Source organism: Melanostigma gelatinosum (assembly GCF_949748355.1).
Source record: "Melanostigma gelatinosum genome assembly, chromosome: 2".
Taxonomy (NCBI): Eukaryota; Metazoa; Chordata; class Actinopteri; order Perciformes; family Zoarcidae; genus Melanostigma; species Melanostigma gelatinosum.
In genome coordinates, this window is record NC_136635.1 from 21392768 (window position 1) to 21453715 (window position 60948).

Consider the following 60948-nt stretch of genomic DNA (forward strand, 5'->3'; position numbering starts at 1 on the left):
CCTGCCGGACCGGGCCAATGAGGTGCCCCGGTGTCTGCAGCGTGTCCCCGCCCATGGTGGTGTCTCCCGTGGTGGCGGTGTTGCGGACCGGCCGTGCAGCAGACGCGGTGACAGACGTGCCCCTGGGATTCCACCTGTCAGCTGCAAACGCACTAATCGACAGGCCTCGCATAAACTGAACTCTCTGCCACCACTCTGTCAAATCTTCATCTTCTCATTCGTCTGACAGACTCCCTCTGCACCGCCCCCCCCCCCCCTCACACACACTCACACACACACACACACACACACACACACACACACAACCACCCTCTTCATATCCAGCCCGCCCATCCACCAGTCTGCATAAAGCACGCCAACATCGAGCCTGCTGCACCCAGATTCATTTTCGCGTGCAAAAATGACGAAAATTGGTTTGTTTTTGCTGTCAGGAATAATGCTAAATCTTCTGTGCAGCTTCTTAACACTCTTAACCCCCCCCCCCCCCCCCTCAACATACACACACACACTCACTAACACACACACCCGGCACCTCCCTGCCTTTCAGCTTTAATAATGTGACAGAGGTGGGCTTTAATGTTGGGTAGTAATTGGGTAGGAGGAGGAGGAGGAGGAGGAGGAGGAGGAAGGGTCATGGTCAGGTTTCTCATGGAGGTTATTCTGTATCTGTCTCTTAGCAACGACAGACCGTTCTTTGTACAGTCCTTGAGTTGATTGGTGCTGTGTGTGTGTTTTTTCTCTCTTCCTCCTTGGTCGCTGAAACGTGTTTGCGAGGGGGCTCCTCGGCAGACAGCCTTCCTCCCACATTCGCTGCTTTTAAGAATTTGTTTTTTCGCGAGCATCAGATGGGCTCTCTGAGGCGTGGCACTCACCGTGGCTGAGTGTAGCCTAAATGTGCATTATTCACGTGAGGAGAAAATAATGACAAATTTCAAACCAACAAAAATAAATCGAGTCTTGCCAGAGAGCATCTGAGATTCATGTTTACTTAAAAGATGATTAATAATCACCTTTTTAAGTCAAGTTTAGTGTTTTTTTTTTAATATATTAAATTGAGTGTCTCGCTGCTGGAGCGCATCAAATCCCTGAGCATCTCTGCACTGTCATATCCCTCTTTCTCTTCAGTCTCATGTCAGGAAAAGGGCAGCCCAGAGGTCAAAGGTCAGTGGAAGGAGCTGGGGGAACCTCTTGATTCACAGCGTCAGCTTGAAGACATCAGAGCAGGGAGCCAGAGTGGCGTGATGTCAGTCCCACATGGAACAGGATTAAAGGGGCAATTTGGGGACAAGGAGGAGAAATAAAGGAAGAAGAAAAGAGCTTGGGCTCCTTTCCCAGCAGCTTGGATTCACCCACAGCGAAGACAGACAGACAGACAGACAGACAGACAGACAGACAGACAGACAGACAGCCAGACAGACAGACAGACAGACAGACAGACAGACAGACAGACAGACAGACAGACAGACAGACAGACAGACAGACAGACAGACAGACAGACAGACAGACAGACAGACAGATAGATAGATAGAGAGAAAAACAGAAGTCTAGACAAACTGTAATATATTTCCAACATGTAATTGAATAACAAAAATGAATGTATTTAGTGATTGTCAAACGGAGCTTTTGATCACCCCTAAAAGATTACAGAAGATTTGTCTTTGATCTGATGAGGTTTCCATGTTCAACGTGTCTTTGCTTTTGAACAGGCCTTTCTGCACAAAAGTGAAATTGCTTCTCAGATGCTTTTGCCTGCAGGTCCGTTTAATGCCAGCTTCAGACAGATGGAGCTTCATTTCAGCCATGAAAGTGCTTCTTTTTTTTTTTTTCCTACTGGATCTCACAATAATGCTGAGTTCAAGGAAGGGGCATCAGAGCAACTGCATAAGCTGATAGAACTTTTATCAACTTATACAACATTGAAGGCGGTTCTTTTGTGTCGAGTCTTGCCATGACGTTTGGTGGTTAAAAAAACCCAACCAAAAACATCAGGGTAGAAAATGACTTGATGTGTCTCTGAGAAAAGAGGATTGAGGGTGTTTAGCTTCAGTCTGAAATATGATTAAAGGCGTTGGGTCAAGCCACCGCACGTTAGCCTCAGTCATTGCATGCAACTGTTTCCTGAACAGGACAAAGTTCAGAACTGCGGCGCTTTAAAATCTTTACATTCATCGCAATAAAAGCGCATTGTGTTGTGAGGGAGTCATAAAATACACCAGTCAGTAAATAAATCAATAAATAATGAATAAATGGGAAAAGATCCAGGTTTGTATACAAGACAATGAAAGACTATAGGACACATTAAAAACGTGTGCAATCAAATTTGATCACAACGCAACAGCAAAAAAGATGAACGATGTATGGAGACAAAATACCGTAAAGTAGGAACAGGCTTTCTCTTTCTTTCGGCCTAAGCGCTCACACACACGCACCCTTTGTGAATGTATTATTTATTATCATTTTTACTGGCTTGTTGTTTTACACTCTGAAACTAAAGCTGCTATTTTATAATCATTAACTCTCAACAAAGAACATATGTAACTGAATCATGTTTTTAAATGCAACATGAATGTGTTTCATTGTGGAAATAAGATGATTCATTTTGTTCATTCAGACTTGCTTCTCACAACAGAAACTTGAGAACAAAAAAACAAATCGTTGAAAAAAAATGAAAAAAAATAATAATCATGTAACGAAAAGGGAAAGTTTCTTTTTTGAACAGTAAACAACAGCAGCAGCTGGCGAAGCGCTGCTGAAGGACGCATGTAGTATTTCGGAAGTACGCTGCAGTGAAATCTTGAGTAAAATAAATGGTGGCCGATATATTGAGTCAATAGTGTAAAATTCTTATCATTACATTTAGTTTTACAATTAACATTTAACATCATATTTAGCTTATATATTATCGAGAGTAGATGTATTTATTTATTCCAGCCTATCTAAAGAATGACACATTGCAGCCACAACTCTTGGCCTAACAATGATTCAACACTTTATTTAGGAGCGGAGCGTCTCTAAAATGATCGCCGGTGGTTATTTATTTGATATGTTTCCTTTAGACTTATTAACAGGCACATATCCCACAAAGACACGTTCACCAGTTAAAAGTAAAAGGAACACACGAGAAAATGAATACCAGGAAAAAACTGACGATGTGGATTTTCATTATCTGTCGACTGCTTTTCATAGAAAAGTTCAACTGCAACAACAAAAGGTATTCAGGATTTTTTTTTTTTGTAAAACTGCATCGTCGCTCCACAAAGGGCAAAGAAGAACATGCTAGAAGTGGCGTGTTTTTTGGCCTGATGATATTCGCGGGAGGTGTCTCCATTTCACGTCGATCCAAATTGATCTCAAAACCTTTTTTTCTTTGTAAACTCCTGGATTGGATTTATATGATCGCCATTGTAGTTCAATAAAGTAAAGTTGTTTCTAAACATTTAAACATAGATTGAAGAGTGACAACTGTTGGTCATTGAAACGGCTCCAAAAAGTCAGCAGTTATTCACAGAACAAATAAACTGCAGGAATGCAGCCTCGTCCCAGCAATTAAACATCACTTATTTATTAGCATGCAGTTGTAATTGCCATAATTAAATTCAATTTGTAATTCCCACAACTTCGCTGTGAATGCTAAAACTTCAGGAGTGGCTTCACTTTTGGTCCCTGCAAAACTGTGACTCTATACATTCGGCTTTGTCTAATGTATTGCTCAGTACCACAACACTGAAAACTAAAAATACATATTTTTTCACCATTTATATATATATATATATATATATAAATACTATTGCTATTAAGTGTATTTTATTGCTGACTACTCTGACGTGTGAGTCTTTGCCTCTAGATTAAATTGTAAATTCTCACTTGACACAATGAAGAACGATGAGGGGGGAAAAATCTTTCAAGCGATCTGATTGGCGACACATTTTCAATCCTGAAAGCTGGTTGGCTGAGTCCAAACCATGCTGCGAGTAGCAGCAGAGCACGGCGCTCGTTTATTTATGACCAAGACTGGCAAATACGGAAGAAAGTGAAAACCCATTTGAGTAACAGTGCTGCTATTTCTGCTGCTCGGAGATCGCACTCGGAGCTGAGCTGGCTTTCCTCCTCCATTGCACCCTATATACAGACTCCTTGGTATTTTCTTCTTCTCGGACCTGTACGTGTGTGGGAAAATGCGCCATTGTTTTACGTTGGCCTCTTGGCCCAGAACACCCAGGGGCCGTCGAGCGCCCAGCTTCATCCTCCTCAGGGTAAACTGTTGTGACAGAGCACTCAGGGGCCCCTCATTAGCTCCCTGTCCACTAAGAAGCAAAGAAACTGCTTTAATCCCCTCTGTCCTCCTCAATCTGGCAACACAGACATTATTATAATTCCGTTTTCCTTCTGCTCTCTTGTCTTATGCAGTTTAACCACCTTTAAGAATGAACACCATGCTTGATAACAAAAAAAAAGCCTGTTTGTTAAGAGGTGTTAACTGAGTGACAAGCATGTCGAAACTGGTTAAATTTAGCAGAAAATACATTTGGCATTGTATAACTGGAGGTTATGGTTTCCTGTTTGTGTATTTCTGGATTACTCCCTATATGAGAACATATACATTTTGCATGTTTTTGATGGTTGTTTCATTGTTTTTTTATACATTTTAATTAATATGCAAAGAATCAATTTAGTCCAACGATTGTTGAAAGAGTGAGCAGCTGCTTTGAAATTAAATAAATACATCTCAGGGATAAGCGTGCATGCGCTGTGCATTTTGTCAACGTTCTAAATATGTTTCAGTCGGTTGACTCCCTGATCAAGCTGCAGTGCATAACTGCAGAGGAATGAAATGTTTTCCTGCAGCAGATCTTCAAATAAGGCACAATCATATACCAGGCCTGTCAATATGGAAGGAGCTTGTCTGATTTAAACGTCTGGTAAGTGACAATATTACGGCCACACTTACAAACTCTTGCTCATACACTGTCAAAAACAACATAGAATTGAAATGGCAAAATAAACCAAATACACTTTATTTATAAATCTTGAGTTATAATTTAATACGGTACCAATATGTTAACCAATATGCTTTCACAGTACATCAGAGTGGTTGTCAAAGAAGGAAATACAAATACAAATACACACACACACACGCACGCACATTCACACACACTTTCGGTTCAGCAATACCCTGCAGTGGTTTATTGTGCCTTTAAGTGGCCTGGGCTCATATATGCATGAATAATAATGAAATAGATTTGTTAATTGAGCTGGGATTCAGTTCATGTATCCCATTAAGAGGCTGTAGTTACAGTATACATTGCTCCAGCTCTTTAAATCTCTCTGAGACAGTCAGCATAAAAAAGACCTGGAAACATAAATGAAGCCGTTTCATTTCGTGTTTGGAAATGCATTTATCGTTAATCCAGTGAAGTAAGTCATGACTTTTCTTTGTAACAAGTTGAATAAGATCTTAACCCCCTTTGACCCCTCTCAGTATGAAAATGTCGGATTAACGTACAGCTATCTCACGTTTAGCTTCTTGTCATCATCTCTCATTTAAGCTGAGAAATGTCGAAATTCACTAATTGCATGAGAAATAAACATGAAAAACTGTTTTTTTAATTGTTTTTAGAGGGTAAAAAGAGTAGACATGGAAAATATTAAGGAACTATTAACTAAAAATATTTAAGGAAATACAAACGTCAGAAAGTAATGATATTACCTATGAAAGGAGTAATGCATTACTTGGCGCAGCCTAACACTGATCATGAGAAGTGCATTTTCCAAATATTTCTTTGCTCTTTGTCTTTTCATCCTTTGTATGTCGACAATGCAAACAGAATAAGACTCCAAAGTAACTAAAACAGAGCATCAATCTCACCCTTCGGTCTGTACACAGTTGAGCAAATAGGTTAAAGTCAGTTGACAATGGGTTTCAAACGCCTGTGTTAAATCTTTCTTAAATGTTCCTTTAAGTCCAAAGTGCCATGTCTGGAAGGTATGAAAACAAAAAAAACTACAACAAAACAAAACAAAAGATCAACACAAGACAATCCCTGCAGTTTTTCTCACTGGCCGGGGCAAAAATACGTAAAACATTTTAAAAAAGGAGCCGAAACATCATTTACAAGCACGATAAATATACACACAGAGTCCAATAAATATCGTTTGTTATCCCAAAACCATAGACTGGGTGGTCACCACGCTGCAAAAAATAAAAAATAAAAGTCCGTCATAGCCAGTCATTTCAAAAAGTTGTTTCTCCTCGAACAAGTGAAAAACATTCTGCCTGTGGGGACAAATCGTAACGTTGGCAAAAAGGTTCATTCATTTCAGGGCCCTTTCTAGACACATAGGGACACAATGCAGCATAAAGACAGATAACTCCTCGAGGAAATGGCAGTTGGTACTTTATAAGAAAATTATGAATTCAGATATTTTTCTTACATTTGAAATACCTGTAGTTATCTCATTCCACTGGCAGTTTTTTCCCCCCCTTGTTCAAAGCAAAACAGCGATTTCACGCCACACTGACATGACTTGATTTGAGGTGTGGGACCTTTCCTGACCTTCGAAGCACCGCTGTAGCTCTCCCCTCTATTGAATAGGCATGTACGGCCAGTTGAAGCTGCTCCCGGACAGCAGCATGTCCCTTATCAGAGTTTCTATGGGCGTTTTCCCCACAAGACGGATGAAGAAAAGCTGCTCTATGACAGAGGAAGAGACGGTGCGGAGGGAAGGCAAGCGGAGCAGCAGCTTCCCAAACCTGTTAGGCTGGTTGGGATACTGGCTCCTCACATACTCCTCTAAAGCACACTGGGATTTCTCCTGCAGACCTTCCACATGCGTCACGTCCGACAGACCACAAGCATCTACAGACAGAGAGAACGACAGCGAGACAAAACAAAAAAAAACAGGCAGGAGAAGAAGCAGTTTAGGACCAGAGGTGCAACCAGGAAATCAAAATGAACGGCAAAAAATGGTTTAATGTCGCAGGTATTTTGCCAACTTTGTCAGTCGGGAGTGACTACAACACACAGCAGCACGGGGAGGACAGAACAAATGAGTGGTTGATGTAGCGTAGGTCAACTGTGACCATCACGAGGCAAAAAAACACAACAAACTATTATATTTTCTGACAGAAATCATTACGTTTTACTCGTGGACGGTATTGTTTTCCACTTGAAACTATTTACGGTGTTAAAGCAACGGGCAAGATTGCAGACAAATTAGCTTTTGTGCTTTTGGCTGGCTTGAACGAGTTTATTATCTTATAATAAGCAGATCTGAGTAAATCTGGGTGCCATAGTAACAGATCAGGACAGCAGGTAACACATAACGTAGCCTAATCAGTAAAACCAGCTGGGGTAAAAACACAGCAGCTTGGAGTAGATTAAAGATAATATGGTTGTGCCGTCAGGGATTAATGATGGCGCTATTGCTCCCATCAAATCCCCCCAAAAAATGTTGTTCAGAAGAAGAAATAAGGAAAGTGTATTGATATGTATGAGAGCACAGGCGCAGGGTCACATCCTGTGTCGTGTTTCTACGCAGCAGATCCCTCTGTTTGTACTGTAACGCTGCAGGCCGGATGGCAGCAGGGGTTAAAGAACGGGTTCTGTGTCCCAGTTTGAAAGACACGTGTTCAGATGTGCTCATGGGGACTAAAATAGATCTACACAGGAGACCTTTTTTTCTTTTCTACTCGGCTGCTACTCATCCTTTTGATACTGGTAATGACCCAGCCGTCAAACACCATTCTGACCGTTATTAAAAGGCTCGAGCCCACAGCTTCACATATTTCGGTAAAGGTCGTTGCCGGTACGGCAAAATTCAAAGTTCTAACTATTTAAAAGTAGACTACAAATAAAATCATCTATTAACATTTATAATTTCGTAATTCATGTTTGAAGAGTTTTTATCAATTTCAAATATTTTTCCTACACTTGATTATTTTTATTCATTATTTGATAAATAATAAATAATGTAAAGCCTACAAATTAATTTCCGTTAATTATATTGGGACTTAAATAAAAAACCAACATGGTCAATACGATAAAACTGTCTATTTAATTGCTGATGCATATTTTATGTGAAGCAACAATGGAATAAAATGTTAGCCTGCATGCTATCAAAAGGTAAACGCTCAGCCCTGTTTTTATTTGCATAGGCTACTGAGTGTTTTATTTCTCAGGGGCTGCAGGGCTCATGCAGTTTGGAAACACACAAAAACGTACAGGTTTTTTAAAATCATATAATAACATTAAGAATTCACTTCATGTACTGATAAAGTCAACGATGTTCCTTTAAGGGCTGACAACCGTATGAGGTCATAGGTCACAAAGCAAATACATTATATGATGAAGTTATAGGATGAAAAGACTTTTCAAATAGAAACAAAAGTGTTTCTTTTCTTTCTTTCTCTTTTGGTTGTATCATGATTCTGGAGGTCAGAGTTCTGATCAAATTGAAATTTGCAGGAAAAAAAGTCAAAATGTTGTGCAACTAACACGTTGTTTTTCTTTTCTTCTTCTTTTGTTTTTTTACACTAAATTAAAAATACCTTAAATGAACCCTTACCATACCCTATCTTTAACGGAACATAAACTTTATCTCAAAATATTCCATTTCATTTTTATTTTTGCGCATTTCACCAAAATACACATTTAATTGGTGCTCTGGAACAGTGCGTCCATGATTTTCTTAGAAAACGAACAATTTGTGTGAAATTATATTTTGAGGTTTTTAAATATAGCTTTAATGCTCAGACGTCATCATTATCATATTTATATTAAGCTATATATTTTGGCCGAATTCATGGTCATGTCCGTTCAAATAAGACGATCTATTATACGGTAAGTAACACCTTTCTTAAAAATCTGCGGTCTAAAGTGATGTGTTGTTGGTATTTTTCAGATTTTTTAAACTTTAACAGATTATTTTTTGTTCATACTTGTTTGACTTTATATCGTGTTATTTACTACACCACAACCACTGCACACACTTCACAGTCACAAAGATGGAGGCTGATGCTACAAACACGTTTCAGCCGTCCGTGCATCCATGTTTGCGTGCAGAGAAAGCGCGTTTACCTGTGGTGAACAGAACGATGGCCTTAATGCAGCTGTACTCCGCCGAGTCCACGTGCAGCACCTTGAGCTTCTCCACCTGCTCCTGGAAGACCCGGATGTGGTCCATGAAGGCCACCACCCGGTCCGCGGACATCGGGGAGGCGTGCAGGCCAGCAGCGGCGAGCAGCGGCGCGACGTGGACGGGCATGGAGCACTGGGCGGCGTTCAGCACGAACAGTTCGCTCCACGTGAGGCGGAGCAGGGCCACCTGGTCCGTCACCTGCAGGTCCGGGAAGAAAGGGATGTTGCGGGCCCACTCCACGGCGCTGAAGAGCATCCGGGCCGCGAGCTCACAGATGTTCTCTATGCCCATGATGTTGTTGCTCTGCAGGCACTGGGAGCCGAACCTGGAGGTCGGGTAGGGCTCGGCCCGCAGCAGCAGAGAGATGTATCCCGATAGATAGGAATGACACTGAAGGGGGTCTCCGTTTGTCAGCGCAAACTGGCCGTGGTAAGACTGCGTGGGAAGCCTGCCCCTCTGGACAGCTGCAAAGAGAAACAGCAGAAATGTCAAATCAGGCTAGAAGGCGATTAATACAACACAGATGGCATTTACATGAAGAAAAAAAACAATGAAACGACAGCAGCGATGTCGGAACAATAAAACCCATTATAAACATAAACTATTCTCTTAATCATTTATAATTCATGTTTGCGGTCAATATGGTGGACTAGCTCCTCACAAATAAACGTGAATAAATGTTTTGGACAGCTCCTGGAAAGAAACGTCACATTCAGCTCGCTCGTGAAGCCTATTTCTAGGCCACGACCTGCGAGATAATATCGCGCGAGAGTTCCTGTTTGTGAATCGTATAGGCTACCTCATTTCAAATGGTTTAAATTTATTTTCGCCTTAAATCACGTCCTCCAATATGAATTTAACCGAATGTTACTTTCTGGCGAGTTACTTCGCTTGAACCCACTTTGATAGCAGCCTACTGCTGCAGGGCCTTTGTTTTTCCTCCTAAATTGTTGGTGCTAAAAAACTATATTCAACTATATTGAAAATGTACAATAAAACTGTTAAAACTCTCAAATGTCCTTCATTTATTTTTGGGAAGCGGTAACGCTAAGCTACACAGGCTGTTTGGACTGTACGACCACCATAGATTACAGTAAATAAGAGCGCACACACACACGCGCGTGCGCGCACAGTCCACACATAATCGACCAAAAACATCATGCACTCTAAAAACACAAATAACACGAAATAAAACATCAAAATGTAACCAAAATGTAGCAAACATACTGTCGAATTTAACCATGTGACATGTAAAGCCGCTTCGGTCTGTCTGAGCCACACAATGGCCACGCAGGACGGACATGCAGCGAGCGAATAGCAACAACAGTCATGCTACAAGATGCTAGGTTAACGGTAACATTAATCTCTCTCTAACAGCACAGCTGGCTATATACGAAGGCTAGCATGGAGACTGGTAGCCTGGCTGACATAAATAGTCTGATATGATTAGTATGGGCGGAAAAAATATATCTCTCTCCAGGATCACTGAGAAGACAAAGGCAACACAGACTGTGACCTGGAATGAATTATGGAGACATCAGCTGCGCTACACGCATGTAGCGACGCACGACATTTATAGCACCTTACAGCCATGTGGTCAATCTAAATGATCTTGATAAATAGAGAGCATTAAGTGAATTTGTGTCCTAAACCGTGTAGTGGTGGATAATACGATGGGATAATACCGATAGCAACAACAGGAGTACGCCAGCCCGTACCTTCCCTCCTCATGCCGACTTTCAGGCATTTCTTGAGGCGACAGTACTGGCACTGGTTGCGGTGGTGCTGGTCTACGGGACAGTTCCTGTTGGCCCTGCAGGTGTAGGACAGGTTCCTCCTGACGCTGCGTTTAAAGAAGCTCTTACATCCCTCGCACGTGAACTGTCCGTAGTGCTTCCCGCTGGATTTGTCCCCGCACACGATGCACTCGATGTGCTGGCTCTGCTGCTTGTCCATGGACGAGGAAGAGGAGGACGAAGAGGAGGTGTTGTTGTTGTTGTTGGCGGCGGTGGTGCTGGACGGATTGGGCGGCGGTGCGCCCTGGTGTGCTGCTGCTGCTGCTGCTGCTGATGCTGCCTGGGGTATTTCCAGAGAGGACACCGGGTTCATGTGTCCCGACAGTTCCGCGGGCAGAGAGAGAGATGCGACCTGGGACAGTGGGGAGGAGAGGGTCCCCTGAGTGTCCCCGACGCCCTCGGTGTTTCTCCATGCCACCATAGCCATATCGACAGTCTGCAAAACTTTGAGCACCCAACTTTCCCTCTTTTTACGCTGTAATTAACGCGCACTATTTGTCCTCACGAATTACTAACACGCGTTCAAGAAAACCGCCGCATTGTTTGACACAATTAAATACAAATTATGCCTGAAAAAATACATGAATGGAGCTCATAAGTTGACGGCAATGTAATTATAACGCGCGACTTCACAAGTAAAGAGTCGGCAGTCACCCAGAAACAGCTTCGGCGCCGTGGAAATCCGAAAAAAATAAAAGCGTCATTCAGAGCGAGATAATGCACTGTAACATCCACAGCGGGGGAAATAAAGACAGACAACACAGAGCCAAAAATCCACGGAGGACTGTAATGTTGTCCCCAAAATATATATCTGTGTGATCTGATCCTTTCTGTCCAGTGTGTCCAGCTTTACACAAGATCACCGTGCGAGCAGAGCCTTCATCAGAGGGGATGTCGCCGGATCCAGGCTTCCCAGACGCTCCTTGTTCTGCCGGTCAGTCAGGAGTTACATTAAAAAGACAACGGAGGAGAGAGTGGAAGCGACGGTTTGATGATTTTGATGATGCTTTGCTCCCGGGACGGAGGAAGAGAGTGGTGCGTCCGCGCGTCACTGGCTGTGACGTCGTTGTTTGGAGAGGGGTGGGCGTGGCTAACGCGAGGAGATTCGGGCTCCAGTTGGGTTTCTGTTGATACTGTAATAGCTGAGTGCTCTGCAAAGTTCTCAGCTTCCTATTTCCCGGCTCTTTTTGGGAGTCATCTTCTCTTCTCATTCTCTCGCTTTTTGACTCCGGTATATGCAGTGATTCGGTCATATACGCTGAATATATAGCTTTAGCTTTTATGAGCTCCTCACGAGGAGCGAAACAGACACAGAGGCAGCAGATCCTAACTGCAGTAATTTGATGCCACCTAGTGTCATGAGTAAATTACACAGGAAATTACCTTTTTACGTGAGGACGCACTTGACTTGCGTTGGTTTAAGGAGATAAATCCACAACATTTCCAATGAGCTGTCCACCACATGCATGTTATTTAAAGTGTTCATGTGGACATTATGTTAAATTCACTGCTCCCCTCCCATCTCTGTTGCAGTATATGCATACAGGCATATTGACATATTGTAAATGAAGAGGGGGAAAATAATACCCTGATTGTTTGTGGGATTAAAAAACATTTTTTAATTTTTTTAATTTAATCAGAACGTAGTCCACTTTTAAATTAGCATGTGGAAGATCACATTTTACTATGTGTTGATGAAAAATATTATTCTTTTTTGTAAATTAGAATGTTATTTGTAACACTAATGCTACGTCTTACAATTTTACCAAAAAGAGAAAACTTTTCCTGCAGCATATTGTGTTATTGTTTTGCCCCCACTATAGTTCAAAGATTTTGATAAAACCCAAATACACTGGATTCACATGTCAAACCCAAACACCAAAAATAATCAGTGTTCTGCATAGCCACGTGCCATAAGATCGAAATATGAGTCTAAGACTGATTCCTGTCCATTTACTTATTTTATTTCCATTTTCAAAGATTCAATTATCTTGATGCTCACAGAGGCTCTTGGAAAGCAAATCATCGCCATGTGAAAATGTCTGCACGGCCCTTTCACTGTTGACTCACGCTCCATGAGTCCTGAGGCCCAGTGCGCCGTCACGTTCTTCCAGACGGCCAGCTCTGCAGTCATCCAGTGACTGCTCTCTCACACACACACATACACACACACACACACACACACACACACACACACACACAAAAACAAGTTCTGCTCTGCCTGCTAACAAAACACGCGGCTGACGTCCAAGACCAATCAACAGTGGAAGGTCATGGCTAAAGTGTTTACCGCCATGGATGGCGATGATGCATTCCTCCATGAACTCTCTAGTGGCAAGTCCAGTTAACATTAATCACAGATTTCGGAGTATTGGGTGATCCGTTGCCCTTTAAGACTTGTCGCACATGGGGAGCTGAAAGCTAGCGAATTGGAGACAAGTTGAGGGAAAGTATGGCCAGGAGAGACCTGCTGTGTGTGCAAAACCACCGGGATGCAAGTGTTTACAGCACAGTGGGAGATCCGCAACATTCTTTTCGGTCTCAAGGTGGCCATGTAAACATATCGTTGAATTACGGCTTCCGCTAAGCTCTTTACCCCCTCTCACCAACCAATGGCACCAGATGGTTATCTGTTAAATCCACCCAGTGTGTGGGCAAATACAGCATCAGTATGACGGGCCTGCTCCAGATGGGAGGAATGGGGCAATGACAGCCTCTGTGCTTGTCCTTAAGGAGGAGATCTAAGACACACACATATACAGGAAGGTCAAAAAATACTTTTTTTACCATAGCCTTATTGAGAAATGCTGTAGTATTCTTGGTATTTAGAGTCAATAGCTGGCGTGTCAGCTCATTATGTTAATGAGCTGACACGCCTGCATGCCTGCACGCAGAAACACGCAGGCATGACCTGAACTAACTTACAGAGTCCCCTGTTGTCTTCTCCATCCGCAAGATGTCTGATATGGAAACGAAATGGACTCCAAGAAGGTCATAATATCCGGTGCAACACCAGAATTCAAATTCACACCAATGACATGTATTATAAATGTCTGACATTACATCGTGGGGGTGGGGTTGCAACAAAGATGGTTTTTTTAAAACAAATTCAAGTGTGCATTTCCTGTTTTGGTGCAATGTATTGTTGTTCGCAGAGTTCACCTTTGTTCAACGTTGACCAAGCGGATGCAGAAACGGAGAATTTCTTAAACCAGATATCAGGCTGTATTTAGTTATCCCACTACCAGGCGTTCTAATCCACTGTTTACAGCCTGTGGTCCTTTCTCAGGGCTTAGGTGCAGTTGAATATCTTACGTAATGTACGACCAGGCCTCAACAGTTTCATCAAAACTAACAGGAGAGTGAGGGAGATATCAATCAGCTGCTGTTAGTACCCACGCAGTAAAAGAGACTGTAATCTTCTCATGCTAAAAAATCTGTCAATGGATGCTTGAGAGAGCAGGGTAGTCTTCTTGCTGTTAACCTCGCAGCCATGAAAACAAAGCTGGAATCTCGCAGCTCAGCGGGGACATATCCTAGACAGAGAGCAACAATAACCTGTCAGTTAGATTAGCGCACCTCAGCCGCTGCTTCACCTGTGACCACTGAACCTTCTCTGAACCCCGGACGGCTGACCTCTCACTCTTCATGTGGGGAATTACATGCTTATGAGGCACATCGTGCTTCAGGTCAGTGTCCAATGATAACGCAGCGCTAACGGCCCTCCCAGTTGTGAACGGAGCCATTCTGGCGAAGTGCAGGGATCCTCATTAGGACTTGTACAAAGCCCTACTTAACCTCTGACCTCACTGAGACCAGCACTCATTATCTGGCACAAGATTAACCTTATCGCTGAGTAAACTATATAATTAAAAGAACTCTGAGACACAATCTTCACAGTGGCATAAAACAGACTTTTTGAATTGGCAAAGACTTGTTACTTTCTGTCTCTAATGAAGCAGCATCAGCACTTCAAATATTTAATTCATGTTAACATCTACATGGCGTGCAGAAATACAATAATTGCGATAATAAACTGGGGAAAGTGTGTTGATTGTATTTATAAATAAGAAAACTGGTTATTTCAAAATACTGGTTGTTCAGAGGTGTGTCATGTATTGCGCCTTTTTACTGACTGATACGGACATCAACAAATTTAAATGGAGATGCATAGGTGGGACAATATCAGCTGGTCTTTGTCTTTTTTTTAGCATCACCAAAAATTGATACCACTAAGTTGATTGCTGCATATCTGTACGAGTATCTGCTTAAATTACAAGCTAGCCTTAGCTGGCTATGTTTACATCGATCTGGATGAACTGTTGCCATAACTAAGTAGTTAAGTTGCTTAGCTTAGTTCGCTTATTAGCTAAGTAGCACCACTTACAGAGACAATAGATAGGAGGATAAGAATTACATACTTTGAACTATGCTGGTGCCAAATAAAAAATAACTATTGTAAGCAACATGATGAGGATTTATCATGATATAATATATTATAACATACTAAAATGAAATATAATAACAGCTGTGTGAAGGCCAGAAGGGACATGGCCAGTTGGAGGCTTGTCTGAATGAAACAGAAGCTAAAAAAAAGAACACAAGTTTTTCTTGGTGCTTTTCAAGGTCAGGTGGCATAAATGACTGTAATTCAGAGAGACTCTGAGAGCGTCTGCATTTGGGAAAACAGTAGCATTTGGGAAACAGTAGCAGACAGGCAGGTTGCATAGTCCTTTAAAACAGGCATTATGGATGGATGATTGCAATATAATGATTTTAATTTGGCATTTAAGTGATGACACGGTGAGATTTTCCAACCACTTTTCTCTGCACCACTCTCATAGCACTGACTTGCGTCTTCATCTTTGCAGGCAAATGCACAACATAGACACAAGCCCTCTCTCTCTACTCGTCTACCGACCACATGCCATTCAATGCAAAAGACACTTCTTTTGTCCTTCACAGCGGTACATTTCCTCAGACTGAGAACACTGTCCGGCATTTTTTTGATTGATCATGTATTTGTATCTATTCATAGAGGCCAGATTCATCATTCCAATTTGTCAAGTTGCTGCACTGCTGAGTTAATTATGTGCAGGACAGCCTCCTGTTTAGACTCATCCGAGGTTTTCCCGTCCTCACCTCGGCTCCAAACGAGCAGCCAAAGCTTCAGCGGACTACATGAGCTGCTTGGCACCATGGGTAATTAGTGTGATGAATGCTTTAGCGGAACAAATCGTGGCAGTCGCCTGTCTTGCTCGTCGTGTAGCTGTGCTGTCGTAGCTCAGGGGCTGTGGGCTCATCAGGGTAATGGATGATTCTGCTGCGGGACCATCCCTCAACCAACAGCGCCACTACTACTCAGGAAACACCGGGCTTTACAGGGTGGTTTTTCCACCCCTGCTTGAAACAGGACTGCTTCTTAATTTCCTGAAGCCATCTATGCCGGTTAACGATGCCAAGTGCGTGTTTGGAAGGTTACTGACACCGATAACAGTTTAGTCTAGAAATATGTAATCAAGAAAGTCCTTTTTATGTCTTGGACACAGGAAGTGCAAAGGTATGGAGTGATACATTATTATTAACATATTTTTTGTGATTCCCCCCCCCCCCCCCCCCTCTCAGCCTCTCAGGACTGCATATATGGAGATGCAAACATCTTCATACTAATTCTCTGAGGGATTCTTTTCCAAGCCCGGTTGTGGAGCCGTCGCTGCTGAAATGATGGATCACATTATTAGATTAGAGGAGAGCAAGGACAGGCAGCAGCTGGATTTGCAATTCACAGCCTCTTTTGTACATGGACCTGTTCTGCATGAAAGGGATAATTGGGCCGTTGTCACTGAGTCAGAGATTGTTTTTTTTTTTTTTCTTTTTTTTTTTAACAATGCAGGGAACCTTGCAATAAATCAAGTCAGCTGTCGGAGTCACATTACGGGACAAGACATTAGTGACATATGCAGAATAATCCTTTTTGCATACAATGTACAGAGGAATACATCATCATTTGTTCGCAGCCGGGTGAGTCCAGATATCCTAATTTCTTTTCCAGCAAATGAAGGGCATATGGTGATTTTGTCTTGTGGATGAACCAGAGGGCAGAGGCAGGTCTCGCTCTTTGAGCTGTCATTTCAGCACCAGCTAATGGCCTGTGCTTAACTCTGTGCCTTGACTTCCGAACCCACTGTGACAGCGATGAATAATGTGCAGCACATAAGGCTGAATTCCCAGCCATGTCATCCGTGTAGCGGAAGCTGAATAGGTTGACTGCCACAGACAGGTAATCCACAGGTATATCAGTAAGAAAAAGAAAAAAACACAAGTTCAGCGAATTGTTTCGATAGCAGCCAGACCCACAGCTAACAGAGCGTGAAAGACAGGCAAGGTTGTGGAAAGGTTACTTCTGGGTCCAGGAGGTGAGACTTCAGGGATGCGGACACGTCAGTTCAGCGGAGTCCTCGGGTCAATGTGAAGACAAGTGGAAGACACATTTCTCTGTCAGCACGCAGAGAGCCTGCACGGGTTCAGGCTTTCGTCGCAAAGTCCCAAGTCATTGAGTCAATAGCCAAGGAACATGACACAACCTCTCAGAGTCACTCGGCATCAAGCGGAACAGGGAATGGCATGCTTTCCATTTCACTGCACCGTGGCCCCGGCGAGACCCCATCTGCACTCGAGAAACAGGAGCGCTCTCAGCCCCGGCTCTCGCATAAAAGCAACGCTGCGACCTGGCCCTGAACACGTACATCGCGCCTTCAAAACAGAGGTACAAGGTGATCCACCGGTCAATCCATAACCCCGGTTATTATCTCCACTGGCTGTCGTAGCAAGGCCCGGGGATAAACACAGGGCTTGGATGACAGGAAATTAGATCATGGCAAGGCACGAGCACATTTCAATTAAACCCATGTCAGGATTTATCTTCCTCTGTCAGTGCGTTTAGAGGAGAAAATAAAATGGGACCTTTCACCCCATCTGACCGGGCATTCACCGAGTGAATACAGCCCTTCATCACAAGCATGTCTATGCATGTCATACAGCAAACTGCACACAAAAACTAATACAAATGGAAGATCTTATATATTTTTAGAGTCCTGAGAAGGTAAATGGTTTAGTGTTTCACAAGATAAAAGCAAAGATTTGCAAAAGAAGGTCTGAAAAAAATAAGAATTTGAAATATTTTTTTTCTTCTTATTTTCTGGCTTGTCAATCATCTCACGACCCCTCAAATTGTGACCACTTGTGGGGTCTCAATCCCCATTAGGATGAAACATACACAGGGAGGCTAATTCATTAGCCTCTGGCTAAATATTGCGACTTCAGTATTTCTGCTACCCTAGTTTTAGCACTGCTAGCTGCACGGCTCTACGGATGGCATGTCAGTTGGTCATCCACTTTGGCCCAGACTGAAATACCTAAACTATTTGATGGATGGCCATGACATTTGGTACAGACATTCATGGTCCCCAGAGGATCAATCCCACTGTCATTGGCGATCCCCTGACTTGCGCTGCCATGAGATTCACATTGTGAATTTGAGGCAAATGTCATCAAATTTCTTCCAAATAGTCATGCTGCCTAATTTGTCCAATACTTTGGTTTATGAGTAAAGAGCCAATGGCATGGATTCAGACTCTTTCTCTTGTTCTGCACAACTAACCATTTGACATGTAAACAAAAATATTTCTTGCTGGTTTAAAGTTCATGTGATTCTGGCATATCAAAAATTCAAACTGATATTTTAATAGTGTTAAGAATTATCACCTCAAAGTGACAAGGAAATCTATTCAACCACAAAATCGGCATAGATTTGTTGATAGTTGTTAGGCAGAAACTGTCATATTAAAAACAAAAATAGTGTATTTGATGTATTTACAATAAACATACAATCATGTAATCTTTTTCCAAGAAATATACAGAACATAAAGCTTTTAAATATAAATTCATATTATCCAAAGAAAAAAAGAAAAGAAAATAATTCCAAAGAAGCAATAGAGCATATCCAAAAACCTTTAGTGATGCTTTGAAAATAGAGGTGATATTTTCTGATTTCAATGCCCTTTTCTTTTCAAAGGTCCTCTGCATAGAGCCATGAAATCCACACATGGAATACCACCCACAGCATAAGCAAGCACATCACTCTAAAACCCTCACTAACATGGTTAGCACATGGTTTCACTTTTAATCAAAGGCAACATGCTGCCTGAAGGCTCAAACCAAAGGATTGTCTTTCTGCATATGAAGAGTTTGCTTCCAAAATAACATCCATCATTTACAAAAAAAGCGACTGTCGGTAAGAAATAATTAACAGCAACACAAACAAATGATGGGCCTATATACAGTATAACTGTCCATCTACGTCAAAATGTCTCTTGAATGATAAACCTCAAGAGTTGTCTTTGTTTCTTTTGCCCACAAATGTCATATTTTGGCAGTAAACTCTTCATACGTCAATACGTCAACCTGCTGTTACCACAAGGCAAGGTCATCAAAAGAGAATAATGAGGAAAATAGGATGTAAAAAAAACTAACATTTATGCTCCAAACTTATTTTCTCATGGCAAAACAGTCCTGTCGCCGCAGGTGAATACAAGGTCAAGCAAGCGCTGTCACGCGTTAGACGGACCCGGAACATGTTGGCTTTTTCTTTGCGAGTGTTGAATGTTACAGTGCACAGGTTGATATGGCACAACGTCAGGAGGTCTCCGAGGAGAGCTCAGTATCCAGGCACAGGTGCAGGACTGCTATATCAGTGAAGTCTGGCTGATAATCTACGGTCAGCCTTGTCTACTGTACAATGTCAGGCTATAGCTCAACATTGGTGAGACTTATTTCAAGCAAAGTGTTGTTTTTATTTGGACCAAAGCAACAAACAGTTATCAGCTTTGCCACTGATGGAAAAGACAGATTAATCTAAATTAGACAATACCTTCACTAGTAGAAAAGTCCTACATATTAACAGTTATTACATCCTAAATAATACTGTTATCTAGACCCATACACAATATTTTTATAGGCAATATGTTTTTTGGGACACTGTTGTATGATATGGTGAAAGTAAGTGGAGGGATATCACAGAAAGGCTACATACAGCTGGAGGATCTGCTCTGAGCTCCAGCGTGGTGAGACAAAGTTCTCCGCAGGACATTACAGAACACTTCTATGGTGTCACTTTGGCACTTGTATGGCACTATTATGTACAGAGGAGTCAGCACTATGACACACTGAACGTCACAGATATTAAAGACCTGTTGGGGGGCGGGAGGAGATGGTGGCCAACTGGTAATGTTAGTTAACACCCTCCTCCCCGTTAGAAGCTCTTGGCATAATGTCCGACTGTCCTGAATGTCCTGCTTGGAGCCAATCTTCCCATCAGGGACAGTCAAATTTTGAGCTCGGAGACGGTTTCAAACACTACCTAATCAGTGCTTGAATTTAAGTCTCACTGCTGTGCTGAAAATCTGTATTTATGCTCTCTTAGTTCACATCAAAGCAAGCAGACATTAGTCTGGTCTGGCACGGCTCTGTGTTGAATGTAGGTCCATTGTTGATCTCAGACATTCCCAGACAACTGTCTGGTTTTCCCCCCATTTATAGAATATTCTCTTTATTATTGATGATGCTGAAGCATCATCAATGTATAGTTTAAATCCTATAACTATTAGTTCATTGAAGTGCTAAACTAAACACATCATATGACTAGTGTGGATCAAACATCGATTCCACCATTTGCAAAGAAATGCACTCATGAGCGGCAGCATAAAATGAGACTGAATCATGGAACTGTAACTATAAAGTAGTTAGACATTTCCGGGAACACGCTTTGTTTGCTTTCTTGCCGAGAGTTAGATTAAAAAGACTGATACCGCTCTCACGTCTGTATGCTAAATATGAGGCTAGAACCAGTAGCTGGTTAGCTTAGCTTAGCAGTAAGATGGAAAACTAGTTTATGAGGTGTCGGTAGGTGGATTTCGTTACATCAATTTGCCCCAATATCCAGGCTTTGTGCTGAGCTCAGCGAACCGGCTGCTGGCTTTAGCTTCATATATGATGTACAAACATGAGGGAGGTATCGCGCTTCTTGTCCAAGCTTACTCCTTTAACCCCCGCCTCCAAACATCAAAGGGATGAAATCGATTGCGATGGTGAGTGGCTGGACAAAGGTCCATATTTTTGATGCAAAACATATTTAATACTTACAAAGTAAGCCAGGAAAAACAATACATTATCTTTGTAAACTGGATATGTCAGAAATCAGAATCCCATAGAATTCCTAAAAACTAAAAAAACTAAAAAAAAAGAAAGAAAAAAGATCTGTGTTTCGACAATCACTGCAGTGTGAGTGAGTCAGCTGAGGTTTGCTAAAAAATCGTCAACATCACAATGCAGTATGCATTATAAAGCTTCTCCATGGTCTAAAATAGAATTTGGAGGCCATTAGAGTTAAATGTGTATTTAACCATTACCATGGCCACCAAACCACAGAGTCTGTGCAGCTTAGTGACATACTGTATATTTATTTTTTAACATTGCATGCATTTACCAGCATGCTTTTAAATGAACTAATTCTGGCTGGACACTGTGCGTCATGCTGTGCTGTGTCTGCTGACAGCTAGCCCACCACATTCTTCATGTCTCAGTGCCTCCATTTGGCGTTCTACTTAAATGCCTCCACGCTCTCGGTCTGTGCGCTCATGTGAGCTTTGCTGCTGTTACCGATTCTACCGGTGAAGGCCTCCTCCCCCACAGCCTCCACCTGCTATGGCCCTACTACGGACATTTACCCTGGAGAGTCTTGTTTGCAATGTTCCCTGCTTGTTATTTATCAGGTTGCCGTGTATTCCATGAATTACTGCCAAGTCAAACTGTATTTCTGTCTTGATTTGCCATCGACACGAGTGTTCCTGGCAGAATTATAATGGCGGCGGTGAGAGAGAGTCATGAAACTGAGACGTCACAGGTTCGGGTACTGAGTCGGCTCAGGTCTTGTCCAACTATTCATAGGTGGGCCACCAAACTCTTTCATCCTCTCTCACAGTCCGTTGCTTTTTAGATCACCAGCTAAACATCTAGAAGGACTTCTCTTTTTTTTATTTACTTTTGGAAGTTGCACCTTATTTCTATAAATGCCAGAGTAAGGACTGACAAAATGGTTTGAAGTAAAAAAACAAAACAGTTCTGTGACTCTAAAACAAAACATTTGTCTCAGAATCTTGTCCAGCATTCATAGCAAAACGTCGCACTATGACACAGTAAAGGGATCATTGTTACGTACCGGCTCAACACTCCTCTACCTTCAACACATGTCCTAAAATGCCCTCTACAACAAGAACGGGCCAATTACCGTACATTGAAAGCTACTGAGAAAGATTTTCTAAAATCGTAATAATATGTGCAACACAAACTGAAGAGTATTTGTTCCAAAATGGGATATCCACCCTTTGATCTTGTCAGAAGACTGGTGGCACAAAATGAAAGATAAAACCATTTTCTGTGACAAATATTGTTGAACTGTTCCCTTTTGGGACATTTTTTTCAATAAGATCTTGAACAATAAAATCACCAATATTTTCTGCTCACTGTAGTAAAATGAAAGAGAAATGCAGTTCTTTTGTAATTGGTTAGAATTGATTTGGTTTTGTTTTGGGGTCGAGGGCTTCGTATTTTTTCTTCACTTGTTATGTATTTTGACTCTGTAATGCTCGGAGGCTTTAACAATGTAGCCTAGATGTAATATGTTGCCCAATACTTTATACATTTAATTATTATTATCAACTACTGGATTATGTTTAATCCTACTTCTATTTCTTGTTGCTGATTTGTTGGTTCTCCTTTGCTTCTTGTGTGGTGTGCCTACATGGACCTCTGTAGTCAATGCATATCTGGTGTCCCTCATTCGTTGTGTTAAATTTAGACAATTGAGTGAGTGAACACACACGTCTGTTAATAAGTCTGTCGTAGGGTTGCTTCGTAATTAAGACTGTATGTACTTTGTGTCTGGAAAAACTACTCCAACCAATCGCTAAAGTATGCATAAGCTAATGATGAACAACCGTGCTGACTGTCATCCTTTCTATCTGGCATCTGGACCTGAGAAGTACTTCCTTCTAAAGGAAAATAAACTGTCTAATAAAGATAATGAAGGACCAAAATGTCTGCCTCTCAAAGAGCTCTGGTCTCTTAATAAATCTAATTTGAACTGAACTGTTAATGAAGTTGAACTAAAGAAGAGCGTTTCAGGGGAGTCTTGGTGGATTAGTGGTATAATGCATTAACTGCAAAGTCATTCCATGTAATTCCTCATTTCTTTCCCCATGTTTGCTGTCGAATTAAGGAAATGTAAACAACAACAAAAAAAGTCCGTTTATAATTTCGTTGACCGGATTGGATCGTCTGTATTTGAGTAAAAAGTGCAATGTGGATATAGAGCATTTTGGGAAACGTCTCTTCAATTTTTTTCATTATGTCTGATGTTTTGGGGCGAGAAGAAGATAAGACCCTTACTGAGAACATTCTTCTACACTGATACGACACCGAGGAAACATCGCACGTCACATCAGTCGCACATTAACGGCCTCAGCTCCAGTCTGGAGCTCCAGTGCAGACCACCACTATAAAACAGACTCCATGTTGTCACACATCTCTTGGTCCTCCAGGTTGTATATGAACTTTGTCCTGTTGGCTGGGTTCTGGGTGATCTCCTTGCCCAAATTGTCCAGAGTCACATTGGAGGCGAAGAGTTCGGTGGGCGTGAGGTAACCCTCGCTGTTCTTGATGTATTTCCTGTAGTTCTTTCTCAAACACTGCCACGTGGTGGCGTACAGGACGAAGGCCGACGACTTGAGGGCGATGGCGATGCTGACGTACAGGTGCCTGTAGGCCACGTTGTCGTACAGCATGCAGGCTCCCTTCTCGCCGCAGACAGAGCTCCAGAACAGACAGGTGGAGTCGATGCCCATGCCGAAGATCAGCGGGGGAGGGATGAAGCCTGAAGAAGGAGGGGATTGCGGATAGACAGCAGGACAGAGGTTCAAAAAGCATATTAGTTTGAGTTTCCTTTACATCCGAACAGACGCAGACAGACGCAGTTCATTTAAGGTGATCACAGAGCAAAACTACAGGTCAACAGTGGACACGTCATGAACACAGCAGTGTATTACAGAATGTGTAGCAAGTCAAACGAAGAACAAATCATTGTCTGTGGTTATGAATGCATGACAGTAAAGTATATAAAGTCAATATATACTAAATTTCTTACCAATCAGTCTCAGGAGCAGGAACAGAACTCCGAGGGCATAAGATTTCAGCTCGGGACTTACAGTTCTGAAGACAAAGACAGAATTGGCATAAACGCTTTGTACTGGTGAGCCAAAAAAGTTGCAGCAAGTAGCCGGTTTGTACGGGCCATCAGTTCTTTAAGTCATGATAACATTGTTCACACTAAAGCAGCTTCTGCTGTGATCTGGGAACACGATGACAAGGCAACAACCAAGTTTGAAATCAGACAGATTGTAAACAAGCCAACAGTTTAGACATCTTCCACTTTAATTGGTGGTAAAACAGAAAGTGAGCACACCCAAAAAGTTGGTAATTTGTGCTTATTGTACACGAAAAATGTTGTGCACACATAACTGTGGCAGATACAGTCGGTGTGGTAACTGTTTAAAATGTGACGGATGTGTACAACAGACAGTTTGGCATCTTTACCATTTACATGACACATGGGTGTTCGTTGAACAGAAGAGTTGGACATTGTTCGGAAAAATGCTCATTTGTTTTCTTGTTGAGCGTTGGATAAAAACATTGATACCACTCTCACAGCCAGCAGTTAGTCAGCTTAGCTTAGCTTAGCGTAAAGAATGAAAACAAGGAGCTTAAGAGGTGCTGGGAGGTTGATTTGGTTATTACTGGGCATAGCCAGGCTAGCAGTTTACCTCTGTTTCCAGCCTTATGCAAGCTAAGCTAACCTTCAGCTGACTGCAGCTCTATATTTACCGTACACGAGAGTGGTATCGATCTTCTAATCTCACTCTCGACAACAAAGCAAAAAAAGCATATTTCCCAAAATATCAAACTATTATTGAGAAACAGTAATCCCCTCACTGTTTGTGTTCTTGCCCCTGCTGCCTTCCTTTTTAGCAATGTCGACATGACACAGACCACAGCATTTAAATTAGTACAAAGTTATCTATTTTGCAATAACGATGTAATTATATTGACATATGGCGAAAAGGGTGAAAATAGCCCCCAAATTGGAATAAACCCAAAGTATTGTTTGATATATCGTCAGATGTGCATCATTTACTATATTTATGTAGAGTGATGTTCATACTGATCTGCTCATCTACATATACAATGTTTGTTGACACTGTATGCATGGTGCCCTGTGTATTTTGTAAGTCTTTTTACTGAAGATGACTAAAGTGATTCCCTCATTTTGCCTTTGAGCAATTTAGAATATCAATAGCTCCCTCTTGTGGGCAGACCATATATAGCAACAGGTCTCTTTACCTGATAAGGATGATGACAGAGGGCGTCTGGGCCATAGCTCCGATCATGCTGCACACACAGATCACACATAGGAAGGTGAGGAAGGCCTGCTGACAGCCTGGGCTGGGACACTTCCCCGGTAAAGCCACCGCCTCTTCACTGGTGCTGGATATACACGAGCAGCTGGTCAGGTTCTGACACAAAGACAAGAAATGAGATCAAAATGTTTCTTTTTATCGAAACCAGGACTGATGCACAGTGTATATATGCAAGTATGCATGTATGTATCCTTGTCTCTGGCATTTGGTTTGAGCTCTCCCGTGTCAAAGGTGGTCATGACACAGCTCATTTCAGTCAGCGTTGACTGCTTCACTCACTGGTTTGGTGCAGCCAGCGAAGCAGGCCGAGAGGTAGGTGATTCCATTGGAACCACAGACGGGGCTCACCGATGCTGTGTAGCAGTTACAGTTATTGATGCACGGCGACTCAGGTCGCTGCCAGGACCGCAACGTCCTATGGAGGAGGTCAAAGGTCATGTTGGGGAGCACATATATGTACGATGTTGACATCAAATTGGGGAAAAAAACAGTGTTGGGCAAGCTACTCGGAAAATGTAGACAAAAAAAGTTGCAATCCGTAAAATTACTTTTTGTATTTTAGCATATTTTTTAGCATCTAGCATGTTTGAAGTAAAATTCATGTTTAACTTGAACGTGTTTTTCAAAATATGCATGAGTTGGTTTCCCTGCTTACTCGTTGCCGTAAGCTACAGTAACCCCGGCGACAGGTCCGGTGTCACAGCCCAAGAAGAGGAAAGAGACGTAGCAGGCGGTGGACACCAGGTTGACCAGCATGGCCATGCGGACAGCGCCCAGAGCGGACAGGTTCAGCTTCTTCACCAGCAGCCCCCCGAGGAAGATACCCAGACAGGCACAGGGGATGGCTGTCATACCTGGGGAGGAAAAGACAATGATTGATATTTTCCAAAAATGTTGACTCCTTAGTAGAGGTTTCTGTGCTGCACAAATGTTGCCATCATCTTTATATTTGCCATTCTTTTTTTGTTTGATTGTTAACAAAAAGAACAATGGAGGTTTGCCCTCCACTCAGACAAGATAATGATACGCCTACCTAGCAGCTGATTGGCTGAGGAGGTGGTAAGGTTGAACTGCTGCTCCAGGTATTTTCCGAGGAAGGCAGCAAAGCCAGCAACCACAGCGATCTCCATGCAGGCTGCCAGCGTGATGCAGCTGAACACCGGATTGGAGAGAAGGTGCCTGGTTACCCGGGGGATTACTGCGTCAATTAAGAAGAAAAAGGAGAAAAGGGATCGGAAGGACAGAGAACAATTTGAATTTCTTCGGTTTTTAAGCAGATCTAATGTTACATTTGGAAATTCCCCAATTCTCTTCAATCCTTTTGCCTTAGTATCTCCACCCTTCTGAGCTCTTTACCTCTCAGATGCTCACAAACTGAGAGTCCGCTGTTCATATCGAAGCCATGAATGGCCCCGTTGGGTTTAGAGCCCTGGTACTCAATGGTCAGCGAGGAAGGCAGCATGGCCTGCTCACTCTCCCCTCCACCGTCCATGTCCTGCTCGTCCAGCGCCTGGGGGAAGCCGAACATGAAGAGGGATGAGACGAAGAGTAAGGCACCGCAGAGGAGGAAGCCGGCCCACCACGCCCCGATCCAGCGAGGGTCATCTGGGGTGATGTCCAGCTTACCTGGATAAGAGGCAGGGACATTTACCACAAAGGAGGGATGTTGAAGGATGTTACATACATCGAATTTCACTCATCAATGTGAAGAAACTGGAATCCAGAAAAAATCTATTTTGTATTCTTCATTTTCCCACTATGGTCAATACAAATATTACTATTGCGATGGAAATGAACACAAATTCAAGGATGCATCTAAAGAAATACAAAAAAAGGCAACTGCCAACTCACTGGTGTCGATGAAGACAGCATCAACGTAGACTTTGGTACAGACAGAACCTAAGATGAAGCCACAGGCCGGGCCGAACACTAATGTTGAAAATAAAATACCTGCAAGACAGAAAAAGAGAGAGAGAGAGCATAAATAGTCAGTTTGTTAAAATGGAATATAACGGCAGTAAATTGAAGTTTTTGTAATTAAGTTTATTTCAGCTGAGCTTAGTTGTTCAGTCATCAGAATACTTCAACAATTTAAATCTAGTATATACAGAGTCAACATCATTACTATTGTTGTTTCTTTTATCTACAATTTTGGTTAATTTTTAAATGTTAATGTATAGCTCTTAAAATCTGTTTTTTATTTGCTGCTGTTTATTTATACCTGCTGTTATTGTGTTTTGGGTGTTATATTTATTTTATTTTATTTATTTTATTTATTTTATTTATTTTATTTATTTTATTTATTTTATTTATTTTATTTATTTTATTTATTTTATTTATTTTATTTATTTTATTTATTTTATTTATTTTATTTATTTTATTTATTTTATTTATTTTATTTATTTTATTTATTTTATTTATTTTATTTATTTTATTTATTTTATTTATTTTATTTATTTTATTTATTTTATTTATTTTATTTATTTTATTTATTTTATTTATTTTATTTATTTTATTTATTTTATTTATTTTATTTATTTTATTTATTTTATTTATTTTATTTATTTTATTTATTTTATTTATTTTATTTATTTTATTTATTTTATTTATTTTATTTATTTTATTTATTTTATTTATTTTATTTATTTTATTTATTCATTTATTTTATTCATTTATTTTATTCATTTATTTTATTTATTTATTTTATTTCATTTATTTATTTTATTTCATTTATTTCATTTATTTATTTCATTTATTTATTTCATTTATTTATTTCATTTATTTATTTCATTTATTTCATTTATTTCATTTATTTCTTTATTTTATTTATTTTATTTATTTTATTTATTTTATTTATTTTATTTATTTTATTTATTTTATTTATTTTATTTATTTTATTTATTTTATTTATTTTATTTATTTTATTTATTTTATTTATTTTATTTATTTTATTTATTTTATTTATTTAATTTATTTATATGAGTGTATATATTTATGTAGATATGTATATGCGTATGTGTGCGTGAGGATGTGTGTATACATTTGTGTAACACAGTGGACTGTCTTTTTTATGTCACTAAATGAAATAATAAAAATCCTAATTAAAATTAAATTAAAATCTGCTGTCCATCTACCAGAAACTAAAAGAAAAAAGCTTCAGACTTAGAGTAAGTGCATTTCACCTTATACTTCAGCAGAGGGCAGCATTGTATCAGAACTGTAAAGTGGCTATAGAAGCCTGTTTTATTAACTATGTGGTAATATGGAGCTTCATACCACACTTCTGCTTGTTAAATCCACTGACCGTGAATGAAATGCATTCTATTCAAGTAAAGATTAAGTACTGAATTCATGCCAAGGGACTTTAAATTTAATCAGATGTCTCCCACTGGCAGATTTATTCACATCACTGTAATATGCTGCTCATAGGTTGCACAGAGTAATTGATCTAAGACTAGATTATCCCGCAGGATCATAAATAATCAAGCAGGAAATGGGTTCTTAGTGTGAGAGCGGTGGGGAGCCACTGATGCAGCAGCTCGGGTTGATTTTCTCTTGAAAGCAGCGCTGCCCTGCTTTGGCCCAGAGGGTGAGAGGTTTCCAGTTAGCAACAGCAGACTGTGCAGCGATATATGTGTGCAGGGATATATGTGTGCAGCGATATATGTGTGTGTGTGTGTGTGTGTGTGTGTGTGTGTGTGTGTGTGTGCGCGTGTGTGTGTGTGTATATGTGGCACTAAAACTCAGTTATCCATGCTGGTGGTAAGTCGAACAACAGAAGTGAGCTACAGTAGCCTGACTGCTAATAAAAGAGCCCAGAGCAGAAAGTGGCCGCTCCCCACTGAGAGAACGAGGGGGCCGGTCAATCACAGAGTCACTGTGATTCATGACCAGTGCCTTGAATAGCCACGTCCATATTTCTTCTGACAGATGTGGGGTCTTAAAGAGAGCACAGGCAGCCAAATAGGGATAATTAGTAACTCCAATTATTACAGTTAGATTAATAAAGGTGGACCAGAGAGTTTTGTGACGATTTCACAACCACATTGTCAAGTTTTCAAGTTATTTTTTTTCGATAAACCCATTAGCGGAGCCAATCCAAAGCAAACCTCATCGACAAAACACCAAAGCTCCATATTGTGTAAACGTCACTATGGGCACAACCAGCTTCACTGTGACTCTGATAACGAGGGGAAACAGCTGACGATAACAGCAGCAACACGCATGATGACGGAGAAAAACCGCTAAGCTTTGTTGTGGCGTGAGAAACGACGGAGAGCTCATAATCCTAAAGCAACAGCTGCCTGACGGCCATCAGGGCTGATGCCGGTCTGTTGTCGGTACTTCTCAGGCCATTTCCTTGGAGACGCGGCTGAAGGCCAGTAACATCCTTACTGCCATGAACTACTGGAGCTTTAACCATAAAGTACAACTTTTATTACTGCAGGCCTATAGTTGAAACTATGTACACTATTTAGATATTGGACTTTATTTACTCACATATCTGAAAGTGTGCTTACCTTTTGCACATCCCCTCCTCAATACTTCCAGTTCTTTCATTTTAAAAACATTTTTCTGTTGTAAATGTTGATATTTGATGTCATGTCTGTTCATTTTTAAATGGGGTTTATTGCTGTGCACCAAAACACCGGTACATCTTTCTTGTATGTGCAAACCTGCTTGACAATAAAATTGTTTCTGATTCCTAAGTATCTCGATGCTGAAAGAAAATTGGACACAATTATGTAAAATTATAATATTTTGTTCGATATACATTTTTATGATATCCAAATGGTCCAAAAAATAAATGGCTGGGAGGAGTAAAATTGTGATGCATTTTATTGTGATTGTGGACATACATCAGGAAGTGTTTTTGAGATTTAAAACGTACAAATTGTACGGGAGTATATTTTAATGTGATCATACAGTGCTAGGTTTCCCTCAATTTGTCTGAACCTGTAAAATGACAGAACATGTTAGCATTGCTCTGACTTTCAACACTGTGCTGTTGAACTAGAGGTGACTACTGCGTCGTCATTTGAGAAACAGCAGCAACCACTGCAACAATGTGATGCTGTATGCACACATTTCTAAATACGTTATTGTATTATAAATACAAATGTGTCTGAGGTGGATTGGTTTCACTTTTGATTGCTCATTAGAGGCCGCATGTAAATCCCTTTGGATTTATTGACTTTCCAATGATTGCAGTTCTGCCTCAGTGTAGCCGAGGATGAGAGCCGTCCTCAGTAAAGCAACAGTGTAGCAGCACATGTCAATGGATTGATGCCTCGAGGGCATTAGGAAATGGTTTACAGCTGTGAAACCAGCCGTTCAGAGTGATCATCCTGAGAAAGCTTATTTAAGCAGTGATGACACTATTTGTTACACTAAAAACACAGAAAGAAACACCTGCAAGGAGACTTTGCACCCCAAAACAACAGACTACAGGGTGCATTTTTTGGAAAAAGTAAATATGATTGCATTAAGTTCTTCATTAGTCTCGTCTAGTCAGTACAAGTTATTGAAGGACTTTACTCCCCTGTGTTTCTAATTATCTTTTGAAAGTCCCCCATCAGTTGAACTATCGTTCTGTCACTAAAGTACTTTTTTAAAACAACGCTAATGTTATTTTGGAACCAAATTCTTAACTTGCAATTGCAAACAGGATGAACTAAATGCCACAGATGTTTTATGAACGTGTATATTTTTTGTCCCGAACCATCTCAATACAAGCCAACCAAAATGTCTTAAAAAAGTTTATTTTGCATGAGGTTTAATAGGGCAGAGAAGAGTGCAGGTTGACATGTGGGAATTAAATCTGACACCCATCTCAAACACACACTGTGGGCTGTTTTAGCAGTACATGCTCTGCCCTGGAGATGCTGCGCACAATGAAATATTTCCAGAGGGATCCTTAATGGATTTCCAATGTTTCTATAAAAAATAAAATAAAAAGAAGACTGCTGTTATCCTTCTTGACTATATTTTCTAACTGCTTTGTCTGAGAGCTGTGTCAATGAACACAGGCACAAAATAAAGATCAAGGTACAGTAATACGTTCCCGCTGGACAACAAACTAATGAGAGATGAGTTTAATTTGTATCAGAGACCCGGGCTCTCTGTGCTGTGGATGTAACAGCCCTTCCTTTCTGTGAAATTGTATGGCTAAGTGATTTTAATACTGTATATATTCTGCAACTTGGCCTTAACACGACATTTTGTTCCTAAAATAATAGTATTGCTGTTGAACTTGTCCTGAATATAATGCTTTCAACATGAAAAGTACAATTATACAGAATGACAGCCCAAACACACGTGTACAAACAAGAAGAAGGAGTGATGTCAAGCCAAAAGCTTTCCAGATATCAGCCGTGTTGGCGGTTAACTGGATGGTTAGTTATGAAAGTATGAGGAGTAAATAATGCCAGGGAGAAATTTGGAAACAAATGATGATGTCTAAAATGCATTATAAACATATAATGTATTATAATCTGGTTACTGTATAATCATAGTAATATCCATAATGACTTTTAACAATGATCATGACACATAAATAATTGTATATGGTCAAGTATCATCATACCTCATGAGTGGTGACACCCCCGAATTATAAATTAAGTTAAGCTAAGCTAATAAGCTTTAAGTAAAGTCAAAAATATTTTGTATGAATTCAATTATGTTTTAACTTTACTGAAAGCAAACAATGAGCACTTAGAGTAACATCAGCCCATTATAATTCACTATAACAGTGCCTTTAATGCATTATAAAATGATGACAATGTATTAAAACTATGGGAATATGCTATGATCTTTGCAAAAAAATATGTTGTTACTATGTTAAAGATCCCCATGGTTTTAAATGGTGAGTCAGTTTTGTGGTTTAAGTCCACTGTGACAGATCACATGATACCATGGACACACACAAAAAAGCAGAAACAGATGTGCATTATATATATTGAAATCCAACAGAACAGTCCAGCAATCCTGCTCATACTTCCCATACATGTGGGAGCAGAAATATTGCAGACATCTTACAATGCAATCATATCCAACATAAACACAAACTACTGCCTCAAAAATATCACAGTTAATTCACAACCTCTTGCACACAGTGCCAAAACCAATTCAAGGCTTCACCCACAGACAGACTGAGGGCATGAGTCCCCAAACACACCGAATTCCACACATTTTCACTAGAAATCAGAAAGGAGGTCTCCATAATGTATTCCGATCATTAAAATGTAACATTGTATTCGCTCATTTATTTGATCAGTTATATATGTTGGTCAGCGTAATGCTAAATGCTGTAATACTGGTTTAATGTCGTCTTCTAGCGAGCTTAGTGCTATTTTGGTCAATTCTTTACATACTTCGATTCAAATTTTCCTCCTGTGGATCAATAAATCTTATCCAATTTATGAGTTGATCTAAAAGTCGTTAGATGGGGATCTAATTGACTGAAGACTAAGTGTGTATTTAACACCAGGGATGAAACAAGTAAAGTAACAAGCGACATAAACTGATTTGTAGAGGCTTCATTTCGGAATAACAACACAAATCAACATATACAATGTATTCAGTGCCCTGTAGTCACCTGGTCATTATTGTTAATATTGTTCTTTTAATAGAATAAAAAACAGAAGGGACTTAACGTGATGGTAATGCCTGTGTTCTGTACCCAGCTGCCATGAATGCAGCAGAGGCAAGTTCATACTGTATGAGACAGGGCTCCTCCACCTGGTCACACTGCCAGCACATGAATAATTTCTCACTCAGACTCACATTATGGCACGGTTCACTCACTGGCACTTTGTATCTTGGCATAGGTGCTCCTAAAAGGTGCATATATAAAACAACCTGGGCCGGTCTGAGCAGACAGCGTGTGCTGAGTCAGCGTCCATTCCTTCCTCTGCTGTCCTACGGCGGAAGAGTAATAACTCCACTGGAGTAAAAACATTTTGCTGCAGTGGACTCGCTCAGCCTCACAGCGCTTCATTACACGCATTACGCCGATGAATAGCGGCTCAGATATGAGGCAGGAAGAGAGGAGCTGACCCAGCGGCTGCAGAGCCGTACCCCTCTGGCTCCCAATGCTCTTCTACTTCACTGTGCTGTTGTGCACTATCGGTTACGGTGCTTTACAGTCCTGTGTTGTGTTGTTGCTGCTACTGAGCACTCTGCTGCAGACCTTAAAACGTTCCTGTTGTTGTCCAGCCTAAGCCTGAGGTGCATTTCCGCGTTCCCATAATAATGAGACGGTGTAACAGCATTGTCATGTTAGTTTGTCACGATTTCAACAGCTGATAAAATAATGTTAGAAAAAGTATGACGTCAGTCTGACGAACTACTCATTTGTAAAAACAAGGCAGAGCGTTCACAGCTCTGTAAGGCGGTGCTCTGGTACAGCAGTGCTTTGAGCAAAATGCTGAAGTCAGCATGCTAACATGCTCTCAATGGCAATGCTAACATGATGGGGATGGTTAGCAGGTACGGTTACTGTGTTCACCATCTTAGTGAAGCATGTTAGCGTGCAAAAATGTGCTAATAAGCACTAAACACAAAGTACAGCTGATGGGAATGTCATTAGTTTTGGAGGTTTTGGTCTTATAACAATAAAAACCTGATGATTGAGCTGGAGGTAGGTGATCACTTTGGGGTTAAGTGTCTTGCCCAAGGACACATCCACTGGAAATAGCAGCGCCAGGGATCGATGCGTAGATCCTCTGATTGAAGAACGACCCTGCTCTACCACTGAGCCACAGTCGCTCACCAAAAACCAAAGTACAATTTATCCTCTGGGGACCATGAATGTCTGCACAATATTTCATGGCAGTCCATCAGTTGATGAGATGTTTCAGTGTGGACCAAAGTGGTGAGCTGACAGGTCATCCCTAGAGGCATGCTGATCAAATCATTTGTACAGCTCGACTTTGACTTCAAATAGCAATTTTAAAAAAGGGACAAAGTTGCTTTTCTGAGACTACAGACAAACGTAAATACATGAAAAACAAGAAAAATCTGACGGCCTTTGAGCGGCCTACTGAGTCTAAACTGTGTAGTGTTTCTGTGGTGCTCACATAGACTGACTGTGTACTGTATAGCAAAAGATTTACATCTTCCTTTAGCGAGATACAAACATTTACACAGCACCACACACTGGACCTCATTGGGATGGAAAGCAGAAACTATTTGGGGCTATATTATTGTAAAAAGAAATGGCGCAGAGCAAGAATACTGTAATTGAATGGCTGCTTGTCTGTTGGAGGCTCTGTGAGCGATACAATACATAGAAGATTAGTTGCGTTTGTCTGGGGTATCAATCACGCAGCAGACAGCAATCAATAATCCAATTACAATCCGGCTTGGACATTACACTGTAGTCAACAGAGCTCTGGAGCAGGTTAGTCTTTCTATGGGAAGCCCTTTTCTGGTCATATAAGCCGGAGGTCAAGACTTTAAATATTAAATAGACATGGACACACACATGGATATACACTGTATGCGCAAACACACCCACAAACACACACAACGTCATGTCCAATTGTCCATGTCCTAAAGGTGCTGCAGTTTCTATTAGCCACAGGAGCAGAGTGGCTCTGTTGGATGGCATTGTTGGTCCATCAGTCGGTTCACCACTTTCGTCCTCACTGAAATATCTCAACAGCTGTTGGTTGGACTGCCATTAGGTTTGGCACACATACCCATAGCGTCCAGAAGATGAGTCCCTATGACTTGGGTGATCCCCTGACTTATAGCACCACTATGAGGTGGACATTTGTGGTTATATATGGCCATTTCAATAACTTCAATTATCCACTGATTTTCATTTTGTGTCATCATTTGGTATTAGTCCAAACCTGCTTCCTCAGCTCTTCTTTGTGAAGTGCTAATTAGCAAATGTTAGCATGCTAAACTAAGATGGTGAACAGTGTGAATATAATAGCAGCTAAACATCAGCAAGGTTGCATTGTCTTCGTGCTCATGTTGGCATGCTGACATTAGCATTTAGATCAACGCTCTGCTGCCTCAGTGAAGCATCACAGAGGCAGGACTCTGAACACACAGATCTCACTCTTCATTGTATCACTACTACCCTTTTTAAATCGATGTCTGTTGTCCACTTATCTGCCAGATGGCACAATGATCTGATGGCCAGATAACTGAAAAATGAGTCTGTTTATTTTTACCAGTCAGCTGCCAGATCTGTTGCGCACGTTGATTCGCACAAACACACACACATCGAGTTCTGGACACTGAGAGAAAGCCTACTCAACATTTGAGAGAGAACAGGATACAGCACTGACACAGAACAGATACAGGACAGGTGAATGCTGGAGGACATGTGCCGTGACACCCGAGTACTGTCTGCTGGTTTGCTCTCGAGTATTCCCAATGTCCCCAATCTGGCATTCAGGCAGTACTGATCCATGTGGGGCGAAGTGCCCATAACAAAACAGTCACTCCTTTTATCATCTGGTTTGTCAGCGAGCCCCGTTGACAACTGCTCCTTTAATATTTAAGCATTTGGTTAGATGTTTGCTAAACTGCTCCTAACTGCTTCTCTGTCCCGCTGCATTATTCAGGAGTTTTCTTACAATGTTGCCGTGTTTCCACACGTCGAGCTCTTCAAACAAGGCCACCACCCTTGAAACTTGGAGAAGGAAGAAGCAGAAATACAAAGCAGCACATAACATACATGCACTGCATGGAGACATGGCTCCAAACAATTCCAGAGCCACAACGGACGATGCAGGAGGTAACCATGGCAATCAATATGCCTGGATTGTTACAAAAAAAAAAAAAAACTGCGAGCAGAGAGGGGGTGGTGTGGAGAAAAGAATAATAGACTATCTGTGAGTGTCAAAGAAAGAAGCTTGGGGGGTTGTTATGAAAGAGGCGATTCCTTGTGGACTGGCAAAGAGCGCTGTGCACTGAGGACATAGAACAGTGGCCATGATATCAAACCTGAGTCAAAGTCTCAGTCCAAAACGCAATGTATGCAAATTTACAAACAGCTGAAGAAGGACAAAACAAAAAAGAAAGGAAAAAATGGTGGTATTTCTTTAAGGATTGCCGTTAAGAGATGTCCTTGGTCAACTGACTGGACTGTCAGATCCAGTCCATCACAGGACTAACACGAGCAGACAATCAGACTCATTCTTACGAACAGTTCTGACTTTTAAAGTCAAGCCGAAATCACAGTTATTCATTCTCTAACCGAGCGCAAAGTTTAGATTCAGTTTAGATTTTAACTTTAAATAGTTTGTTTATTGGCCATGTTGGTTGATCTTGATATGATGGATGACCATGAAATATTAAATCGACATTCATGGTCCCGAGAGGATGCCTTGAATTCGGTGAGTTCGGAATACGGTGCCTTGAATTCTTCTCTAGCGCCACAAGCAGGTTAACATTTTGTGGCTTTGGGGAGAATTTTGATAATTATGGTGAACTTTTGACTTCTCATCGAGTGCCATCATCAGGGAAAAATTTCAAGTTGTCCACTAGCTTGGTTTATGACTAAATACCTGCAATACTAATTAAATTCCCGTAAACCTCAGCTGTACTTTATGTTTCGTGGTCTTTTCTCTTTCTCAAAAAAGAACATGAAGCGTAATTTACAACACAGATCTACTGGATATGCTGTAGCAAAAAAGAAGAACCTTAAACTTTATTTGAAATGCAATTGTTTAGAAGACTGGAAGAAGCATAAGCAGGAAGAAAATATATGTGTTTTACATTATAACGTGGCGATGCAGCATAAGCGCATCACAATCAGTAAAACGTAGTGAGTTCCTTTCAATTTTCTAAAATAGCAAAGAAATATCAAGTGTGATGTCGAACATCGGGCATCTGATGATGATGACTAATGATGTTGGGTTCTGCGCTAGCCTTGTTTGCTCCGTCCTCTGTCCATCCCTCCCTCCCTCATCTCTTCCACTCTGAGTGCTGCTGACAGAGACTGTACAGATCAAAGCATGCACAGAACAAACCGCAGGCCTTCTCACCCTGCAAGAGGTCTGCGCTGAAACGCAAACAGAGACGCCGCAACGAGCCAAGGACGAACAGAGGAGCCTGTGAGGAGGAGCAACTAGCCACATGGTAACCAACAAGGCTGTGTTTGTATCTTGCTTTGGTGCCTTTGTTCCTCCCATAAGGGCAAACTGATGAATCCACAAGAAGAGGAGCTTAAGGACAGCACAAGAACTCTTACACAATCAAATAAACTACAGCTGAGCTTTGACGTATTGCTGCATCAGCTCTTCAAGGTTTTAATGTGATGGTGGTTTTACTAGTGTACATTATCATACAATAATTGAATGTCTTACTCAGCTGTAAAATGTGCAATTTAGTGCGAACTGCAATAAGAAGAGATGCACGATTATGGAATTTCAGAATCTATAACAACGTCCGATAACTACCAATACAATCCCAATGACGAAATACTCTCCATTTGCAAAAAAGGACAATAAAGGGAAACTTTTTAGATCGACCCGTGTATATTCACGCTGGCAGTACTTTTTAAATTGCTGTTAACATACCACAGTTGCATTTTATTTGCAAGCGAAAATACTCCAAATGATCAGATCCAATTACAGACTAATAACATTTATATTCCTTCCTTTTGTAATAATGGGAGTCTTTTTTGTCTCTCTGTCTGTCCATCTCCCCAGATGGAGCTCTGCTGCTAGCAGGTCGCTGAGCGGTGAGACGAACAGGAACGGCCCCGGTGCCTGTCGCTGTACTGTTGCCTTGGCAACTTTGGCAGACTGACTGTAATGTGTGTTATGTCGACCTCTTGGTTTCTACTGTAAGTATAACTGCAGTCCTCTGCTGCTGACCACTGAAGACTTGCCCACTTGGGTGAGAAAGGACAGGATCAGACTGACAAGTTCACCGTCAACCACATCAATCAAGAAAATACCAGATCAAATTAAAACACTCTTTTGTAATCTCCTGTTCACAAGACTGCTTTTCTAACCTTAAATGTGCAGTCCTTTTGTATCATAATACCGATGGCATTTATTAGCCACAGCGTGCTGAGCAGCATGGCAGTGTATGGCACAAGGCCTTAAGTCAACAAGATCATAAACTAGCCCAAGTATTGATAGACTCATGCATCCCCTCACACATAACTAACATGTTTAATAGCCAGGGACATTTCCAGCCACTGGCCAAACTCATTACAGGGGCGGGATAAAACCAAGTCAATACTGTGCAATGCAGTACGCAGAATCTGGACCTTGCTGGACCTGTTTCATCTCCTATGGTGACATACAGTAATAGGAGAGTGCTTAACTTTCTTTTTTTACCCCAAAAAATAAAATTGTGTGCACTTCAGATATTCTTATTTTGATCTGGACAGAAAACTATAGACATACATTGAAAATACACAAACTGTGTCTCGATAAGTGCTACAGGAGAGGAGAGGCTCAGCAGAGAGCGTATATTACGTACTATTGGTAGATTGCAGTGTACCGACACGACTGATTAAAATGGCCACTTCCTCACTCACTAATCAAAGACCGTCATCTCGATCATTTACCGTCTGTGAACTGAGCAGTTGGCACGAGCGGCGGACCACGGACAAAGTCGCCACAGGACCGGACGCTCTGATTGACAAGTGATATCTGGTAAGTCGGCTGTGGTAACACCACAGCAATCAGCAGTTGTTTTAAAGACTTCACAGATGTGATTCATAAACTACTTGGAATTAAGATAATAATCCACACTGATCCTTTTTTAGACTTTTCCTGCTCCTCCCACACCTTTGGGGCTGGTAGAGATTTAGTGATTAAGGAGCACATGAGAAGCTGAGACACTAGCATGAAGGCTAAGGTCAGTATCATCACATAAAGAGCTATAGGTAGGTGCCCTATGATTACCATATGGTCACTAAAGTTTGAATACTTTCATATGAGTTGTTGAAATTGTATTCATCCGCCACATGATTAGACCTTTTTTCTGATGACAAAGTTTGTTCACATACTAGACAACGCTAAACAACAACTGCCACAAACACAGACGTCACTATCAGCTTATGTGTTTCGGTCAGTGCTACTCACCTATATACAGCGAGGAGTCCTTCCTGTGGACATGGTCATCGATGTAGGCCACGCCCAGAGGCTGGACAGGTGTGGCTCCGATGCCCAGCAGAACCTGGGCTCCGATCAGCAGCAGGTACATCATGTTGGTGTTGGCTCTGTTGCCACATTTAAACCCAGAGTCTCGGTTCTCTGACCTGGAGTTGTTGGAGCAGATGTCCCTGCCATCCTCGGCGTGCCACGAGTCCCCGGCCTCGTACTCGTACTGGTGAGTCAGGAACTCCGGCAGGGCCGACAGCAGCGCCCCCAGAGCCATGACGATCCCGCCGCAGCCAATCAGGCGGGGTCTGTGGGCCTTGGCGCCAAAGTAGCTGACAAACAGGATGAGCGCCAGGTTGCCAATTTCGAAGCTGCTGGCGATGACGCCCACATCTGCACTCTGGAGGTTGAAGCGTCTCTCCAGAGTGGTCAGAACACTTACCTGGCAGAGGGAGAGAGAGAGAGAGCGAGCAAGTGTTAGTCATTTCAAAACTAGCATTTTGGATTTTAAATGACGTCACATCCAACCCACTAACTTCTTTAATGCAGGTTTATACACCTGATTTTATATTCAGCAATTAATAATGTATTGTTGCTACGCTAATAATTGCTGTACCAAATCTGTCAGAAGTATGAATTATGATATATTTCGTGTTATATTTAAATGTTTGTGCTCAACATTAAAAGCGAGGCATTGAGCTTCAGGTGCTATTCATTAAATGCCGGCCATCTGCCATTCGACACCAACATCAGCAACATGTTTATGACACACAGTAGCTGAGCTGCTCCTGCTCTACTTCCAACACCTTCATCCTCACACGTCTCCTTCTTCCCCTCCCCACCAACCAACCCTGAGGCTCGCCTGATGCCGACGCGGGGAAAATAAATGTGTGCATGTGTGTGGCTTGAGGCAAGAAAGCCTCACGCAGCTGTTCTAATTATGAAACGGACACAAACGCGTCGTACCAGCTGTGTTCTGGGTGTGCAAGTGATGGAGTGGCTCGTTGCATCAAATGTGCGCCGGATCGTCTCTACAGGACTGGCGGTAAAAGGTTGGTCGGGAGTTATTTTAAACTTGTATTAATCATTCATCCACAGCAGAAGGTACAGTATGAGTATATACCTCTTGAAGTCATTCCAGATGAAAAGGAGCATTAAACCATGGCTATGCAGTTGAAATTAGAGAGATTATGGACACGGACGGTCCTTTCATTTTTCTGTAGCCTAATGCTTATCCTGTTTATCCTCCAACACCAAACTCCATTGCAAAATCAGACGATTTCTTCAAAAAGGCTGCAAATAGCAATTATTTTCATTAACCATTAATATGTCAATTAACTGTTGAATTCTTTCTTCTATAAGCTGCCTTTAATTGAACCACATTCAATTAATATATTCATCAATTTCCTGCATTTCTGCATTTTACGACTGAATTTTATTTCTTACACTGTTTCTTTAATTGTTTTTAAATCTCCTTTTCTTTTGCCTTATGTTTTGATGCTTTTAATGGTTTTATGTGAAGCACTTTGAATTACCTTGTTGTTGAAATGTGCTTTACAAATAAACTTGCCTTGCCTTGCCTATACAATGTCAGAAAATTGTAACAAGTACCTCAAGTCACAATGTCCTAAAGCCAAAGATGACGACTTTAATGTTCTTTTTTCCTAACAGCACAGAAAAAGCCCCAAAAGCTAAAAAATCTGAACATTTAAGATGTTGGAACCCTTTGTGCTTGAGTAATTGATCAACAGGACAACACATCAGACATTTAGATCATTTTAAAGTTCGTAAACAATGAGGACTTGCGTAAGGGTGCAACAGAAGTATGGCAGAGTGCAATAGTTTGTGACGCTACGCAAGTGCATTAACCACCGAAGATGGCGAATGCAGCCTTAAAAAATGTCAGATCTGTGTGACATTGGTGAGTGTGTAGAACACATCAGCAAGTGACCAGAAGTTACCACGAGCAACCACAGACACGTTCCACTGAAAGTCACCAGTTAACACGGTCACTCGTTAAACCGAAACACCCGTTTCTCCGAAAAGGTTGCGATCCTGTCGGAATTCTGTAGAACTTGAATCCGCTGTTGGAATATCAATTCTGAAAAGCAACCATGCAACAACCAGATATTTTGACACTGTTAACAGTTTTAATTCGATGCTTAAAGCGTGCTCGTCTGGATGGCTGGGGCAAAAACGCTGCTTCCTTTGCCAACATTCACAGGCATATTTTTTGATGACACTGGCTGTAAAGGGGTCGATATGTTAGGGTCCAATTGAAGAGCGTTTCTTAATCTTACCTAATAACTGTACTATAAGAGAAAAAGCCCTCGGTCTAGTCATGCTGTACTGGGCCCAACCATACAATACATGTGTGGGACGCACAAGACGGTCTGTTAACAATTATTTAAAATGACTACTTTGATCGACTGAACATTCAGTGCACACACTGTCTCCACTGTTGTTCACTTACATTACAAAGTTGTATTTCATATTTCCCTGATGTTATACGCTGAGAGGCCACAGTTCAAAGGTCACCAAGGCTAAACGACAGGGTTAAGATTTACTCTTGTGGTCCTGGAAGATTTATGTGTGAAGCTGTTATGGCTGCTGATGGAGAACAGCCGCTTAACACCTTTTAGATTTAGATGCTTTCGTCCAATCCCCTCCAATGTTTACACACAATACAAATTGTTGGAGAAAACCTTTCACCATTTAATTAGATGTTTATAGACTTAGCCCTGGAAGGTTGATATGCAGGCGCTTCTCTGCTGACAGTGATGGCCGTCAGTCATTATAGCTTTGTCCTCTTTCAAAGTCACTGTAAGTTACTGTCATTTATTTGTAAAAAAAAAAAAAAAAAACAGAAAACAATGTGCTACTGGAAAAAAAAAAGAATGGAGAATGAATGTACAATGTGAACCAACTTACTGGCAGAATTAAAAAAAGAGACAGGGAGTAAAAGATGATGACAAACTATATTTTATACAGGAGAGGACAGGCAGTGCTTCTACAGTGCTTTTGTCTGCAGCGAGATTTGCTAAAGGTGCACTTTTGGTTTGGGATGCTGGTTTAGACTGCAGTCTTCAAGGTAAACACTTATGCACTTTAAATTTGGGACTGGTGCAAAACACATTAAAACCAGCTTAGTTGTGTTCCTGCCAAGAGCTGCAGTCTCAAACAAAAGAACATGGAAGAACTTTTATTTTTGGCAAGTTGCATCTTTTTCCAAACAATGTCTCCATTTCAACATCTCCACTGGAAGATGTGACCGTGTACAGTTTGAAACAATTTAGGCCTTTTCCTTTCTCGCCCGAACCAGCACGCAAAAGCTGCACCAATATAACAGTCTGATCTGATTAAGAAACTGACCTTTGACCTTGCCTCTTTTTAAACTGCCTTCCGAGACTGTGCTGATATGAATGTGTGTGAAGATGAGTTCTTTATCAAGTGTTGTGTCCCTCATGAAGAAGAAAATGAAGCCCCATGTCTGCATGTGCTATTATTTATAGTGCAAAGACTGTGCTGACACCTGTCAGGGGCTTTGGCTTTGATCAGGCAAATAATAATCTTGATTTAATGAAGAGGCATCCTTCATGTTTATACAGATTTACAGTCAGTGGTTGGGCCATCTCTGACGAATGAAGGTACACTGTGTGGTCGGCTTTGGCCACACAATAAACAGCTGACATTACACACGTTGCACTTCAAAATTCATTCATAGCCGATCTGAATCTGTCAAATATGTTTTTTTAACATGTGTGGTGTTAGGGGAAGGCTTTAATTTCACCTCAGCACCAGTCAATTTGCATGAAATGGATCATTTAAAAAAAAAAGCTTTTCCTCTTGGCTCCTAAACGTATTCGACCCATCGGTTCATCTGTTGAATACATCTTATCTCTTATAGTGACATCAGTATAAAGATATCAATGCATACAACAGCACATCAAACTGTCACTGGGGAATGCAGTGTAAATACAAGAGAAGCTACTGTTGCTTCTGTTGTGGTGATCACGTCATCTGCTAGGCCTATCGCCTCCAGTGTCAAAGGCCTCCTGCATTGCTGAGGCAAACGGGTGCAGGATGTAGCAGAGCCGGCTGGTCGGATGGACCTCCTGACCGGCGTTTCGTAACCTGCTCTCCAACAGACCCATCCACATACGCATATATATAATAATAATTCAAAAAAATCTCCACCAACAACGTGGAGCCTACGGCCGCTGTGACGCGCTTTGTGTCATGCAGATGGTGCATAGGCCTGATGGATAATACGCAGCAAGTCATCAATCAGTGGAAGCGCCGCGTCCCGTGGCCGCTGGAGGATGTGATTATTCTAATGTGATCAGAATAATATCATTATTAACCGCATCGTTACTCACTGCCTGCCTTGTGCCGGTTTGAAGGGCGCCGCGTTAACCCGATGTTACCTGAGATACACCGAGATGCGACGTCCCCGTCAGAACAACATTGTGTCCGCGGCGGCTGTTATGTGGAGAGAGAGAAAAAACTCACCAGATAGGCGCCCACGGTGCCCTGTGCCAACATGAGCGCGCATTCCGACACCAGGAAGATCTTGATGTTGGAAAAACACGAGGTCTTCTTCTCGCTGTCATCCTGCTCCGGGTCGTCGGTGCTGCTCCGCTCGGTGCAGATCTGGTTTTTCACCTGCATCCTTCGGCTCAGGCTCCGGTCGGGTTGGACGGCATGAAACTGAACGGGTCCGGTCCGGCGGAGAGCATCTGGTTGTAATGACGAGCTGGCACTGCAGAATGAGTGCGAATTCTCCTGTCAATAGCCCGTCTGGGCTGGAATAAACAGAGAGAAATACTGCTGTCCACTCAGCATTACGCACAGTCCGTCAGCGACCTCTCTTCACCGCCTGTCCAGCCAGTGCGTCTCGGCTACATCACATTTGAATACGTAGGCTGCGCGTGTGTGTGTGCGACGGCTGCTGATGCCCGACGTAGAACTACAGAACGCCGTTTCCCTACATCCGGGATGTTACATCTCCACCCAGGAACCGGTACCGACTGGATATGGTTTCTCAGCCCGGTTCCGAACCGCAGCTCTGCGTCCTTCAAAAAGCGGTGTTACGATGCTCCTCCTCTTCCTCCTCCCATCCACGGACCAAAGCAGAACGAGGGAGGTGTAATCGCTCCCGTCTCCGGTCCTCCCCCTCTCATCATTTTACCTGTGCAGACTTTCAGCTTCCTCATTGCTACCAAAGAAATGGCAACGAAAAAATGACACAGCAGATCTTCACTGATCTGATCGTCTTAGATCAGACTGCCTTTGCATATTAATTCATACGTAGCTCACATATCTCCACAGGACTTCACTTGACCAGACCAGTATTTTGTGTATTTATATATATACTTTACAATATTTCATATTTTGACACTCACAGTAGTCCGGCCTCTGCTGTTTCTGCTATTTATATGTATTTGCACTAAAATGAAATGCACTATAAACTGAGATATAATGACCAAGATGCTCAGTCACTCAGATCATGATATCGATAGAAGTAAGAAGTCAGAGGCAGACCTGATTGGCTGACAGTGGAGGGACATGCTTTCAGAATGACCAAGAAGATGAGAGAGAGAATAGTCAGGCAGGTGGATGGTACTGCTCTATTACTCTGTTACTGAACATTGTGTTACCTTTGTATTCCTCCTTATTAACACTTGAAGTGCCTATTATGGCTTTATTATTGCTTTACAATTCACTGGTTACACCAAATGCTGTATTCTTTTATTTCCAAAATGTTTGATTGGTTTAAAGAATATTGTTATGTGTGATGTGCTTTCTCCCCTCCTGCCTTTCCTTTCTCTCTCCCTCTGTTGTTTCCTCTTCAGGTGCCAATGAGGTGATTGGACCTGTGCAGGCCAGTCACGCTGCTCCATGCGGTCCACAGATTTCAAGCTGGCCAATCAGCAGAGTAGGGCTCAGCTCAAGTTAAAATGAGGAAGCCTGAGGAGTTCACTCTCTTTGTTTTGTTCTCTGCCTGTTGATACTGACATGGATGACACATTGTGAAGGTTTGTGGTGTGAGGTTGAGGACAGTAGGTGAGTTTGGGGTACCCTTTACATTTGTACAAAAACGTAGTTGTTTTTGTCTCGACACATTAGGTCTGTTGGTCGGCTCTGTATTTGTTTTGGTAAAGAAATGTTTAGAGAAGCATGTAAAGCCCTTTCGTTTGTTTTGTTTTCAGTTAGCAGGTTTAGTTTTGTGATATATTTGTTTGTTGTTTCCCATTCTCTCTCACTTTGTTTGAGAACCTTTTGTTTGGAAAATACCTGAGTTTAAATAAATATTGTTGAATTGTTACTTCCACTTTTGACTATTTCACATTCTTTGGCTGTCGTGTGTTCGTCCCTACTGATCCCCTGGACTAATAGAAAAGGGGACGTAACAGTAACAATAACGATTTCAAATACCTCATTCCTAAATAGTCCTGGAATAACATGAAGGGCTTTATTATCATGGTTCAATATTTAAATGTGTCTGTTTTCACCTCTGTCTCCTCAATTTACATTGAGCTATTTGTGTCATGACACGCTGCAAATCCTTTTGAAAGCTTCCCTTTACTTGGTCCAAAGAAAAAGAAGAATCACACTGAAATGTCATGAGAGAGAGAGAGAGAGAAGCAGTGCGTGCTGCACACGTTGAAGGATCGAAGTTTCCTCAAGAAAAAGAGTTGACTCCTCCCCTTCTTGTACACGGCGTTGATGTTGGTCTTCCAGTTCAGTCTGCTGTCGATGGAGACACCAGGTACTTGTACTCCTCCACCATGTCCACATCCTCTCCCAGACCTCTCAGCGGTTGTGGAGCCGTCGTCTTCCTCCTGAAGTCGACCACCATCTCTCTGGTCTTGGCCACGTTCAGACGCAGGTGATTTATACCGGCCCACTCCACAAAGTCATCCACTACTGCCCTGTACTCCTCCTCCCGTCCGTCCCTTATACACCCGACCGCTGCAGAGTCATCAGAGAACTTCTGCAGATGGCATGACACAGAGTTGTAAGTCAGTGGTGTACAAGGTGAAAAGGAAGGGAGACAGAACAGTTCCCTGTGGGGCTCCAGTATCACTGACCACCCCATCAGACAGCACACGGCCCAGTCGGACAAACTGTGGTCTGCCCCGTGAGGTAGTCGGTGATCCAGGAGACGGTGGAAGTGTCTACCCTTCTCACTCAGCAGTGGTTGGATGGTGTTGAATGCACTGGAGAAATCAAAGAAAATGATTCTCACAGAGCCACCGGTTCCATCCAGGTGCGACTGAACTCGCTGCAGCAGGTAGAAAAGAGGACACCACTTCTGTGGAAGGGTTGGGGTTTTGTTTTGTTTTAGGGGTCTTTTCCTTCAAGGTTACTACAGGGTGGCACTGAGCAGCAGTGACCACAGGCTCACTTGATGCTTGACTCTTCATGACACTTGCAAAAAGAGCATGAGCAGTTACCCCTCAGTCAATAATCGGGGTTCTCCCCCTATGTAGCGCTCCAACTAGCCCTGGGACAGAGTCCACAGAGCACACTCACCTCTCTCTCTTTAACCCAACACATATGCGCACACACATTTGAAGGAGACACACACACACTCGGCTTCTTCTCGTTGCCGACCGGGTATCCAAGAAGAGTAGAGACGATGTCCTGCTTTAATCCAGATTCTCGTGAATGACAAATTGGTCATGTTACGGTAGTTGTAGTTGAGGTGATCTATCTTCCTATCTTCATGCATGGCTGGAGTGTACTCAGCTGGCTTCAGGGCGGTTACAAATTCAACACCAGAGCCCTATTACACACACCAGCAGGCCAATGTATTGTACTGCTACAGCTGTTCTACATGAGAACACTCAAGGTGAAACATCATTGTGGACAAATGCTCAGGGACCATTATAATCCACAGCATTATGCCTCTATTTGACACTTGCGGTGGTATGAATCTCTTCCTTATCGGGATTAAATGATAAGAAGGTGGTTTGTAGCTTCTTAAAGTGCGTATTTGTACAATATACTTCAGTTAGACCCCCATTATCAGCTGTTCTATCGTCTTCAGCTTTATTTGACCAATTCAATGTGTTTTAATTTATTGATCTCGTTTTACCTTGAGTCACATAAATATTCACTTTGAGCACCAATCTGTATTTTTTGAACAAACATATCCACGGGTTGGTCTGGTTTGTAACAGGGATCAGAATGATGGACTTCATCCACCCTGAAGTTTGTCATGCAGAAGAAATGAAAATGACGGCAGAGTGATAGGACAGAGCGCCACAGAGACAGCAGTAAGAAAACAAATACACGGGGTAAAAATCCTCTGTCATAACCGTGAAATAAGAGAGCGCTCAGTGCCAAGGTCACTTACCACTCACCCCACAACTTTTTGGCTTACGATATTCCTCGGACCATTCCGATGCTCTATCAGGACCAATTCAATAGCATCTGCAGCAGCACAATCTATCAGGCAAACTGTGGACTCAGCAGGGGGAGCGTCCATTTCTCATGGAGTCACTCAGAGTACCCGGGGTGATTTAAGATCAGCCACAGTGCCTGCTGATGCAGTGCAAGCCAACTGAAGACATTATTTTAGGATGCCTCTTAATCACAAGGTCCACAGAGAGAGGAATGCATTCATGCGTTTATCCTGTAACAAACAAATAAATTACCAGAACACAAAGGCACATGATGTTTATATTTAATGCGAAACCTTTTGTAGGTTTTGTTCGATATATGTATATACACATATATTATATGTCTTTTCTGTGACTGTAACAAGGGCTCTAGGAACGTCTTCAACTGTCGTGACACAAAAAACACATGTTGAAGTCTCTGACTGTGACCTTCTGACTGTTGGCTGCCGGTCATGTTGGTGATGAAGTGACTTGGTGATGCTGCTCTTGACCTCACACGCCATTTCAATAATGAAAAGCATCATTAAAATGACTTGCATGGGTTATGACAGAGTCTGTATATAGCTTCTGAGCTGTTTTAAACAGCTAAATGATTTTCTATGAAAGCAGTGGGCTGTAAAACAACTCCCACAAGATCTGTGGCCAAAAGCGTTGGTTTTAAATAGAGTGCACACAAATTATTACAAGATCACACATTACACGCTAGCCTAGTATTTTGGTTCAAACCTCAGCTCAACACAGAAACAGGGCCCGATGTTAACGTAACATGTAAAAAAAAACCTATTTAAAGTCACAATTATTTTTATCTCTTAATCTGCCAATTAATTTCTCAATCAAACATCAGAGAAGACTGAAAACAATCTCAACTTCCCAACGCCCAAGGTGGTGATTTTAATTGGTTGTTTTGTCCAATTAAAGAAGCTGAAAACACAGAATGTTTGACACGTTTGACAAGATTTCGCTAATTTTAGCTAATTAAGTTCACGAATGAACAAGTGACTAATTGTTTCAGTTGTAAATAGATAAGTGATGGGTACAAATTAAAGGCACAATCAGTGATCCAAGGATTTAAACCTTAAAATGTGTTTGTGATCGGCATGGCTTGAGAGATCTCATGGTTGGTTGGTCCCCAGCTTTGGTCCAGACTGAAATGTCTCAACAATTACTCTGTGGTTTGGTATGAAAACCTGGACGGACAATGATGGTCTCCAGAGCATAAATCCTCTGAGATCCTCTGACTTTTGTCCAAGTGCCACCATGACGGTGAATTTTTGGGCTTTTGGTAATTGACAACTTGTTAGATGCACGTTCACCTCAGGATTTACTGTCATCGCCTTAGTGATCACATGTTGCACAAATATTCAACATCATTGAGCAATCAATCCGGTTGCTCGGTGACTGCATGTTTGTGCTAATGTGTGCATACGTAAATGACTTGCAGGAACAGAAGTGGTGAATAATAACGAGTCAGCAGTTATTTTGCATTCCCTTTATTACAGATAATGTAGGCATGGGAGTCTTATGTTCTGTTGTCTCAACATTTGAAAGGATATTGTGAAAGAAAGGAAAATATTCAGCATTGATTCCATAACGTACAGCAGCTTTTGATAAATTACAGATAAAATGCACAGAAAAAGAGAAAATGAGCATGCAAACAATGTTTAAACAGGTATAATGTTTACCATGTTCAGCATCTTAGTTGGGTGAATTAGCATGCTATCATTTGCTAACGAGCACTAAACACAAAGTACAGCTGCGGTTGATGTGAATGTATTGGTTTTGCAGACAATTGGTCATTTGCCAAATTACTGAATACATAAAAACTGTGATCCGACGATGGTCGTTGCTGAATAGTTACTAATACGTTTTTTTTGTATTCATCATATTCAGACCATGTATACAGTAATATTCACAGCCATGAATATTAAGTTGAACATCATTCCAGTCCAGGAATGACTGGCTGCTTCTCCAGGAGGAAGCAGGAGAAGAAGAAGCCCCAGACACCGTCGACATCACCACCAAAATTCAGACCTCGAACAACGGCACAGATGACATCCTGCCAGAAGGAGACCTGCTGGCTCCCAGAACCAGAAACACCATGATGTGCTGGTCCCAGCACTTCCTGTGGAGGAAAGCCTCCCAACGGCTTGGTGACGATCCCCTTCACCGTGAGCAGTGAGTTCACCAGCTGGGGGAGGCAGAAGGTGGACTCCGCCATGAAGGCCTTCCGCAGCAGGACCTGCCTCCGCTTCGTCTGCCGTCAGAACAACTACGACTACATCAGCATCAAGAACTGATGGGAGGCAGACTGGTGCTCTCTCTGAACAGACAGGGCTGCCTCTACCATGGCATCATCCAGCATGATGATCAACCACGCTTCGGGCGCAGCTCGAACAGACCAGGAGCGACCGCGACTACCACGCCAGGACCAACTGGGAGAACATCAACCCGCAGATGGCTTACAACTTCCACAAGCAGGCCAACAACAACCTGAACACTTCCTACCACTACTCCTCCATCATGCACTGTGGAAGAACAGCCTTCTCCATCCAGTACAGGAAGGACTCCATCACCCCCCATCGTCCGGACCGGCCAGAGGCAGGGCATGTCCTGCTGGGACATCACGAGGATCAACACGCTCTACGGCTGCTATAAACAACGTATCTCATCCAAAGTTTTTCATTGAGACAAACAAATGAGCTTAATGCCAAATTTTACAAATTCACTTTTTTCCATCTGGCCGTAATCATTTAAAAGCTACTATACTTCTGATTACAATTAGTGTCGATATGTTCTTTCAATATTCTGTTTTAAACTTAAGTGGCTCATTTTCACCTTGTTATTGTATACACACATTAGTAAAAACATGGAAATCTAGGCTGGGACTCACAGACCCCAATAAAACAAAACTGGCTCCAGGCACTGTATCTAATGGTGTAAACTACTGTAAAGTAACAGGAACACGAACAGTCTCTCACAGAGACATCTGAAGAGCTGTTCCTATTTTAGCTACAATGAAACAGGTGTTCAGATCCTATAGCCCAGTGGGGGTGTGATGTATGTGGGTGGGTGAAAGGGGGGGGGGGGGGGGGGGGCTTCATCTGCTGCTTTAACGCGAGCGACAACAGATAATATCAGCCTTCAAGATGGTGTTTACAGAATGCAGTCTATTGTTTCCATGGTTGAGTTACTGCTGACTTTGGGGTTTCTTGGATGAACTGTGGGGTTGTAACAGATTTGCTTCACCCTTTACCCCAGTGAGAGGCAGCCATCGCGTGTTCATCCCATCTGTTTTCATCTTCCCCGCGCTATCTCTCACCTCGGCAGCCCGCCGAGCCAACTCCCTCTGAAGTGTAGTACAAGTCAGACCAATTAACCATGTGCAACAGCGAAATGCACACAGGGAATAAGGTTTGTTCAGAAACTTCAGAAATACGTACAGTACTACTACGGCTGTCATAATAAAATAGACTACTCCGTCCAAAAAGATGTTCTATTTTCTCTGATATATTGAAGCACCAACAGCAGCAGAGGAAGCAGCGCAGAAGCCTGTGCTTTCTCTGTTGCCTTAAAAAGAGAACATGGTGTCGGTCGGAGAAGAATCTCATTTGCGTCGCCCTTTTATTGTTGTTCATGTATCACTATATCTGGTAAGACACGTGCCGTAAATGTAAATACCGATGGTGACGTTTACATTTTATAGACTGTTCTATCGTGCCCTCTGGAGGTCTGTGAAGTTAATTGCAGTACGGATTCAATGAATCTCTCCGTCCATGAACTGAACCCGCGCATCATTGATTGAGGGTGGGGCTGGAGCCAATACCATCTGACAAAGGGCGAGAGGCGAGGTACACTCACAGTCATTCACAGGCCTGATACACCGAATCAGAATAGAACCCTCAAGACTTTTAAATTGCTATTATCCTCTAAATGTACTTCAAGTATCACGTACTCATTGTGCAGGAAAAAAATGTGATTGTTGTTGCTCATGCATTGGAATAATATTACTGTTAATAATATTCCGTTGCATCATTTAATTAACAACATTTCATCATATTTTAGATACTGATAGGTTTCATTTGTAAAATCCTACTCTGAAAAGTACAGCTGTCAAGTAAATGAAGTGCAATCAAGAGAGATGTATAAAGCAGCAAAAAATGGAAATACGTTCATGTACCTAGCACTTGAGTAAACTTACTTATAATTAGTTTAGTTGTCATTCGGCCACTGAATACAATTCAATATAAAATGATGTAAATTTAGAATTGAAAGTATTGACAGTATAGAGCAAAGGGTACCTTACAACAAGCCACACACTATACATCTATGAAAATAAACACCTGTCCATTTGTAAATGAAAACAGCCAAATGCATACAGTTTAAAATGCATAAGAGTTCTCCATGTGTTGGAAACTTCACAGGTGACCATGCTTCTAATACACTGGTAATGAGGTTTCGTGTTGTCTGTGGCAGTTAAAGAAGCGGCTTTTGAAAGAGCAATATCAATATTTTTTCAATATCAATATTTTATTTTAAAATAGCCTCAATGCTGCCTAAAAACCGTTTTCACAGTAGACATGTCGACATGTCACAGTGGGAAAAGCACAGCTGCAAATAACACAATTTAGTTGGATTGAATTTAGCTGCTTCAGTTTCCGGGTGCTGGAGTTGTTCCTGCTGGCTCCCGCTCACACTGTCATGGATGACTGGGACTCTTGAACAGAACAAAGCCATGTTCTTTTCCTACTATCACAAGTTAGGATGCCACGATTGTGTTTAACAATTGGGCTTTTTGACATAAATGTATCAAAGTCCTTTGTGGGTGTTGTACATTATGTGAACGTTGTGCCACTAGATGGCAGCAAAGCATCAAATAATTATGTTACTCTATTCTGGAACAATATGTTTTCTCTTTACTCCACCAAACTTCTCTTATCTGCAATGTATTCATTCATTCATGCAAAGGGCCTGCTTTGACATGATTGTCCTTTTATCTCTCCTGTGCCTACTATGATTGTCTTTACCTATCTCCTGTGTAAATCCCCGCTGACATCACCAACAGTGTTTTCCCCAAAATGTCATTGATAATGTATTTGTTTGAAGCACTGCTTCAACAAAACCGCCCTACCTAAATCATCATTACGTAAATCAGTGCTGGTTTGAATGGAGGTGGTGTGCCATTTCTGTTAAACCACATGTGGCACAACAAACAATTAAACCCTCATCCTAGTTTAAATTCTTCTGGACCGTGACATGTTACATGTTACTGGCCAGATAATCTGGCCAGTATTATCTGCATGACTGATGCTTGGTCTCCACAGCATCAGCTGACAGGTCGGTCTCAGCCCATGAATGAGAGGAAGAGTGAAGGATGCTGTTCGTTGACAAAATCAAGCGTTGATAGTCCCCATTGAACTTACAAAACATACAGGAATACCAGCAGTTACAGGTGATGTCGCACTGTCAGGCATAGTAATGGAGTTTGTGCCCTGGACATCGATTTACATGAACCTGCATGTGAAGAACCATCCAGTACATTGTGTTCTTAGCTAAGAGAAAATTCAAGATACAAGACAATTGGGAAATTACTTCTCCTAAATCACTGATACAATCCAGAACAGCGTGAGACCAATTGTGTTTTACCCTCTTATTGCCTCAAGAAGGTGATTTCTTTTGATATTGTATTCTCTGCAATGAGCTCGTACACGTTTGACTGTTTCCGGGTGGGTGCTTGCCTGTTTTATATATTGTGCGATTGAGATCTGTAATGGACGGTCGACTTCCATATGCATCACTTTGCAGGGTCAACAACGTTGTTACAGCACGTTTCACAACACAAACACTCCAGAAAATAATAAATGATGAAAAAGTATTTCACTGTTAGCGCTGCCATGTTGCTGTGACGTCAGATGTCGGGAAACTTTTCGACCTCGGAATTTGGATTTAAGTGACCGTTCAATCGCACTTTTCCTTGTCAGAGGCAGTTTTTTCAGACTACAATGGATTGCAGCATAAACCATATCAGCCATTTTGCACTCTTGCAAAAAAAACCTGACATTTACTGTGGGTGTAACATTAGCTATGTTAAGACACGGATATCGCACTGAAACACAATGGCAAACGGTCTCTAACTTAGCCGACAGGGGCTAGCATTGGCTAATTCACTCGCTAACAACTACGTCTTTTTCAATAATGTTTAACCAACACATAAAACGACCCATTAAAACATATAGCATACAATGTGCAGGAGCCAGAAAATGCTCGGCAATGCACTGCTATGCTATCATGGTTTTAGCTAGCACCCAACGATAAGTGTTAATACAAAACTACCGCAACCACTAGCTACATGATACAGAATCACCTTCACCGAAATTAATGGACAAAATACTGAATATTTACAGCAGAATCAACTCAAAATATAAAGACTGGTTTTAGGCCAACAGTGGAGGTCGACGTGAGGAGAGGTTTTCAAACTGTGAGAACCATCTCTTCTGCTTGCGGCAGTGTATGGTTGATTGCGTGCAGCGCAATGTCTCAGGGAGACATCGATTCAAATTTAGAAAGTGCACAAAATGTCGCCATTTCCTCCGGGACCGAGTTCGTGCAAGGCGTACACTATAAAACGCAGATCGGCAGAGATCTTTTCCAGACGTGGTTTGTGTGCGAGTAATTGCAGAATTGCGGCAGTGTATGGTTGATTGCGTGCAGCGCAATGTCTCAGGGAGACATCGATTCAAACTTAGAAAGTGCACAAAATGTCGCCATTTCCTCCGGGACCGAGTTCGTGCAAGGCGTACACTATAAAACGCAGATCGGCAGAGATCTTTTCCAGACGTGGTTTGTGTGCGAGTAATTGCAGAATTGCGGCAGTGTATGGTTGATTGCGTGCAGCGTAATGTCTCAGGGAGACATCGATTATTGTTTCAATGTATGTTTTAAATCTCCTTTACTTTTGCCTTTATGCTTTTAATGGTTTCATGTGAAGCACTTTTCCTTCCATGACATGACGGACTATTGCTTCTTTGATTTTCCGAAGGGAATATACTGGATAATGCATCTGATTAACATGTTATCTTCTTTTGTGTTGGCTACAAAGGAAAGCTCTCAACCTCCACCATCATCTGAAGCGTCCTCACAGACACTTCGGCAGTGTGTGTGTAGCTGCATGCACGACACGCTGACGCTTTTTCCACACTGGTAAATGCATATTGTAAACGGCAAACTCGTCTTAAAATAGGAGCCACACACAAAACATCAAACAACTCTGTTTAGTAGGTTCATAAAGATGTGAGGTAAGCCTTTAAGTAAGATGGACAGCCCCAAAGACAACACACAGAGAGACACATCTAGGTGATGGATTTTCTTTAACGTTTTCAGACTTATTCTACACACGCACGTTAAGTTTGATTGTGAAATACACACGTATATGTACAACCCTGAAATAACAGGTGAACCAGTTCCATGAGCAGTGTCAAGTTCCTGCTTCTACTCTTATTGTGCTCTCAGCACTGAAATGGTACGGTTGTCCTCCTTCCCCTCGACCGGAGAGAGACCTGCCATCAGCCGAACTGGGCTCAGCCCCTCCACAGTTGCGGCCCTTTTCACCGGTCCTCATCCCTCTCTTAGAGGGCAGAGCAGCGGCAGTGCAGAGCAGCGGCAGTGCATTTCATCTCGCGGTCGGACATCACCGCGGTTTTGTGGTAGCAGCTCCTCGCTTCCTTGTGGAAGCGTATGGTGAATAGACCGTAGATGATGGGGTCCAGGCAGGCGTTGAAAAGCCCGAAGATGAACAGGATGTGGGTGATGGAATGGGAGACTTTCCCCTCCAGGTCGTCCGGAAAGAACCAGTACCACAAACCCAACAGGTAGTACGGAGTCCAGCAGACTATGAAGCAGATCACTATGCCGATGCTCATTTTCAGAGTTCTCATCCTGACTTTGGGGACGTTGTTCTTGGAGCAGCGGAGATGTGGCTCGTTGGAGAGCACTGGAGGAAAGAGAGCGGGAGAGAGAGTCCGGTGTTAATGGACGGATGGCATGTGAGCAAGCAACATGGTTACAAAAACGAATGCATCAAATGTAGGTCTTTTTCTGACCCATCCAGGGTCAGGAAGAGACTTAGCTGTGAACTCACAGGTCCTTGTCGTCATCCGTTTGGAGATCTGGATGAAGATCCGGGTGTAGCAGATGATCATCATGATGAGCGGCAGCAGGAAGAGGCAGGAAAAGGTGAACATGTTGTAAGCTGTTTCCTGCCAGTGAGTGACGAAGCTGCCCCTGGTGGTGCACTGAGTAAAGTTTGCTGGATATGTGATGGTCACATTATGGTAAATGAACATCTGAGGAAATAAATATGGAAAAATATAAGGTTAGCATTTTGCTGGCAGCAGCTGTCATGCAGTATTTTCTTTGCTCCGTTTGTTTGGCAGAGGTGGGATGGAAGGATTAAAGCATTATGTTGGTTTGACCAAATAGCCCAGTATAGGAATTACATTCATGTAGGTCAAATGCCAGTGTTTGATGGAAATAAATAATTACATATTTTAATATAATATTGCTTTTTTTCCTCCAACCAACAGTCCAAAAGCAAAATATATTCAGTTGACTAATCTGCATTAAACAGCATATTTATGTATTTTTGCTTGAAATTTCGTTTTTTTGAAAAGGATGGATTAATTATCAAAATATTTGCAGATTACTTTGTAATCATTTCAGCTGTAATCTAATTGCATCTGTGTTGACATTGCAGGAATTTTGGATTGAAGCCACACTGACCATTTCAAAATGTTGCCATGTACTCCAGTCATATATCTCACTGTTTACAGTAAAGCATGTACCATTAGGATTATGGATTCCCATCCTTGTGTAACTATATGATGGAGCCACTAATCCCCGCCACCGAGGCCATTTGGGCCCCTTGAAACACGCATGTTTGCTGCATCACAGCCTCTACGAATTGCCACATTTTACGGCAATGCACAGATCGAGATGTAGAGAGCTTGATGAACCGCGTGTCGCGATTTCTATTTCCTCGAGCATGTGTGGATCACCCACACGTTAAAAGCTTTATGAAACTGAGATAATGCATGCAGATCCTATCTGAAGACCTCACTGTGATACTGTTCGGAGGAAAACGAGAGAGAGAGTTCAAAACATCTCCGATAACCCAGCACTGCTCTCCGAATCCGTTGCGTACGTCTTTAACTCAACCGAACGACCATGTCTTGTCCAACCAGTGTCCCCTGGCCTTACCTGAGGGATTGAGAACAAGGCGCTCATAATCCATGCCACCACCAGCATGACCCGGTTCCTTCTCCGTGCCATGCTGATGGCCAGAGGGTTGAGGATGGCCGACTGTCGGTCCAGACTGATCACCACGGTGACAAAGGCACAGGAGTACATGGCCTGCAGCTTGAGGAACATCAGGAACCTGCAGGCCAGGTCCCCGGCCATCCACTGGACGGTGATGTTCCACGCGGCGTCCACGGGCATCACGATGAAGGTGACCAAGAGGTCGGCCGCAGTCAGGTTGATGATCAGCACTCGGACGTGGGATTTGCGCTTGTGGCCGTTGGCCGCCCACAGCACAGCCAGATTGCAGAAAGTGGAAACGCCACACAGGATGAAGGTGACGATCACTCGGACTTTGGCCCCCGTGGAGAAGGTGGGCAGCCGCGGCGCTCCACCGTCCGCTGACGTCCAATCACAGCTGCCGTCGAGGTCGCATCCGGAGCTCTGCTGATACGCTATGACCGCAGGATCGCAGGAGGCGTTCATTTTCTGACCCTCACCAAGTGTTTTTTACGCTCAGCTACATGGGAGGCCGGTGCCGGCTGCGGGAGGGAGATAAAGCAAAACACATCTACATGAGCCTTTTGCGTGAAGTTGGCGCAACATATTCATCTGCATGGATTTGCATAAAGAGGCTGAGATAATAGTTCTGTGAGCAATACAGCACATCTCTCTCACTCTTTCTCTCCCTCTCTCTCTCTCTCGCCCTCTCTCTCTCTCTATCTTTGTTGCTCACTGACATGGAGATATGCTAGGATATGTGTATATGAGGGTCTACAGATCAGTGAATTTACAGCACCACCAACAGCAACACCTGACAACCAAGTTACTCACATTCCAACGACAATATGCACTGGTTGGACAAAAGAAAACATGGTTGTTTGGTAATTCATGATACAACCATCTTTGACAGTGAAATAATTGAAATGAACTAAATTTGAATTATGACTTCTAATTTGCAGCCATTTGCATATTGCAAAGCAATAACGCAAAACAATATCTGTATATTAACATATAAATACAAGATATAGCCGGAACAGACTCACATCTACGCACGTGTTGTCGTGGAGCGATGCATTCCCCACATCAGATAGTGATAAAAAAAAACAAATCCTCTCTCTGGAAGTCCGCGGACCCTCCTTATGATGAGCGCAGCACCGAGTTTCTGAGTAGTCTCCGGTCCTCCGTCTCAGCTTTTACCTTGGCTTCCCGCTTCAGGAGTTTATCACACGTAGCTCGCTCTCCCTCCTCATGTGCGCGTCCGTCGCTCTGTGTGCGCGGCAACGAGCGTTCTCCGCATCCCAGGAGCGTCAGTTCGCTGAGCTCTGGGCTGCTCGTTATAATTGCAGTAAGTATGTGCGGTACGGTCACGCGACGGTACAAAGGGGAGGACAAACTGACAAGAATATGCGCAAAATAAACGAACGCATTGCAAATGGCCATGGCACAGTTTTTTTTATATATCATATATACACAAGTCAGTGCCATGTTTGGCTTTGAAGCCCAACTGGTGATCTGTGGAGGTGATGAAGTCCTGTATTCTGTCCAGCAGAATTCTTTCTAGGACTTTTGACAGGACGCTGGCCAAAGCAATGGGCCTGTAATTCTCTAGGCTACATACTTTACCAGCTTTGTTTTTAATGACTGGCACTAAGAGAACAGACAGCATTGAGTCTGGTAACAAGCCGTGAATCATGAAGCCAGTAAAACAAATAGCGAGGAGAGGAGCTAACCTCGGACGAGCATATTTAAGGTGTTCAGCAGTAATATGGTCTAAGCCACTTGCTCTGCCTTCAGACAGTTTGTTGATAGCTTGGTGCACCTCATATGATGTAATTACCATTGACTCATTACTCTCAGAACTGTCCACGCTGTACAAATCACTTTTGATGCAGTTAAATAAGGTGCTATAATGCTGTCGCCATAACTCAGCAATGTTGTCTGTTCCTGAAATTCCATCTATAGTGCATGGTAAAGATGTTTTACAGTGAAGAGCTCTCACTTCTTTCCAAAAATCAACTACGTTGTTGCTTAGCAGCTTCTGACATTGATGACATTGATGGCTCACTCATTTTGGTACAAGAGGCTGACCTGAACCAGCCCGCTCTGATGGCTCACATCCTCAATTCTCCACATATAACCTCCGGGCAAAAAAAGAAAGCACTTTACCTTTCAATGACCAGCCGCATGCACTATGGCAGAAAGATAATTGACAGACACGTTTCAACATGATTCACAGTCGAAAGGCTCATCTGCATATGGGGAGATGACTCTGGCATTTTGGTATGTGTGGCTTTTTACTCCAGCCGACAGCAGGCACAGAGAGTTGTAAGTGCTCGTGGAGAGTTTTAGATGTCTGGGTATTAATCAAACTGAACATGTGTCAAGTTGAAGTTAATCCATCATGATGCTGAATCCATAAAAATAAAAATCGCACGCCCACCGCCACATCCGAGAGGACCGCAATCAGGAAAAAAATGACTATTCAGACTCATCATATTGTTTTATTCTCAACCTGGACATCGTTAGCAAATTGTGAAAGTTCTCTAAGGCAGCGGAAAGCAAGCATGTATTACCATCTCCCACCCTGGGCCAAGCAGAAATGAGATGCGGTGTCTCGCTGAGTGGAATCAACATTGGACTGACTGGTGTAAAAGCCACTGTGTGTAAGAGGCGTCATCATTTTGACCTTCATTATAACATGACAGCAACTCTAACAAGGCACTTATGTGTAAGGACAAGCGGCATCAACACCGTTAACCGACAGCCACCGCCGTGGGTTTGTCTTCCTTCTCGATAGTCAGAGGATGCGAATACTTTTACAAAACAATCGGAAGCAGCCTGCAGAGACAGCTGCCCCATATTGTTTCGTGACAGGAATCACTTATCTTGCAAAAGCATGGCGCCAAAGATGAGTCACTTTCCATGTTTCATCAAAATTGATCAATATCATCAATGGTGTGCTGTTTCTTCCTCCTGCTCCTGTAAGGTTACCTGCAGTGTTGCACAAAGGGAGGGTGGAGGGTCTACCTCATCAGACCACTACATGCAAATGGTTTCTCTTACAATTAGAAAACACAGAGGAATGCATGATTTGCAGATGAAGCTGCCTTACAGAAATACGAGCGTCCCAAATTCACCTGACCAAATGTTTATTGAGTGACCTCTCTTCTATCACTGACACTGATTGTTCTCGGTGGGGGAAACTGATACCATGTCCTCACTACTCCGTGACCGCTGATTCCATTAGCCCTCTCTCCAGGAGGTCACAGAAGAGAATTCAAATGCAAAACACAAACTTGACAGCATAACAAATGCGGACATTCTTCCAAGCCATATGCAAATCGTAGACAAATCACAATTAAATTTATCGTCAACTTAGTTTTTTGCACTGCTGTGCAGTGGGGTCTCATGGAATCCAGAGAGACAAAGGCAGACTGCAGTTTGTGTTTTTAATTTAAAAAATGGAAGAGGGATGAGCCTTCTATTTGAAGGTGCTGGTGGTCACTAAGAGGTCTGGAACCAGGGTGAACAGACTGGACTCCTGGGACAGTTCAAAAGGCCAAATTAAAAACTGCCATAGAATGAGAAATGGACAGAGAGCTTTATCTGTACTAGGATGAAGTGACAGACTGAA

At 42.1% G+C, this 60948-nt stretch overlaps 3 protein-coding genes and 1 pseudogene across 5 annotated transcripts; 1 reads left to right on the forward strand and 3 right to left on the reverse strand.

Moving 5' to 3' along the window:
• Positions 1-6582: 6582 nt before the first annotated feature.
• LOC306787241 (nuclear receptor subfamily 2 group F member 1-B-like) lies at positions 6583-11361 on the reverse strand (the record flags this gene model as incomplete). 2 transcript variants are annotated; one of them, XM_079282335.1, is made up of 3 exons in its annotated part: positions 6583-6857; positions 9078-9602; positions 10857-11361. In XM_079282335.1, the coding sequence occupies 3 exons, from the start codon at positions 11359-11361 to the stop codon at positions 6583-6585; spliced, it is 1305 nt and encodes a 434-aa protein (XP_079138461.1). The 2 variants fall into 2 exon arrangements, with proteins under 2 accessions (XP_079138461.1, XP_079138460.1); XM_079282334.1 differs by having other exon boundaries at positions 10824-11361.
• Positions 11362-23225: 11864 nt separating this feature from the next.
• Positions 23226-44280, reverse strand: LOC306788262 (solute carrier organic anion transporter family member 3A1-like; the record flags this gene model as incomplete). The annotated part of the gene is made up of 10 exons (XM_079283704.1): positions 23226-23922; positions 24193-24257; positions 25446-25618; positions 25802-25937; positions 26178-26376; positions 26556-26720; positions 26879-27148; positions 27374-27472; positions 39592-40051; positions 44122-44280. 10 exons carry the CDS (start codon positions 44278-44280, stop codon positions 23546-23548), a joined length of 2103 nt encoding a protein of 700 aa, XP_079139830.1. The 3' UTR covers positions 23226-23545.
• A 4997-nt stretch (positions 44281-49277) lies between these two features.
• LOC306793827 (high choriolytic enzyme 1-like) lies at positions 49278-50706 on the forward strand (annotated as a pseudogene). The gene is made up of 2 exons: positions 49278-49283; positions 49966-50706. The product of its transcript is annotated as a high choriolytic enzyme 1-like (transcript).
• A 4785-nt stretch (positions 50707-55491) lies between these two features.
• LOC306793835 (gonadotropin-releasing hormone II receptor-like) lies at positions 55492-57806 on the reverse strand (the record flags this gene model as incomplete). The annotated part of the gene is made up of 4 exons (XM_079291621.1): positions 57273-57806; positions 56155-56359; positions 55704-56007; positions 55492-55669 (listed from the first exon to the last, which is right to left on the reverse strand). Exons 1-4 carry the CDS (start codon positions 57795-57797, stop codon positions 55492-55494), a joined length of 1212 nt encoding a protein of 403 aa, XP_079147747.1. The 5' UTR covers positions 57798-57806.
• Positions 57807-60948: the final 3142 nt, after the last annotated feature.